The sequence below is a fragment of the Oppia nitens genome, unplaced genomic scaffold (assembly GCF_028296485.1).
Source record: "Oppia nitens isolate AA-2021 unplaced genomic scaffold, nextdenovo-longstitch-racon4-pilon3 scaffold1_pilon_pilon_pilon, whole genome shotgun sequence".
NCBI lineage: Eukaryota > Metazoa > Arthropoda > Arachnida > Sarcoptiformes > Oppiidae > Oppia > Oppia nitens.
In genome coordinates this window covers 7,796,610-7,868,698 of record NW_026533199.1, presented here as the reverse complement: position 1 = coordinate 7,868,698, position 72,089 = coordinate 7,796,610, and the positions used below count along the sequence as shown (strand labels likewise).

At 23.7% G+C, this 72,089-nt stretch overlaps 13 protein-coding genes across 15 annotated transcripts; 7 read left to right on the top strand and 6 right to left on the bottom strand.

The window, feature by feature from the left end:
- Positions 1 to 943: 943 nt before the first annotated feature.
- Positions 944 to 1,596, bottom strand: LOC128966502 (uncharacterized). Its single transcript, XM_054313351.1, has 3 exons — positions 1,402 to 1,596; positions 1,150 to 1,347; positions 944 to 988 (listed from the first exon to the last, which is right to left on the bottom strand). The coding sequence occupies exons 1-3, from the start codon at positions 1,594 to 1,596 to the stop codon at positions 944 to 946; spliced, it is 438 nt and encodes a 145-aa protein (XP_054169326.1).
- A 2,493-nt stretch (positions 1,597 to 4,089) lies between these two features.
- LOC128953045 (mite group 2 allergen Lep d 2-like) lies at positions 4,090 to 4,820 on the bottom strand. Its single transcript, XM_054298543.1, has 4 exons — positions 4,699 to 4,820; positions 4,534 to 4,635; positions 4,306 to 4,475; positions 4,090 to 4,217 (listed from the first exon to the last, which is right to left on the bottom strand). The coding sequence occupies exons 1-4, from the start codon at positions 4,769 to 4,771 to the stop codon at positions 4,134 to 4,136; spliced, it is 429 nt and encodes a 142-aa protein (XP_054154518.1). The 5' UTR covers positions 4,772 to 4,820; the 3' UTR covers positions 4,090 to 4,133.
- An 18,528-nt stretch (positions 4,821 to 23,348) lies between these two features.
- Positions 23,349 to 25,239, top strand: LOC128951981 (BRO1 domain-containing protein BROX-like). Its single transcript, XM_054297295.1, has 6 exons — positions 23,349 to 23,808; positions 23,867 to 24,056; positions 24,119 to 24,395; positions 24,458 to 24,693; positions 24,762 to 24,924; positions 24,995 to 25,239. Exons 1-6 carry the CDS (start codon positions 23,502 to 23,504, stop codon positions 25,115 to 25,117), a joined length of 1,296 nt encoding a protein of 431 aa, XP_054153270.1. The 5' UTR covers positions 23,349 to 23,501; the 3' UTR covers positions 25,118 to 25,239.
- Positions 25,240 to 27,113: 1,874 nt separating this feature from the next.
- LOC128952417 (cytochrome c oxidase subunit 7C, mitochondrial-like) lies at positions 27,114 to 27,544 on the top strand. The gene has a single exon (XM_054297815.1). It carries the CDS (start codon positions 27,216 to 27,218, stop codon positions 27,444 to 27,446), a length of 231 nt encoding a protein of 76 aa, XP_054153790.1. The 5' UTR covers positions 27,114 to 27,215; the 3' UTR covers positions 27,447 to 27,544.
- Positions 27,545 to 27,667: 123 nt separating this feature from the next.
- On the bottom strand, positions 27,668 to 29,517 carry LOC128952157 (uncharacterized). 2 transcript variants are annotated; one of them, XM_054297502.1, is made up of 5 exons: positions 29,197 to 29,517; positions 28,646 to 29,123; positions 28,526 to 28,582; positions 28,154 to 28,462; positions 27,668 to 28,060 (listed from the first exon to the last, which is right to left on the bottom strand). In XM_054297502.1, the coding sequence occupies exons 1-5, from the start codon at positions 29,415 to 29,417 to the stop codon at positions 27,740 to 27,742; spliced, it is 1,386 nt and encodes a 461-aa protein (XP_054153477.1). In that variant the 5' UTR covers positions 29,418 to 29,517; the 3' UTR covers positions 27,668 to 27,739. The 2 variants fall into 2 exon arrangements, with proteins under 2 accessions (XP_054153477.1, XP_054153476.1); XM_054297501.1 differs by having other exon boundaries at positions 28,154 to 28,483; positions 28,538 to 28,582.
- A 795-nt stretch (positions 29,518 to 30,312) lies between these two features.
- Positions 30,313 to 31,722, top strand: LOC128951881 (macrophage mannose receptor 1-like). The gene is made up of 3 exons (XM_054297171.1): positions 30,313 to 30,467; positions 30,540 to 30,943; positions 30,999 to 31,722. The coding sequence occupies exons 1-3, from the start codon at positions 30,389 to 30,391 to the stop codon at positions 31,605 to 31,607; spliced, it is 1,092 nt and encodes a 363-aa protein (XP_054153146.1). The 5' UTR covers positions 30,313 to 30,388; the 3' UTR covers positions 31,608 to 31,722.
- A 1,820-nt stretch (positions 31,723 to 33,542) lies between these two features.
- On the bottom strand, positions 33,543 to 34,774 carry LOC128966501 (uncharacterized). Its single transcript, XM_054313350.1, has 4 exons — positions 34,676 to 34,774; positions 34,281 to 34,592; positions 33,883 to 34,195; positions 33,543 to 33,547 (listed from the first exon to the last, which is right to left on the bottom strand). The coding sequence occupies exons 1-4, from the start codon at positions 34,772 to 34,774 to the stop codon at positions 33,543 to 33,545; spliced, it is 729 nt and encodes a 242-aa protein (XP_054169325.1).
- A 4,437-nt stretch (positions 34,775 to 39,211) lies between these two features.
- LOC128951801 (transmembrane protein 117-like) lies at positions 39,212 to 44,666 on the top strand. 2 transcript variants are annotated; one of them, XM_054297075.1, is made up of 7 exons: positions 39,212 to 39,620; positions 40,409 to 40,913; positions 41,382 to 41,914; positions 42,575 to 42,798; positions 43,398 to 43,524; positions 43,859 to 44,170; positions 44,393 to 44,666. In XM_054297075.1, exons 1-7 carry the CDS (start codon positions 39,350 to 39,352, stop codon positions 44,605 to 44,607), a joined length of 2,187 nt encoding a protein of 728 aa, XP_054153050.1. In that variant the 5' UTR covers positions 39,212 to 39,349; the 3' UTR covers positions 44,608 to 44,666. The 2 variants fall into 2 exon arrangements, with proteins under 2 accessions (XP_054153050.1, XP_054153051.1); XM_054297076.1 differs by lacking the exon at positions 39,212 to 39,620 and adding an exon at positions 39,973 to 40,252.
- A 1,548-nt stretch (positions 44,667 to 46,214) lies between these two features.
- On the top strand, positions 46,215 to 49,544 carry LOC128966500 (clotting factor G beta subunit-like). Its single transcript, XM_054313349.1, has 5 exons — positions 46,215 to 46,273; positions 48,128 to 48,537; positions 48,624 to 48,662; positions 48,719 to 49,423; positions 49,489 to 49,544. The coding sequence occupies exons 1-5, from the start codon at positions 46,215 to 46,217 to the stop codon at positions 49,542 to 49,544; spliced, it is 1,269 nt and encodes a 422-aa protein (XP_054169324.1).
- A 76-nt stretch (positions 49,545 to 49,620) lies between these two features.
- LOC128951824 (uncharacterized) lies at positions 49,621 to 50,303 on the bottom strand. Its single transcript, XM_054297103.1, has one exon. The coding sequence runs from the start codon at positions 50,208 to 50,210 to the stop codon at positions 49,641 to 49,643; it is 570 nt and encodes a 189-aa protein (XP_054153078.1). The 5' UTR covers positions 50,211 to 50,303; the 3' UTR covers positions 49,621 to 49,640.
- Positions 50,304 to 50,348: 45 nt separating this feature from the next.
- On the top strand, positions 50,349 to 51,579 carry LOC128966499 (tRNA (adenine(37)-N6)-methyltransferase-like). The gene is made up of 3 exons (XM_054313348.1): positions 50,349 to 50,682; positions 50,760 to 50,917; positions 50,984 to 51,579. The coding sequence occupies exons 1-3, from the start codon at positions 50,462 to 50,464 to the stop codon at positions 51,577 to 51,579; spliced, it is 975 nt and encodes a 324-aa protein (XP_054169323.1). The 5' UTR covers positions 50,349 to 50,461.
- A 568-nt stretch (positions 51,580 to 52,147) lies between these two features.
- Positions 52,148 to 53,935, bottom strand: LOC128952126 (uncharacterized). Its single transcript, XM_054297463.1, has 2 exons — positions 53,285 to 53,935; positions 52,148 to 53,115 (listed from the first exon to the last, which is right to left on the bottom strand). Exons 1-2 carry the CDS (start codon positions 53,304 to 53,306, stop codon positions 52,547 to 52,549), a joined length of 591 nt encoding a protein of 196 aa, XP_054153438.1. The 5' UTR covers positions 53,307 to 53,935; the 3' UTR covers positions 52,148 to 52,546.
- A 7,291-nt stretch (positions 53,936 to 61,226) lies between these two features.
- Positions 61,227 to 71,655, top strand: LOC128952034 (uncharacterized). The gene is made up of 8 exons (XM_054297358.1): positions 61,227 to 61,282; positions 62,030 to 62,452; positions 62,524 to 62,910; positions 64,152 to 64,330; positions 65,398 to 65,534; positions 67,567 to 68,252; positions 70,524 to 70,603; positions 71,335 to 71,655. The coding sequence occupies exons 1-8, from the start codon at positions 61,264 to 61,266 to the stop codon at positions 71,608 to 71,610; spliced, it is 2,187 nt and encodes a 728-aa protein (XP_054153333.1). The 5' UTR covers positions 61,227 to 61,263; the 3' UTR covers positions 71,611 to 71,655.
- The last annotated feature ends 434 nt before the right edge of the window (positions 71,656 to 72,089 follow it).

Genomic DNA, 72,089 nt, shown 5'->3' with positions numbered 1-72,089 from the left:
TTTTCCACTTCATTTAACTATAAAATTATTTTTAAAAAAAAGTTTAATAAATTAAGCTAGATGAAAAATCAAAATTATTCTAACATAACGAAAAAAATAGTTATGAATGTTATTTACCTGTAATCGTAAGTTTTCAATATGTTTATCCATTGTTTGTCACAGTTTCGCCAATTTGTTAACATTTCACTGTTTATGTTATTATAATCGCAGGTCTTTTCTAGAATTTGTTGTTTGAGTTGTTTATAATAATAATAATTAGTATTATTGGCAAAACTTTTTGCTACAAATATGACAATTATTATCGTTAAAATTATCTCAAATAATTTATACATTATTAATAATAACATATATAATTATTACTTATAATTTCAAAAAAAAAGTTTTATTTATTATTAGGTTATATAAAATAATATAGAATTTAAAAATTGATTTTTTATTTTAATTCAACAAATATAATATAATGTGAATATGACTATTGAATCAATACTGGTATAAATTACTGTATTTACATTGTAATTAATAATATTATTTAGTCAATATGTCGATAAAATATATTTAAATAATTTTAATATATCAAAAAATAATTAAACAATTAAAAGTGTTTACAATATAATTATCACATCAATTTATAAATATTATTATTATATCAGTTATCATGATATTATGATCATAATATTATTATAGTCAATTAATTAATTAATTACAAATTATAATTATAATTGTATTAACAATAATAAATGTTAGACAATAGAATATATTTAATCGTGAATTATAATTAGTGAAAATTTTTAATAAATTTATTCAAACAAAATTAAAAATTAAAAAACACACTTTTATAATAATTTTGTAAAATATCTATAATAATATTTATTGTTATCAATAATACCAAACAGAGGATTAGGTAAACAAATCCATAATATCTCTTAATAAAGTAATTTATTTTTCAGACATTTTCCTCTGCCATCATCAGTGCATTTCTAACACATGTCTATATTATATAGAATTATAGTTTTTATTTGAATCAAATAATTAACAAATAGATTAGACAATGGTTTTAAATATGTAGATTAATGTTAAGCATTACTGTATTATTTGTATTAATGCTTAACTAAATTAATTGTTAATAATATAAATATAATTTATAATTACCTGACGTTGTTTAAACATAACAGTCCTTTGTTCAAAATACTGATCATAAACTGAATCTATAGTTATTTGAAGGCACTGTTTATAACTTGAACTACAAGTGACCAGAATTTTATTTTTGGCCGCATTTGTGGCGATTCCCTTGTATTGGGATAAATCATCGGTTGATTTTTCAAGACATTGTTTTTTCGTATTATTAAACTAAAAATACAAACAATTAATAAGTAGATAATCAATGTATATGTTTGAAAAAACCTGTTGACTATACGACAATCGGTGCTCTTTTATCAGTTCATCCCATTGTTTATTGCAATCCAACAATTTTGTAATCATTTCATCTGTGATTGTATTGAAATCGCATATCTTTTCTCGCGTTTGGTTTTCAAACCCTTCAATAAGTTGCCAATAATTTTCACGGACAGTATTATTTTTGGCCAAAATGATTGCCATAAATAAACTAATTATTAGTAAATTAATTGCAATAAATTTACTCATAGTTTATAATTATTTAATATAATTAATAAATTAGAAAATTTTATAAATAAAAACATTAACAACTATTTTTTCAGACTTACTATTTTATACAAATGACAGCTACAACTGTATCAATAAGATCTGTAATAATATTTTAATTTATGTTAAAATGATTTTTGAAAAACTGTCAATCATTTAGAAATTTTTATTAATCTATTTTTTATTATATTTTTAAAATAAACAAATAGAATATAGAAATAAACAAATAGACAAATATTTCATAGTATTTAATACATAGACAGCTGCTTTATATAATATATTTTGTATTTTTAAAAATATTAATATTTAATACCTTAGTAGTAATCTATAGTTTATACTGTATAAATATAAAGCAATAACATATGTAATCACAAATTTTTTCTATAGTTATTTATATATCAACAATTATAAATTGTTAGGAAAATAAATATTTAATGTAAATTGTAGAAGTTCAAATAATAGTTTATAAAGCTATTAAAAATAATTTAAACAATTATTTGTACATTTTTGGTATATTTGTAATAATTTCTACTAATTTGTAATAATAGTTAGGTTTATAATATATTTATAACAAAATGTTTTGAATTTTGTGATTTAACTTTAAATATTTTCTTAATCATATCCAATACATTCCTATAATTCCTGTAATATAAAAATAGTCGGTATTAGTGAATAATAAAATATATATTAATATAGAAATACATTTTTCAAACAAATTTTGGAAAAATTGTTTTTTGGAATATATATGTCTGTGTGTCTGTACTTATACTAATAAATGACTGGTGTATAAACAACATGAAAGTAATTAAAAGTATATTAATTTTTATTAAATCAGTTAATAAAACATTGTTAATTAATAACACGTTAAACAAACTAATTGATTTTTTTTCATGAAGATTGCTGAATAAAAATAAAAATATTTAATTAAAATTATCATTATAGAATCTATTTATTGTTATTGCAATCATTATAAAATTATTATAAAATATCAAAAATAAAATATAAATTAATGTTATTTATTTTACATTAATTTAACTTTAAATGTTATTTATGTTATTAATTTATTTAATTTATAATATATTTAAAAATATATATAATTAATTTATTAAAATAATTATTTTCACAATCTATAGCTATTGTTTAGCAGTTAAATCTTTGTTAAATTGTTACTATAAAATCAGTATATTTTAAAATTAAAGATAAAAAATTGTTATTTTTCTGTATACAAACTTTTGACAACGACTACAAACTACTAGATTATAGCTTAACTTATCTAACAAAACGATATAAATGAAATATAACTACTATTAAAAAACCGTTTATTATTAATTTTTGTGGTTTATTTTTATTAGTTTCAAGATCAGTATTTATAAGTAGATTAATTTATTTAAAGATTTTCACTATAATATAATAATATCTATTTAATATTTCAATTAAAATAATACAATTTAGATTATTATTAATATATTTTTTATTTAATTTTCAATTGTCTTTATCTTTAACTTCTTCATCGCTTTCTTTTGGTATTTTCAATGTATTTCTAATGCAATCCTATAATATAAAATTTTTCAATATTACAATAATAACAATTATTATTATTTTTATGATAAAATATTTGAAACAAATATACTAATATTTGATAAAATAAAAACCTGTTGTTGTTTGAAAGCAATATTGAATTTTGAACCAAATTGTTTAAAAACTTTTGTTATATTATAACACTTGTTGTAACTGTGACTACATGTCTCAACTAACTTATATTTGGCTTCAATTATTTTGATTGACTTATATTTGGACTCAATCTCAATGATTGAATTATTACGACATTGCTTTTCCAATTGATCTAGCTAGATTTATAGTGATTAAATATACAAATATATTATCTTAAATTAAATTAATAGCTATTATCTAACCTGTAATCTGTATTCATCATAAATATCATCCGATAATTGATAGCAGTCCATCATATTTGTAATCATTTCATCGGTGATAGTATTATAATCGCATATTTTTTCTTGTATTTGAGATCTAAAGTTGTAAAAATTATTACCTTTACTATCATTACCTAAAATATTTGCTACAAACGAGCAAATAATGATTAATTTTATTTTAATTGATTTACACATTTGTATAATTTAATAACTATCAATATTTAATAATATGATCATTCATCAAGTACAACTGTTAATCACTAAAAAAATTTATAAATTTTAAAAATAACAATAATTATTTTAACAGTATTTATAAGAAATTAGAAAAATATACTGTTTATTATTGAATTTATTCAATATGTTTAAAAAATCAACATTAAACTTATTATAACATTTTTAATGCATTGATTTATTAAACAAATAAATTGACTAAAAAACTAATTTTCGTACACATTTCAATAAATATACAATTATTTAAAATTGCAAATATTAATATTTTTAATTAATATTTTTATTTATTGTTAATTTTATTAAATTAAACATTTAATCTTTGATATCACCATGGACAATTCCGCAAACCAGATCACCATTTTCACCTTTAAGTCTGGCAGTAACATCGGCTTCAATCTTTAATAAATGTAAAAAAATAATTCATTTACAGCTTAGTTATTAATTAAAAAATAATAATAATAACTATTTATATTAAGATACTAACGGTGGGTGCGTTTTTGGGAATAGTGGCTTTGTATTTAAGTGTAACTGTATCTCCCTTTTTGACCGGACACGGCATGTGGTTACAGGCATTTTTATCAACACCGGGCACTGGGACCTCTATATCACCAACTTTTGCTACTAAATCGATCTCAGCTTTTTGAGAGTTCTGGTCTATACATACCATACATATGTCAAATGTAATAAAAAAAATGTGAGAATCAGTACTTACTGGCGATGAACTCAATGGTAATAGTGATCTCCTGTCCCTTATGTAAAGTACATGGATTTGTGGTGCATCCGGTAATCTCAAAATCAGTTACCTCATGATGACCTTAATATTAGAAATAATAATTATTATTTTTAATTATTTTAAAGTAAAATTAATATCTTATACCGCAATCCTTGTAGGGAATGCCTTTTGAAGCTACCAGTGCTACCAACAGAGATAAGCAAACAAATCGCAACATTTTGTGTTAAGTTGTCTAAAAGTTTAAAATTAATAGACTATTTTACAACTAATTTGAAAATATCGAAAAATTTGTTTACTATTTATATACAATAATTATATGGTAACATTTGCTTAAAAATACACCATGATAAAATATGAAAATTTAAATTGTCTAAATTTGTTTTTAATTCAATTCAAATGTACATTAATATAATGTAGTACTTTATTAGCTTATTTAATATGATATCTAATCAAATGTTATAATTAGTTAAATATATACATTGATTATTGTTCAAATTTGATATTGTTGTTTTTTAATTAAGATATATTTTGCAAAATCGACAAAAAATTTTTTTAACGGAGTTAGATAAATGAATTAAAGGTATTTCTGATGATAACAATAAAGATAAACATAATATAAGTTTTATTTAAGTAAATTAAAAACAATTAATTCTAGATTATTATTAATAAATTGAATATGTTCGGGGTAATGCTAATATAATTGACACACTTTTTATAATTAGTTAATTATTTAAAATAATTTATATATTTAGAATTGATTATCAATGTTAACATTACTCTCTGGCGCACTGACCGTCAGGTTAAGGTATCGGCTGTTTGCATGTGTTGCCTGAAAAAAACACATTCGGTACGATTCCCGGGGTTCGATTCCAGGATACACACCCATTGTTTATTGTCCATTCAAATCTTAAGTATTATAACAGCTAGTTTGGGTACTACAAATAACCGTCCACTTACTAAACTGATTTACTGTTTGTGGGTACTCTCTAACTATGCTTATTTATATGAGTATAAAGTAATAGACAATAATACTGTACAAAAAAATGTACAGGGTCTCCTAAAAGTGTACCATACACAAATGTGATGTACACTTTAAATCATGATCTTTTTTTAAACTTAACATTTGTAATAATTAGCAATCAAAAAAATATTTTAAAAATAAAATAATTTTGTTTGATATTACAATAATGCAAATAATGTATCTATAGTTTAATAACGGTATCTATAAACTAATAAAAATTATTGTTAAGTACTGTATATGAAGTAACTCCTTAAAAATTTATTAAACAATATCATTAGTTAAATATTATTTTAAATAATTTCAATTTGTAATATTAAAAAACATTATTTATACAGATTTTTATTTTAAAAATTAATGAAAATTTTTAATCTACAATAGTATTTATATAATATTTACATTAATTAATTATTTATAAAAATTAAATTTTTTAGTATTTTATTTATTTAACTATCAAACAATAATTGAGTTTAAATTTTTAATTTTTCTGTTATTCTATCTATATTTTAAAATACCAATAAGCATTTCAAATATATTATTATTTTAATAAAATCTTGATTTTATAATTCAATTTATAATTATAAGATAAAATAATTGAGTGATTGATGAAAATGCTTATATTATTATAAGTGTCGAAAAAATTTAATATTATTAATAACAATCAAATGTCTAATAAATTTAATATTAGAATAATTAATATAATGAGTTAATTAGTCAAACTTATTAGCCATTTAACTATTAAATGTTTACAATTTAGTTAATAAGATAACTTATTTTTTTTTAGATCACATCATTTGTTAAAATTTGAAAAAATATAAATATAATGCATGAAAAGTTATTTTAAATCATTAATATTAATATAATTTTTTATATGTATTGCATGAGTAGTACTACTACTAGTAGTAGCTGTTGTTGTTGTCGTCGTTGTCCTAAACGGCGACTTTAATGTCAAGAACCAGATTCTTGTGGTAATCATTGGCAAAGGCGAGGAAACCGCGCGACACAATACACAGGTTAAACCTCTCACGGGGTATACGTTTGGCCAGTTGTGTGCACACATCCACTATGTTTTCGTTAACATTTGAACAGTAGTGCAGATCTAATGAGCGCAATGTGTGCATCGTTTGTATGGCACTACAGATCTCGTCATCAATAATAATGCGATGAAGTTTCAGATGTTTCAGTCGATACAGTTTAGCCATCGATTTCCAACAGTGACGACTACACTCTATGCATAATCGGTGGCCATACCTGTCCACAAATATTATTAAAAATATATATATTTAAAATTGTTATTAATTTAAATAAATTATCGAATAAAAAATTAATTAGTTATTATAGGTTCTAGACATTATTGTGTGTATTTTTTATTAGCATATTTAGTACTGTATAATATGATAAATAAAAAAATATAATTAATACTTATATTATACACCTAAATGTTATACTTTATATTGTTAAGTTACTATGTGTTTAATAAGAAATTTAAATTTAGCTAAAATAAAGTATTATTAAAAATACTGTATAATGTAAATACAATATTTTATAAATAATATATTAATATAATAGTATAATATTATTTTTAAAAATAACAATACATATTGTTTAATATTATTATAAATAATATTTTGAATAAAATATTTTGTTACATAAAAACTTCATTATTATAAATTTTTAAGACAGCACTGAATATACTGCATATTATATACATAATATATATATATATTTATAATATATGATAAATATGTTTAACACATAGTATTTGTACTATTATATTATAGTTCATCTATATTTTATTCATTGTTTTTTAATAAATTGATTTTAGTGTTATTTATATGTGATAAAAGCATATAAATAGTTAATAAAATATTTGCAAATTAATTGTTATTCAAATTTGTGTATTTAAAGATATATTAAAATGCTATTAATATTATTGTTTGTTTATTAATGCATAATTTTAGTATAAATAATAAATAAAATATGCAATAAAGAAATGTTACTAATCTATAATGTTTTATACTGTATATAACATATTATAAACATAATAATTTACACAAATAATAAACTTAAAAATTTACAATTAATTACTTATTTGTAATTAAATTTTAATCATATATTATATATATTCAAAAAATTAATTTAAAAAAAGAAAGTAAGTTTATAATTACACATTCATTGATTTTATTATCATTTTAAATCTATAAACTAAATAACATAAACATATATAATTATTGATTGTCATACTAAAGATACATTAACTTAACTTTAATTAATATTTTAAAAAAAATATGAATATACAATCAGCAACATTTGTTGCATAATGTCAATTAGTTTTAAATTATTATAGATTCATAATTTTTGCAAAAATACAATCCTAGTACCAAAAACAAATTAATTACAGTATAATTAATAAGTAGAGTTAAAAGCTAATTACTAATTGTTGTATATATCAGCAAAATTTCATATTGATTTATTGATACAATTATGTGGCAATAATTTAGTAAGTAAAGTGAATAAATATGAATTATTTTTTATAAATTAAATTATTATTATTTAATAATAACAACAAGTAATGTGAATAGATTTGTGTCTTTTAACCCACCTTTTGCTAAGATGGTCGCACCGAAACTCGATGGCGTGAAAAACCAGTTTTTCTAATTGCGGTAATTGTCGCACAATTTCGTCGACCGATTCCCGGGTGAGCGACGCGTACTGAATTGTCAGGCACTTGATTGATGTCCAGCCCAGGCTTATCACACGTTGAAACGGTAGATCAACATTACCGGTCACAAATTGTAGGCTCAGCTCATCCAACTGATCAAAAAGAAAGTCGGCCGGTGTGGACACTTCTATGTCGAAGTTACGCAATCGGATGGACAGACACTTCAGATTAATAAAGTTACTGCCAATCGTCGATATAACCGAATCGATAAGTTCTGGCTCTACATCTACCCTACCTGTCCATCAAAATTAAATATATTTAGAAAAACAATTAAATACAACATTTTTTATTTATATTATATAATACTTTGTGACATTTAAAGCTTGACCTAAATATTTGACAAATTGAAAATAAATATTTAAATAACAAATAAATTGTATGCCATTATTTTCAACAACAAAAAAATACAATAAAATGATTAATTAAAATTAAATTTGTTTCCATAACATTCATTAATCATTGATATTTAAATTTCCATAAAATATGTAGACTTATTATAGACTACAGTAATAAACTAAAGGCTAACATATTTAATATCTCATATTTGAAATGTTTTACTATATGTCTTACATATGTCTAATATATTATATAATTGTTCAATTAATCTTAAATGTTGAAAACAATATAATAATATAAAAATTAAACAAAACAAAAGAAAATACCCAAATGCATGACTTTTTCGGCATAGTTTCTAAACGCCAGAAGCGATATACAGTCCAAACCAATACCAGTTTCACAGTCAATATGTATCCTTTTAACGGTTTGCCTGATTATCGATAGATATGATATAATATCGATTTCGTTGTTTATTCTCAATTCATCTAAATTATTGCAGTAATTCAATAGTACATCAATAGCCAACTGGTCCAATGCGGTCAGTCCGCCGATTGACAAATATTTCAATTGGTGTCCAAGTTTTTTGCATAAAATCTTCCATTGAGTCAAATAGTAATAATTATTAGTTGAGTAATCACTGTGTGGCGGCTCAATGATCAGCGATGTATGATTTGAATCCTTTTTTAAATGTTTGCTTAAATTTTTTGCATAATTTGTATTTACATTGTTTTGATATCTATTGATGCTATTCATGAACTTTGGTTCCGGCATTTCCTGGAGTCGGATGTCAAACAAGTGGATGCAATCTAATTGATCCGATTGACTATATATTATCTGAAAATTATTGATAAAAAAATAGATATACAGTACTGAAAACATTGTATTTAAATTATTTATTTTTAAATAAAATTAAAATAGAATTTTGTCAATATTTTGCATTATCTTTAAACAAATCAATTAAAATATTTTTTAAGTTGTATAAAAATATTAATAATTTTTAGTTTTGTTTTATATCTAAATGTCTGTAAAAAATATTAGGATATTAATTACCAAAAGCTATAATTAATTAATTAATTTTTATAAAGCAATTTAAAAAATTATTATAATTATTATCGTTATTTTTTTAATAATTAAATTGCATTTAAATTTAGATGCAGTTATTGCTATTATAATTTGAAACAGCATAATAAATTTATCTATAATATTTTATGCTGTATTTACAATATAAAAAAACTAATATCTATTAAATTATACATTGAATAAAACATTATCATTACTATTATTTATGTTCTCCTGTATGAGTAAAAATAAATTCCCAATTTAATCTAAATATGACATTAAAACATATTTTAAAGATATCTATTCAATATACAACCTATAATTGTATATAAAATAGAGTTTTTTTATTATTATCATTATATTGTACAATATTGAGAGAGAGAGAGAGAGAGAGAGAGAGAGAGAGAGAGAGAGAGAGAGAGCCAATTGCTATGACATTAATTTTTATAATAATGCAAACATTAAGAGAACAAACAATTTTTTTATTATATAATCTTAACATTTATTTTCTATACAATATTAAAGTGGTTTCTATAGAAATAACGTTTATATTCTATATTATTATCAGTTTAAAAAAATAAATTAAAAGAAATTATATGTATTTAAATAATGTTGATGTATTGTAAAATAGACAACAAGTTAAACAATTAAACATGTTTTTCTAATTATTTATTTCAGTTTATAACAACAACTAAAAAGGCAATCAAAATTTTTAAATAGTATATTACATTTACAATTTTAATTACATTTACAATTATAATTTATTGATTTTATAATTTATCATTATTTATTAGTATTGTTTAGTGAGACATCAATTTTAAAAAATAAAATTATACAAATTTAATCTTATATATACGGTATATACACTATTTTTATTTTTTTATTTTTTTATTTTTATTATTATTATTATTATAAAACTTAATGTAATGCAATAATTACAGTATAATTGGATGATAGAAAAATATGTTTAGTAAAAGTTTTAACGATTTTAGTTTATAGTATATATATAGAAAATAACTATTGTTGTTAATTTTATAAATCCATAAAAATATGGTATATAATATACATTTATATATAATTGAGTTAATTACTATTTTTGACGCAAATAACATATACAGTTGGCTATTGTTGTTATCTATTGACTATTATTATAAATATAATAAAAAAATGTGTGTGTTTACAATACAATAGTGAAATGTCTTGTATAAAAATATTTAATACACAGAATATATTTATAATATATTAGATGACATTTATTTTTCACCGCGAAATTTGACAAAAATATGTGACATAATATTCACAGAGCGTAATAATTTTAATAAAAAAATTATCGTAATATTAGTGTCTATTGAATGCCATAATCATACAAACAATTTATATCAATAGTTTGAATAAAATAGGATTATACATGTGATAACACTGTAATAATTAGCACATGTGATAGGCATGTCTAACGATTTAAATATTAATACAATATATAGTCGTATAAAAATCTATATTATAAATTAATCAATATTTTATTTGATATCATTATGATTTATGTATCATATTTCTGCTTAAATGATGTCTAAAATGTCAAATTGTATGCCTTTTGTTTAAATAACTCGTGTTTTTATTTCAAATATTATACGTTTCAATAGATAAGACAATCATTATATTAATTGTAAACTATTAATAATAATATTATAATACATTATAATAAATATAATATATATTAAATATCTTAAATAGATGTGAAAACATGATAGTTTGATATTTAGAGATCAAACAAAAACAAAAAATAATTAGCTATTTTAAAATAATTAATATAAGTAATGGAATAGTGTTTACATAATAAAAAATAAACAAAAAAGTACCTATATAAATATATATATATATATAATATAGTATTTAGTTTGCAATTAGTGATAAAATTTAACTAAAAAACTATTTTAATATAAATGCTAAATAGGAATTAATACTTAATTACTATATGAAACAAATATTTGATTTTTTGGTTAATATTATAAGTTATTTAAATTATACAATAATATAATATATATAACATTTTAGTCAAATATATTAATAGTAAAGTTTATTACTCTGTATTAACCGTGTTTTGTTTTAAAATTGTTTTGAGTTACAATAAAAGTTTATAAAAGTTAATATTAGTAAAACATTAATAAATTATTTATTATTATTCTTATTCTAATTTAATTTACTTTAAAAGCTTTTTTTTTGTTTTAGAAGAACTGTTAGAAACCGATATATAACTAGAGATATAAAAAATAGTGCGAAAAGTTTTTTTTACAAAATATTATACAAAATAAAAAATTGAAATTTAATGGATTTACAAATTTAGTAAATATTATATTTATATATAAACTGTTTATTTAATTAATTGTTGTATTTTTTAGTAGACTCCCTGAGATTACTAAACATCTAAATACGTTAAATCAATGTAATAAATACAACATTAAAATCAATAGTTATTTTGTATATATTATTCTTATTCTAGTTTACTAATATAAAAATTTTCTAAAAAAAACTAGTATTTTTGTTACTTTTTTTAATCAATGAAATTAATCAATTTTTTATTGTATTCACTACTACTATGTTAAGGACTATATGCGATATTTTTTTATCTTATTTCTCAATAAATAGTAATTCGCATCAAATGGTCTGAACTCGAGACAAATCGACTGCCAGTCGATCGCAAAAATTTTTTGATAACAAAAACACTATATCTCTCTTACTATTTACCGACTATACTGATGGACAATATGTGACCAAAAACTAACTTAGCTTTGATATAATAACAGTCAGATATTTAGAGATTCATAATATAACTGATTTCATAATCATATCGATTGTGTGTGAACTCCGTCTACTCGTCTTAAGAATCTTCTATTGACTGCAACAGTCAATACATACTTAGACTTATAAACAATTGGACACCAATTGTGCACTACATTCAACATAACATATCATTAATAAACACACAAACATACTGTACATACATATAAACAAAAATTTAGTTATTTCTCTATAATTATTACAATCTTTATAATGTTTTTATTATGAAAAACAATTACTACATTTCGTCATTTCTTAGAAATAAATTATTCATTATATTTATAAATAATTATAATATATAAGTCATATTTAATGCTAAATTATTTATATATATATATCCATCATTTTATTATTAGTAGTATTTTAAAACTATTAGCAATATCACTTGAAATAATCATAATTACTGTATATAAACAATTGTATATTTTAAAATTAAATTTCATTAAATTAAAATTATTTTTGTAAAACAACAATAGAGTATTTATAAATAATATAATAATTAATATTCCGTAAATTATATATTAAATAATGTACTAATAGATCTTACATAAAATATTTGAATACATTGCTAGTAAAGTAATAAACAATTAGAGATGAACAAATAGTAATTTCTAACAAATTTCCCTGAGAAAATTTCTAGTAAATTTCACAAGAATAAATGTTTATAGAAACTTTACTTTATTATGGAACTTTATTCCCATATCTATAGCCATTGTAATATTATATTAATGAGACAATGCATATACTATACAAATGTGTTCCACATATATCTAAAATAATTATTATTACATAATTATAGTTTAGTACAATTTTATTAATCACATAATTATATATTTATTTATAATATAATGAAAAAAAAATATTTTTTAAATTTTAATTATTACTTGTAATCAAAATGTATTGCTACAAGATAACTAATATCGATAGAACAAATTAACATGGAGATCCCATAGACAGAAATTTATTTTAGAAACTTTCTAGAAATTTATCTATTATTTTAGAAATTTTTCTTTTTTCAACATTACAGTTATTCTAATTATATTTAATATTTTTATTATTTTAGATAATAAAAATAACATTAATTTGAATTTTATACTATATAAACTTGAAATTATTTTATTAACAATTACAATATTTTAGTCTATTAAAAATGAAAATATTTAAAAAATATTTATAAATTAATATAATAACAATAAACAAAAAATAAGTTAATTGTAAACATTTTACAATATATCAATAAAATATAATATAATCATAAAACATACTATTTATTAAACTACAAAACTTATACAAACTATACAAAAAAATTATAAATTATTGTTTCCAAACATCTATAATATTTACATTTAGATAATTGCCTCTTATAGAGAGCATAAAATAAAAACAAAAATATAATAAAATGTTTACAGACTATCAAACTAAAAATATTGTATTAATCCAAATATACAAAGTTATAATTTTATTTTATTAATTTTTTATTTACTTCAGCATTATTATACATAATGTTATACATTATAACTCATTTTTTATATTATAGATAATAATTACAATAATGATATACTTTTTAAATATTTATCTTTAAAATATTATCCATTTTATCCATTTTATCCTAATTATATATATATAAATTTGCAATATAATAATTTTTATTGAATATATATATACATTTATATAATTTTTTATGTACTTATCATTAATACATAAAAATAATTTTAAAAATACTTTAATATGTAATATATATTTCTATTGAAAATTGATATTAATAAAATATTTTATTTAATAATAATTTTATTTTTTATTGACATAGTTATTATTATTTAGACATAATTATTATATAAAATAGTAGACTTTTTTCAGAAAATTATCAGAAAATATAATTTAAATGCAAAATAATTTATTTCATAATTAAAACTAAGCTTAAACTGTATTCACCATATTATCATTATTAATAATAAAAACTTTATTTTTATCAAAAATATAAATATAATGTTAAAATAAAATAAGTTAAGCATTAATTATAATATATTGGGTCTTAAATTAATGGGAAGTTTTTCACCATTGAATGCAACACTGATTTTATAGCACTTTGTATCTCAACATAAATATGTGAGACATTAAAAAAATCTAAATAAAAGAGGATTTCAACTGTCGTGTTATGTGAAGAGTTGACTTTTTTTAAACAATTTTTTTTAATTCATTATAAAATCATTGCATACATACATACATACATACATAGCACACATATAACACCGGAGCCAACCAACCAAATAACTACTGGGTGTATAAGTTATTAGTTGAGAACATAAGTATAGAAATATAATATAATACATTCAGTGAATATTGAATACACAAAACTAATAAAATGCAAATCACAACCACTTTTAGAAATAGACAACACATTCACTATACATAACAATATATGAATTTTAAAATATTCTGTGAAGTATTTGTTTGCATTTATTGTTCAATAATTTTTAGACCGTTATAAATAAATTGAATAAAAGTAAAATTGTTTTAAAATAAACAAGATTGTAATATTTTGAATAATTTAAAAAGTTATCATTGATATCATCTAGAAATTTAATATAGTTTTCTTAAGAAATATTTAATATTTCTATTATTCTATGCTAAAAATATATGATTATTTTAGATTAATTAATAAATTAATTTAGATTTTAAATTTAAAAAGTATTTTTGAAAATTAATCTAAACTTACGTATACGTAAAGAAATAATTATTTTGTAGAATAGATGATATAATTATATCAAAAATATTGTTATCATATGATATTTTAAAGTTATATAGTAATAATAATTTACTTAAATAAATATATATATAAATTATATATATCAACGATCGTATTGCATGCAAACGAAATGCACTCAAAAGTGCATAAATACAGTATATTTAGTATAAATAAATTAAATAGTTGTTAATAAATGAATATATCATATATATTAAAAACATTATATAAAATACTTACTTTTAGTGCATTGTTGTCGAGATAACAGTGCGATAGGTTTATACACCTGAGATTAGGACACAATTTCAGCAGATAATTGAGCAGTTGGTTCGGGTAAATGACATAACCGCAGTCGTCCCGCGGGAACGACTTGTGCGGCGGAAAATCCCAGTGGATATAGTTATAGCAGTGACAGTTGCATTTGACGGAGTGTTCGCCCATTTTGATGGACACACACTTCTGGAGCAACACTTTCACTAATCGCTGCCACCGTTTGCAGACCCGAAGCACTGATATCTTCTCTTTTATCGATAGCATCGAAAAGATTAACAGTAATGTGTCGTCAGTGAAGTCGTTAATACGAAGTTTATGCCGACGAGACATATTCAGCTCACACAGGGAATGGTAACGACTGACCAATAGGTGCCGATTGGACAGTGTCCGTGATTTTTGACAGTTTCCCATCTAAAAAAACAGACATAAAAACTAATGTATAATTTTAAATGCAAAACAAATGTTTTTATAGTTATAACTTTGATTTATAAAAATTAGTAAAAGTATATGGTTTTGACATTTCAACAAATAGCAACTAAAATAATAAGTAGTTAAGCAATATATATATATATATTTATATATTTATTTAATAAATATACTAATAATAAACTTTATAGAATATTTAAATACTTGTAAATGTATGGCATTTAAACAAAATATCACAACAAACCGATTATTTGCTAAAATGAAAAGTTTGTCTCATATTTTGTTTGTTTGTTATTTGCTTTTGTACTGACATTTAACAAAATTATATACAAATCTCTTAACGCCGGCTCAGTTTATATACTGAATAAAAAGGTTGAACTATAAAATAGGATAAATATTCATATAATTTATATGTAACTTATGTGCACTTTTCAAAAGTACTTTCAGTGTAAATGCGAGAAAAATCAATGTAATATTGATATTAGTTATAAAAATAAACAAATTTAACTAAAGATATATTTAATATATATAAAAATATATTATAATATAGCAAACAGAAAAATATTTGTATAATATAAATACTAATAGACTTATTGTATTATAAATATTGTATTTATCAAAAATAAGGAAAATAGTAAAATTTATATACAATGAGATAAAATTAAATTAGGGTTACTTTCAAATATTCGTTATTATAATCATACGATAAATATAATATTATAATCAAAACAAGATTTTCAATATATATAAATTTCATAGTACTTTATATAACAGTATATAGAAATAATTGCTCAAAAGTCATAACCATTTATGATAGCAATAACACTATGTCTATGTGAATGACAAATATTATATATAAAGTAATGTCAACTTATTTTTTATTGTTTACAAACTGACTGATTTTTATTTTATTTTTTGGTCAGTTATGTTTGTCCAAAATTGTATTGACGGCACTATATATATATATGCATTGTATTTGATATTATAGTTGCTTTCAATTTATAACTGGGGTTACAAAACAAAAAATATCTTATTTACGCAAATCAAATCATTTCACGTTTTTTCTTTTTTTTTAAATGTGTGTCTGTGTTATCAAAAAAATGCAATACTTGTTTGTTTCACAACAATATACTGATATATATATATATATATATATATATTTATGGACAGCCAAATAATAATGGATCTAATAACCATAAAAAGGTGAACTATTATATTATTTTATTCATTCAATTGTTTTATATTAAAAAGTTTACTCTAAATAGTTTACAGTCTCAATGAAGAATATCTGGGATATTGTTTTCAATTTTTGTTGTTAGTATTTTGAGTACATATTAATAAAATCATAACTAAAAACATTATAAACACAAACACAGAAAATGTATGCATAAAATGCGTGACTTCTTTGTAAATATGTTTATATATAAGTATATTATTTCTATTGAATATAATACAGAATATTCTTTTAAGATATATAACATTTATATATAAGTGTCGTACAATTTATAAGCAAACTTATTCACGGTTTATAAAATCCCTTATACAGTATATTGTGTTTATAGCAAACATTAGCCCACATATAGTACAGTATATTTATACGTTATATAATAAATTATGCTTGAAAAGAAACATTAATATTAATGGTAAACATCCATGAACATAATTGATTTGATGTTGCTAATTTTATTTGTGTTAACTATATTTTAAACAATTAATTGTTAGTTTGTAAATTTCATTGAAAAATGATGTATATTACAAATTAATTAGTTATCAGTATTATAGCAAAATAAACCATTTTAACTAAATTATATAAATGATATTTGAGTTTAATTTAGGTTAAATGTCATTTTATTGTGCATACAGTTAAATAAAAGTTAAATATTTTATTTGATGAAAAAAGCTTTTTATTTAGATAAGCATTAAATAATATATAAAATGTTTTTTTAGTCTAAATGTAGTAAATTTCCTGAATTATAACTATATATAGTTTATAAAATATATTATATTTAAATTAAATTAAATTTATAAAAAATTTATTGATCGTGCAAAAAGCTATTAAATATAACTATTATGTCAATTTAATACTAAAAAGTCACCATTAAATTATCTTAAATAGAAATATTCATTCAAAAAAAACTAAGTAATACACAATACAGTAAACATAAATATTATACTTTACTGTATATTGAAAACATATGGATGATGGGAACAGTAGGTGATTCAATCAATCATATGTTAACTACATTTGTCATCAAATGAAATGGCTATAAATCATTATATTTATTTTTAGTGTCTCCAAATCTACTAATAAATTGATTATAAGGAAACATAAACAACAATCATGTGTTATTACTATTTTTTTTGTTGGTTAAAACTTAAACATAAAACTTAATAATAAATGTTAAATTGCGTTTGTTTATATAATTTTATAAAGCTAATATTACAGCTTTCTAATTAATATAGTATAGCTATAGTATATCTAAAAAAAATACAATTTATAAATACAAAATAAAAAACAAACAAACATTATTAATGGTACCCAATTAAAATTATTACTAGTTTTACCAAAAATTATATTTAAAAAAATGTTTTTTTCCACAAGTAAAGTGTCACATATCATACAAAATAGACATTATAAAAGCCAAAAAAACTTTATTAATAATTGACATACTGTATAACGAAATCTATAAATAATAAAAATGTTTATAACTTTATGATATCTTTACATTATATGATATCAATAATTTTTATATCTAATAAAAAATGTAATAATATTAATGATATGACTCTCGCACTCACACTCTTGATGTCAGTCTTTTGACTTAAAGTTATTAAAACAAATAATGCAATCTATATATCCATTACATTTTTAATCAATTTTTTTTGTTATTACTATTTTATATATAACTTATTTTATATATATTTAGTAATGATACTCTATTATTAATTGTTTGTACATATCTTAAATAATTATTTTGTTGAAAACAACTTTATTTCTTAACTTGTTAGTTGATTATAGATTTATTAAAAATACATTAAATTGTATTCAATGATAATATTTAATTATTAATTATTAAACTTTAATTATATTTAAATATCAAATGTAATAACTATTACATAATGTATTGTAATATACAATTGTTTTGATGAAAACAATAATAATAAATGTAATTATAACAATTGCACTAAAATAATAATAAGTAAACTTAAAAATAAATAATTATTTGCTGTTTTCATATTTATCATCTTTTTATAATTTAAAAATAATAATTTTTTAATAAACTAACCTTTTATAATGCAACCCAGAGCACCATTTGTTATTATAAACATCAAATAAATGTTAACAATACATAGGAAACACCAATAAATATTAATAAACTACTTTTGAAACTCATGCTATAAATTATATATAAGCTATTATTATTACAGTATTATATTATTATTATTATTATTATTATTACTGTTGATTAACAAATTGATATTACTATAGGTTGCTTAAAATAGCAATTATTTTTCTAAATAGAAAAACAAATAATTAACAAGTATAGTAAAAGTAACACATTTAGATGCATACTTAAAAATATATACTTTATGTAAAATATAAATGATTTGTTGCCAATCTTATACTTTTAAAAATATATTATTATCACTTTTATTGTCACATTTACTATACATATAACAATTGCTAATAAAACCAATAACTGGTTTTCAACCATAAAAACAATTCAAAACCAATATTGCACGCAATATGTAATCTATAATTATATATATTTATTAGTTATATTCTGTACTCTATCGTAGTTTATGAAACTAAAACACAAAATGATATTTTCTTCAAAAATACTTTAATTCATATATAGTTTCAAACAAAAGTGTATATCTTTTATGCGCACACATAATAAAAGCAAAAACTTTTACTTTATTTATTAAATTAAATGCCTATTATATAACAATAATAAGATGAATATATTAGTCGTTTAACAGAATAGTTATTTAATTTATTTAAATTGATATACAATTATTCACATACAAACACATAGTTGATCTGTTAGCATATATTTTATTATTTTTTTCCAGTATATTAATTAAATGATTTTAGTTTTTATTTGCTTTCCTTATGGCTGTCTCTCTATATCTACGCCTCTCTCTCAGTCATACATACAGTAAACACAAGAAAAAGAGACAAATATACTCAGACACTGCGAGAGAGAGAGAGAGAGAGAGAAAGAGAGAAAGAGAGAGAGAGAGAGAGAGAGAGAAGAGAGAGAGAAAGAGAGAGAGAAAGTATGTGAGAGATGTGATGCTCTCGAGTAACGAAAAGAGACCGAAAAGCTATTAAATTATTGCAATGAATTGCAAGTCAATAGAGTGTGGTTCACATGACAACAATATAACTGAACCAATGCTAAGACAATAGCCATCAATAAGCCAACACTACACTACCTGTGCCTCATTAGGCAGCACTTCTGCAAACTTTTATAATAATAATTTCACTTATGATATGAGCACAGGGATCATCATATTGACTTTAATGTTGTGCTGATTGACAACAAAGTGATATATAGTAAATACATGATATTGGTTTTAAATATTATGTTAAATTATTCACTACAGTATAAATATAGCTAAAATATATTGTAGTGATAAAATTGTTCTACATTTTTGAAATTTTTTATTTTTGAAAATATTGTATAATATTATATTAGCATAAGTTTTTAGGCAAGTTATTTTAGTAATATTTTATGTTTATGCTTTTTGATATTGATATTTATGTTTAGCTATATTCAAAGCATTTATTAAATTTTAAAGATATTATTTCACTATTATGTTAATTTACAATAAGTTATAAGTATAATATAATAAGTGTAAAATAAATATTTTATTTTATTTATCAGTATTATAACTATTATATTAATATAAATTAAATAATAATGTATTTGTGCTACAAAATCGATCAATTGATAGAGTATTTCAAAACATCTTTTTTACAGTATTTTTAAAATATAAAGTATTGTATATTTACTTAATATCAAAATAAAATAAAGTTTTTTTACAAATAAGAATAATAAGCAAAAATATTTTGCACTAAAAACAACAACAAATAATAATTTGAAAATTTTAATTTAAACACATTATCGTATATTTTTATATACATATTATTAACAAACAATCTTATTTTTATGAGTCTCATACAATCATTTAGTTTTTCAGAGGGTTTTTTTGTTGTTATAAAACAATATGTCAAATGTGTATAACGACTATAACAGCAAAATTGTTTCAATGTTTCAGAATATTCTGTCTAAATGTGTGTAACAATCGATAAGTTTTATGTCTTCATCATTGAAGTGCTTTTAATGGCATTTAATACAAAGCTATCGTAGCATTTGTTTTCTCATTTGATATAATTTTGTTTTTTATGACTAAAAAACTAAATCAGACTTTGATATAAAAGGTAAGAGACATTCAGTGAAAGGTCACAACAAATATCGGTACAAAATATTATAAATAAAAGACTTATTATTTTTGTTATTAAATGTTAAATTTAAGCACAAAAACAAATATAAAAAATAGAGTAACAATTTAGCAAATAACTGGAACTTATCAGCTTGGAAATTTTACATAAAATTGTTTATTTTAATAAATATAAATAAAAGTTAAGTTTGTTTTATTTTTATTAATAATATATTTATATAAAATTATACAGCGTGACATATTCAATTTATATAATAGTTCAATATTATCATATTTATTCACATAATAATAATAATAAATACTGCAGAAAACAACCTAATGTTTAATAGCTTATAAAATATGTATATTATTTGATGCAAACTCTTGTGTATTGATCTCAACAATGATAATAAAATAACAACAATAATAATAAATTTAATTATGAATATCTTTCTATGATAAAATTGGTAAATATTATTTAATGAATTTATGATAGTATAAATATAATAATAAAAAAGGTTATTATTTTATGATAATATTTTTTATTGCTTATAATATACAATGAAAGTTATATCAAACTACAGTACAAATTCAGCAACATTTTATAAAAAATAATAGTCAAAAAAATAATCAATATAATATTAATATTATTATATATATCATTAATAAAAATAAATTTACTCATTATTTGTTTTAATAAAAAACAAAATTTAAAAGTGTAAACCAATAACAAATAATACATAATTTATAAATATTATTATTACTATAAAAATATATCATTTATTTTTATAAAATATACTGATTTTACTTTAAAATTATCTGTTATTGATAGAAATATAATAATTGAATTTATTGGTTGTTCAATAAATAAACTGTAAAATAACTTATTTTTTCAATAATCATATACTGTACTGTAATTTGCAATATAAAAGCAATTTAAATTTTACAATTTTTAAAAATTTACTTATATATGATCTGACAATTCAATTAACGATTATCACCGATAAATGGCTGTAATAATTACCAAACACTTAACTATAAGTTCCCGGTTTTGAATTATAATTAATAGAAATTTACACAATAACTAAATAACAATTTTAATAAAATTTAAAGTACTTATAGTAATTTATGTTTAAAATGTCTATTAAATAAAACTAATTTGTTTGTTGTCACTGTTGTTATTTAACTAAAAAAACAATAATTTTTTTAATTAGAATTATTGATTAAAAGCTTTAACATTTTGGTAAAATTTCTACAATTTATGTCATTATTTTTTAATGATAATATTGCATAATTGTTTAATAATAATAATAATAACGATTAAATTTATTTTTATTAACAGTATAATAGAGTTCTGTCTTAAATAAATATTTATTTTAGCAACATAATTTATACATTATAAATTATATTGATAATAAAATACAGCAATAAATCTATAAAATATGTACAGATACTTGTTTTATGTTAAATTGTTTTTTAAACAAAAGCAAAACAAAAAAATTATAAATTATAAATATTCATATATCGATATTACATAAATAAAAATAATTATTTCTATTATTATCTAAATTAATACAAATACATTTTATAATAAATATTTTAATATTGATTTTGTTAATGTATATTATGCAATAATTATGGTTATTATTATTACTATAATTTAATATACCTTAACTAAAACTTTAATAATGATATTAATATATAAATTTTTATGCATAACAAGTTAATAAAAAAAAAAGTTTTAAATATTTATGCATTACTTTAAATAATAATAACAATAATAATATGATTAAAACAAACATTTAATGTAAATTATAGTAACAATGCAAACAATCGCCAGAATATTCTGTGATATTTTCACAACCAATGCATACAATACTACATAATGTACTAAAATATGGCTAAAAGTGACGCTATTTATGAATAACAATACAATTGATGTCAACAATTGACTCAACACTCAAAACAACTGTGAATTCAATGACAACACAATTACTCATTGAGTTTGCAATCAATAATTGTATGACTAATTGAATGGTCATTATTATCATTGTTGTCATCGACTACAAGACATCACTACAAGAATGTCTCATTGGTTCCATCGAAACGCATTGAAGAACACAACAGTTCAGTCATTTGCCCTGTCCTTAGTCGCGGCCCAACCGCAAGCTATCCAACTGTGCGATCGCTTGAAGACATACCGCCAACAGGTGTTGGAACTGATGACCGATCCGTCCAGTGATGCCGATGTGGTGGACAAACAATTGCGACTTTATTTGTCGCTACTGTTGGGCTTTGTGTTCAATAATAGCTTTGACCCGAACCACGGACCGACTGATAGCTCCAAACTAAGACATTATATTAAGTTCAAGTGGACGGACACTCTGTTGGGTCAGTACTCTCTCGCTGACCATTCAATGATTGTTGTTATCATATTTGCATTGATTAGGTGCCACTCCGTGTGTCAGACAGGACACAGTGTTTGAGTTAATCTCCATTTGTTACAAGTACTCCCTATGGCTGACCAAACATTGCGCACAATTAGCCGCCAAATCGGACATTACGATGGAAACGGCCAAAGAGTGTCACTCGTGTTTGCGTAAAGCGGCCGGCATTCTGACGGCCATTCAAAATGAATGGTATTTAACACGATATTTGTTTATTATTATTCATATATAATATTTAATTTATTAAACTAAAGGTGCGATCGATTACTTGAGAAAAGTTTTAGCGCCGGTAGTGATTTGGATCCCCGGGTGCTCAGCGCATACATACAACAGTGTCAGGCGGAAGCACAGGAGGTTACTATAGCCCGCGCTATAGAACTGAAACACAGTCCGACGTTGATCTCTGCGTTGGCAAACGAGACATCAAAACTATTTCTGGCGGCTGCCAGTGCTATCAAAGCATTGGATCAGACAAAAGTGTCCAAATGGATGGCATATTTTCAATTGAAATCATCATTTTACGAGTCATACGTATGTTTCAAAGTTATTTGATTGTAATTTTATCCTAATTTTTTTATTTTCTACTATTTTAGGCCTTTTGCTATTTAGGTGAAAGTCTATTAGAACAGGAAAAATGTGGAGAAGCTATTCGTGCACTGGAAGAGAGCGAAAAGTTTTACGAAATAGCTGTCAAACTATGCAAAGAATATCGCAAACAAAAGTCATTGGGAGGAACGGGAGCTAAAATTGATGAACATTTGTTTTTTCGTAAATTACAGCCACAAGTGAAACGAACTAAAGACAAATGTGTTCGTGAAAATGGATTTATGTATGAAAATCATTGTTTTTTGTTGTTTTGATTGATATGTTTTTATTAACTATTGTTTCTGTCTTCAGTTTTCATCAAAAGGTGCCTAAAGAGTGTCCAGTATTAGAACTAAAAGCAACACATGGATTGGTGACACCCGAAGAGTTTTCGATGCCATCACTTCACGAGCTTTGGACACCACAATCATATGCGGCCTTTGATTTATCTAAAAATGTCACATATATTGATCCGGTTAGTCATTAAATAGGATTATATAACAATATAATTGATTGTAATTATTTATTTAACGTAAAAAATATAGAGACAAAAGTTAGAAAAAGCGACGAAAGATAAGCCCGAAGAGCCTATTCCTGCGATGGATGAGAAGCCCATCAAATACAGCGAAACGGACCCCAAAAACCAGAGCGGATGTCAAATACAATAAAATTGACTTTTGTTTTCTTAATTTGTGCACATATTTTATTAATCAAAATATATATTTTATATATTGTTTTTGTTAACTATATTTTAATCATTGTTTATTTAATTACTGACATTATTATACAGTACGGTATATAAAGATTATATAATAATTGGGAATTTTATGTATGTATTTATATTTGTATTATTATAGAATTTATTTTAAAGATCATTTTACTTTAATCTTACTGTATTTCTACTAAAATATTAAATATTAAACAAATATTAATTTATAATTTACATGTATGACATAAATTTATAATGAATTAAACAATTTACAAGTAAAAAATGTGTTTATTTTATTCAATTTCAGTTAAAAATTACGATACAATTATTTAAAAGTATAAAACATTAAAAAATTAATATTTAAATGTAAAAAATGATTGATATTTATATTAAATCATAATATCATTGATTTTTGTTTGGGTCATGACTTTTGCAATACAATTGCTTTTTAAGAAGTCGTTTACATTTGAGTTTAAAATTACTTTTTTTGGTCAATCCTTGGCATTGAGTGATAGTATTGGCAAACATTTTGTCAATCTTTGGGAATATATTTTTCTTGAATAGTTGTTCTGTTTGTTGGGACATATGTCTAGTCTTCTCAAAGAAATAGTTGGCACACGACTTGAGTTTATGTTCGCCGACTTCATAATAAAAGCCGATAATATAATTGAATTTTTGTCCGCTTCCGAGATATCCAAATCGGTGAATATAATGTTGTAATGCCTTGATATGAGTCGTACCAAAAAAGTCCGAATTATCCATCTTTTCCTGTGATATCACATAACATCGTTCGTATTGATCGTGAATTAAGTAAAGACAACAAACTCGCGGATCTTTGCCATCCAAGTCATACACAAACTCGACATTTGCAACATTTGGCTCCCGGAGCTCATCGGCCGACACTTTAGACCAATATTTTTGTACGAAAGCCGGCTCTGTGTTAGCCATTGTCTTCTATACTATTTATTTAGATAATGTCGACTACAAAGAGTCTATAATTTAGAGTATGTTATTCAGAGAAGTAATGTTTAAAAATGATTTTTTTTCACGAACTAAAAGCTCTAATAATACTGTATTAGGTTTAAACCATTTTGAGAATTGCCATTTGTGTGGACGGATAGGATTGGCTTATTGGCAAATAACTAATAGATCAATGACTTTAAATAATTTGATGGACACTTATATTGCAAATTTGAATATAATATGAGATTTCATGTTTATATAAAAAATATATTTGATTAGTATTTATATTAAATCTAGGAATATATAATATATTTCAAACAGATAAGTTAATTGATTCAAATTTAGTATAAATGATATAAATTATGTACATTATATATTATATATGCTAAAATAAATAAATATGATTTAGAATCTACTGTAGATGATGAGCATGGTTGATTTGTAAAAAAATATTCAAAAAAGTTGTGCATCAGTCACATGATATAAAACAGGTTTTATTACTGTTAAGCAAATAAATAACATTTGTTTGTAATTTATAATAATTTTTAAATTTATTTATAATATAATATAATATTGATGGTAATTTAACCCCCACTTTTTCAGGCCTCCCTTTTTATGAGATATTGGCCATAATGATAGAGGTGTCAAAATACTGTAAATTATGTTTAATACATTAAACAATTATTGCTTATACAATATGATGAGCAAGGTAGAGATAGTTTAATATAATGTTAAGTTAATTATAAATTATAATAATTATATTATATGAGTACTCAATATAAACATTATTAATTTATTAATAGTAGATTTTATACAATAAATCAAACAAATTATATACTCAATAATAAATGTGTTATAACTTATAAGTCATGATTGTATGCTTACCCATCAAATAGGCATCACTTCTAGCATACAGTTATGAAAATATACAATATATTGAAAGATAGGAAAAAACAATTCTTAAACAAATAAACGATAGTATCTATAGTTATACTACTTATAGAAACCAAATGATATTTTCAGTCGCCATTAAAATCTATTGTTAAAAATAAAACACAATTTTATTACTTAAATCAGAAAATACTGATTCAAAAATGTTGGTCTCACGACTTGGTCTATCGGCCACACGCCGTGTACTACCGTTGCAGCGACAATGGGTGCGGCGATCACATGATGCCACCTATAAGGGACAGAATCTGCCGTTTGATATAACGAGTCCCAGATTGACGGCCATCAAGTTCTTTGTATTCTTCAGCATACCGTTTGCCGTACCGTTTATTATCGTCAGATATCAGCTCAAGAAAGCTGCCGGTCATTACATTTAACAAGATTTTTGCAATAACCAGAGGTACAGGTATTTGTTATTAATACCTGTGCTTAATGCTTATCATTATAAAATTATTATTATTATTAATTATTATTATAATGAGTAATTGTAGTTATAGTTTATTTTTCAAATTATTGTAATGCTAATACATTGTTAATCTTTTTTTTGAAAAATTCTAATTAAATACTAATTAATAATATAATAAATTGTTTTTGTTGTTATTTGTAATAAATATATTACGGTATATATTAAAATAGAAATTACATGAATAGTTTGAATCTTAAATTTGGATCAATCATTGCTGGCCTGAAATAAGGTGACCGTAAGCTGTCCGACATCGAAGCTGATAAATGATCCGCACGTGTGGTGAATGCCAAACACACCGAAGTAGCCAAACATAAAGCACTGCCACTTGCGCTCCGGGTATCGCTTCTCCATATGAGTCTTGATTTCCGATGACAGTGCTGTCAGTGTTTCTGATTTTTCAATGGCAGCAAATGTAATCTTTTTGACGTCCGATATCATACTCTGTTTCATATCTGTCTTTAATATTTGTATTTCTCGCTTTATTTTACCATTTTTGAACCGTTTTCTCATTGTTTGGACGTTTAGCTTTCAAAAATTATTAAACAAATAATATTTTAATTTAATTATAAGTTTTGCAATCAATATAGTTTAACAAATAATAATAATAATAATACTAACAAATTGTGTCTTATAAATTTCAAAGAATAGTAAACCAAATTTTACTTTAATAAGAAAACCCGATTCAAACATAAAATAACTTTTTAAACCCATCTTATAGTCGGCACTGCAATGCCATCGATGGCCAAACTCATCATTGAGTGATTCAACAATGTTTTTGCAAACCAAAAACACACTGTTATACTCTTTGATTTGCGACCTAACAATTGACAACACTTTTTGTGTCATCTCTTTGTTCATCTCATTTTGCATCACTTCGTGTGACCACAAATGCTTCCGACACTCGTTGAATATCTCCTGTTCAGACATCTGCAAAAAAACAATAGATGTCTAATAACTTATTAGATTATTTAAAATTATTAAACTTATTACTTCCGGTAATACCGATTGTGAGTTAACTGTAATTGCGGCCACTCTTTGGTTAATTGGCTATAAATATGAATATTTAATTAGTAGTCTTTTAAACTTTTTGAAATAAATAAAATCTATTACCGGAAGAGCGCTGATTCTTGTAGTCAATTCTTGACTGTTAGTTAAGTCTTGAATTGTTTTCAAGAAGTTCTCCTTTTCGGCCTTTAATTCACGTATTTCTCTTAACAAAGACTGTTCCCTTAAAGAGGCTGACAGTACACTACTTGTTGTTAGCAAACTGGTAGGTCTAGTAGGTGTTACTGTGGGTACGGGTGGTGCCGGAGCTCTCAATGGAACCGCTGATGGTTGTGGTTTACGTTTCAATGTTTCAATTTCTCCATTGGCCTTACGATTCAATTCAAGCAATGCTTTGATACAGTCGTGTCCAGTCTTTTGGATCTCACAAAAACATTTCTTGCATTTTTTAATCTCTTTCTGTACATTATATCGACATTTGATGACATGATTTGACAGATCCTCTAATGATATCACTTCTTTACAGCCCTTATCTCTGAAATCACATTTGATTTTAAGTTTTCCTAACATATTGACCATAACTCTAACAAAATCAACAAAATTGTTATTATAATGTATTTATATAATAGCACAAGTATTAATTGAAAGCTACATACCTGGGTGGTCGTGACAATGTAGCACTCGTAAGCGTTTTTCTATCATATGGACAGGTATTGTTAGTTGACAGCCAATTGTTGATACAGTCTTCGCAAAATGTCTGGAGACAGCACTGGGCAATAACCGGACAGCAAAAAATGTCTTGACATATACTGCACGTTAGCTCAGCCCTATCGGCTAGACTCAGATTAACAAATCGGTCGCAATCATAACCGGGCATTTTTAATATATCATTTATAATTAACTATTATAGTTAAATATATACAGTAATAGTCAATGTATTAAATATTTTGTTTTTGTAACTTATATTTATTTATTTGTATACTTTTTAGCAAACAAAAAAAGTAAAAAATAAGTGTATAGAAAATAAAAACTAAAATGTCAGATAAATAATATCAATAATATAAGAAAATGTAAATATAATTTATGATAACCAGAGATCTTGATATTTACTGACAGATAATATCTGTAGAAACAATATAATAAAAATAATGTAATTTTAAGGGTTATATATATTTGTTTATGATTTATGTAGTGCTATGACTAATAACATTACAATAATTTTGAGAAATTATTTTCTTTTTACTTTTTTTATACAACATTAATATCATATTATCCATTATGTAATTTACTATATAATATATTTTGTAAAAAATTATTTAATAAATATTAATTGTTTTAAGTTAATACGATTTTTATTTTCAATGTTGTAATTATTGTTGTAATTTTAATTTATAATCATTAATAAATAACAATTAAATATAAAAACTCGTTTTCATTGCAAATGTAAACATTAAAACTTAATAGACTAAATTGAATTAGATTGAAATATCAATAATTTAATAGATTGTCTCAACCTTGATAATATTAAAATGTTTTGATATAAATCAAGTTAATAAAATAAACATTTAGTAAGTTACTAATAATAACATAAAAATTATTATTCATTGTTGATAATTATCTTGTAATCCTTCAAAAATTAAAAATTTTGCCATAAATTTTAGTAAAATTTGATAGTTATCATTATATACTGGAAAATTATCATATAAATTATGTATACTAAAAATTTTAAACAATATAAATACATCAGTATTTTGTATTTAAAAGAAATTTTGCAATTTTTAGAAATATTAATTAATTTTGTCTAAAATTATATAATACAATAATTATCAGATTATATTTGAAAACAAAATGTCAATTGTAGTAAATTTGTTAATTTCATTTGTTATTTTAATTAATAATAAAGTTGATAATCAATATTGCGATTTTGGTAACATATAAAAACTTACTGATTATAAGATATAGTCTATAAAATGCTAAAATAAATTAAATATTTCAATAGATTGTAGTGATATGTGGTTGCAATACAAAGATGATGTGTTTATGGCTGTTGTTTATTATAAGACCAGATATTCATATGCAGACCAATTATGTCGCACAAAGAGTGCCAAATTGGTTGTCATCGATAGTCCAGAAAAACAAAAGTTTGTCGAAAAAGTGATCCAAGAGTCGGGTGTTGAGGATAACGCATGGATTGGTCTTAACCGGACTGACCAGTCGTATCAATGGTCAGATGGTACAGACCTGTCATTTACCAATTGGTCACCGGGTGAACCAAATAGCAGCAATTCCACTGCTTGTGTGCAAATCTATGCCGAGTCATATCGCTGGGACGGAAAGGCCGTAACATTTGGTAAATGGGATGACTTGCCGTGTGATAGCAAAAGAGTTTTTATTTGTGAAAAGGTTAGAGTATTACAATTAATTGATTAATATTTGATTTTATGACTTAATTTATTAGAAAAGAAAAATTCATAGCAAACTAACTACCGGTTCGGCTAATGCGCTGATAGAAGAAACTCGTGATAGTGGTAGTGAAACTCAGGGAGGAAATGGAGGTGAAAGTGGAGGCGGACTTTTTGGATTAGTGAGAGGCATCAGTAGTGGCATTACTGGGATTAGTGGTGGCATTAGGGGTGACATAAAATCCATAATTACAGAAATACAAAATGACATTGCTAAACTAAAAAGTCTAATACACATCATTCCCATTGGCTTTATATACACGCAATTGGGTAATCAATCAGCACCTGCCGACCTTTGGCCCATAGCTCAATGGGAAGACATAACAGCTCAATACTCTGGTTTGTTTTTCAGAGCCGAGGGCTCGGGTTCGGGTGTCTTCGGGGAAATTCAAGAAGAGTTTGCACCGAGAATTACTGAAGCAAAGGTGGGTCGAGTCGAACATAACTATAATGTCAGTGATTTTGCTATTGGAAAGTGGAGTTCATATTTATGTACCGGTGCTGATGATGATGTCAAGGGCTGCTGGAGTAGTAGTTTTTATACTACAGCCGGTGAAATCAGACCCAGAAATATAGCAATCAAGTTATGGAAAAGAGTCAAATAAAATGTCTAAAATTAATTTTACTAAAGTTCTTAATAATTTTTATAAATATAATAGTAGATTATAACTAATATTTTAATAATTATTATATACATTAAATAAACAATTAATCGTTTAAGCTGTGAAATTAAGTCAAATCATATATCATAATTTTTTCAAAATGATTAAATTTATTTACTATTAATTTGCGGTTATTGCTTAAATTTAACCAATACAATATGTTTAGCAGGTTAAATTATTTAGAATTAAAGTTATAATTAAATTAAAATAAAATTTAATCTTTAAATAAATGTATTATATTAATAAAATAATAGTTATTATCAAAGTTAAATCAACTGTCAGGCAGGTAAGTATAGCTTTATTAATAATATGTCAATAAAAATTGTAATTCAAACAACTTGAAATACCAATTATTATATTTGATAATAACTGGGGTAACATTTCATGTTAGTATTAAAATGTACGTTAATAGTAAATGTGATATTTGCTTATTTTTTACTACATTATTATTATTTACATTTTTAAATATCAATTTATGGTCAATATTTTAAAAGTTTTAACTAACTATACAGTAATCATGTGATAACGTAATTATCACATAAATTTTTTATCATATATTCTATGAATTTTAAAAAGTAATTAATTATTAATAAGTTTGTCATAAAAAGTGTATACCGGCTATCATTACTAACAAATCATGGATTCTGGGCCCCAACTGTCCAGTGCTGCACTTATTATGATAATCATGTGTGCCATCAACTTATGTATGTTATGTATGGTTTTATTTATATATAGATACAAAAATCGCAAACCATCGGACTTTGAAGTTGACAGTAGCTCAAGAAATCATAGGCTGAGATATGATAACAATGGTAATAATATTACTCCAATCGATACCATAAGTGGATCTAGAGTTGGTGACAGTAGACCGAGAGTAAAGGATACGTATCAAAGGGCAACCGTTCCTGTTGTTGCACAAAACAACCCTTCATTGACTGTTAAACCTTTAAGTGTGGATCAACTAAAAGATGATCAAGAATTAGAAGGCGAAGGCTTTCCTGATGACAGCAGCGATGACTTTAGTGACGATTTTGTGGATGACATCATCAATGATGAGCCAGTTATAGATCAACCAGTTATTTACGATATATCGAGTGAGCTTATGTATGCTAATGACGGCGCTTACGATGATCTACGAAGTTATGCCTATGAAGGAACTGGTAGTCAGTGCGGATCATTGAGCTCATTGGCTTCAGATATCAGTTCTGACGACGATTTGGACTTTTTGTATGATTTGGGTCCCAGATTTGCTGCAATCACAGCTATTTATGGTCTCAAACAAAGTGATACTTAAATCTGATTATTATATTATAACTTTAAAGTTATTTTAATTATTTACTAATAATTCAATAAAGTTATTAATTTTATTTATATTACAAATGACAAATAATCATATAGTTATTATATATTATGAATTCTATCATTTTAAAATTTGAAGTAATTGTCAAATTTAATAAAAAATTATTTATAACTTATATTTTATATTTAATATTCTTAATATTATTATTGTACAAAATCTAAATAATTAAAGTTTTTATGTTTATTTTTTTGAAAATGATTTTATAATTCTCATTAAATAAAATATTTTAGTTATAAATTTATTAAAATTATTAATATATAATAAATTTAAAAAAAATTACTTTTATAACTTATATCGGTAATTCATAAATTATTATGTACCGGTAAATGTAAATAATTTATAACAATTTTATAATATAATAGTTAAATTTTTCAAACTCACTTAAGAGATACCCTTAAGTCATAAAAAATATTGTGTTTCAATAAAATTCTTGTATTGATATTCATGTATGATCTCAATGAGCACATGTATGTTATAATTAATCATCAGTCTATATACTGGTACTTAACAATATAAATTTAGACTGTATAACGGTATATTGTGTAAAATTAAGATATGCAAGTGATTTAATAAAAAAAACAATAAATAATTTATTAGTAAAAATAAATTGAATAAAATAAATAAAATCACAGCAGAATTGTTCAAATAAATAAATAAATAAATATTATGATGAAATGGAATAATCAAAATAATTATATAATATTAATATATAACATAAATAAAATATTAATAATTTTTAAATATATGATATTTATATCCATATACTGTATATAGATTATATATATTGTGTTATAAATATAATATATTTACAATGATAAACAATAAATTAATATTTATTATTTGTCATATTATTAATACACATTGTTTGAAACAATGTAATTTGCAGATCAGCCACTTTATATGTAATATAAGATCCGTCCCGTTTGGAAATACTAAATGAGCCGAAATATGCACAATCAATACACTGCCACTTATGGTTGTCATATCGCTTATCCATTTGAGTCCTAATCTCATATGAAATGTCATACAAATTATTTGATTTTTCAATCGCATTGAATGTGATCTCTTTGACATCGGTTATCATATGATCATTCATATCGGTCTCAATTATGTTCAGTTCGCTACTTATTTTTCCACATTTGAATGCATTTATAAATTGTTGACAATCAAACTATATATATATACAGTATATAATTAAAATAAAAATAAAAATCAATAAATAAATAAAAAATATATTCTATAAATAACTAACATACAAATTGAATTTTATAGATTTCAAAGTACACGAATCCCATTGTAAATTGTATTAAAAATTGTGGTTCATATGCAAAGTAGGAATTGGATCCCTTTCTATAGTCAATACGACACTGCCATCGATGGCCTAACTCTTCATTCAGTTTGTCGACAATATGTTTACATAATTTAAAACAATTATCTTCATCGGAGATCCCTTGTCTCACAATTGACAGTACTGTTTGCATAATACTATCATTCATATGATTTTGTATGATCTGTGGACTCAACGACTGTTTTCGGGCCGACTTTAAGGCATCCAATTCAGAAATTTCCTGATTTCAGTGAAAAAACAAAATAAATTTATTTAATTAATTATACAACAAATATAAACAAATTAAAAATATAAAATACATACGTTTTCTGTTATTGAATGATCAATATATTCAAAAAAGAGGGCATTGTTTTTATCTTTTTTCGATTTATCTTTCGATGATTTGAATAAATATGAAAACATTTTTATTTTATTGTAATTTTACTTTTTTTGTCAAAAACAATACTAATGAATCAAATACTGCAAATAGTTATTAATAGATACAGTATTACTGTATTAAAAAGTCTAATAGTTTTACTATTAATATTTTATCAATGAAAATGTTGTTCATTTATATTATAAGTTAAATACAATATATTGTTAAATATTTATGAAATCTTTGTTTAATTTTATTTCTATGTAATATACTATGCGTCAGACTATTTGTACGTCACAACCGGTAATTAAGTTTTTTTATGTTATCAGATATTTTCTATATATAAATATTTATCAATTTTATACATTTGAAAGCTATAAGTGTTGTTGTTGTTGTTGCGGACAAACTTTTTGACAAAACTTATATAATAAGATATTAGATAAACAAAATTCAGGTGTTAATTAAAATTATGATAAAATTAAGGTAAACATTAAATGGAAAATTATATCATACGGTAAATTGCTTGTTGAATATGAAAATTGGACATTTATTTACAATTACTAAGTATAATATTTATATATATAGCTGTTTAATTAAAATAATTTTTATTAAATTTATTCAGTGGTTTACATAATTTTATTTAATATATTAATAAGTAATAATATATATTAACTTGAAATTTCATTATTTATTGGGAAAAAAATGTTTCAATCTATAATCGAAATTTGTAATCGAAAATAATATATTTTATTTAATTGTATATTAAAATAAAATATATTATTAATTCATTTGGTTATTAAATTTGATAAAAAAATATACTTAGTTTAATAATCAATAAATTTTTTAATCAATACTGAATATAAAATACTGTATTACAAAATGTTTGTATAGTATATCATTAGTAATCTTCAAAATAATAATAATAGTACTGTATTTACATAACTTATATAATAAGCATTATAATTATTATTAGTGTACTGTATGTTAGTAAAATTTTATATTATTATTTATTATTATATATTATTAATCATTTTTAATGTTTCAGTTTAATCCTAACACTGTGTTTATGTTTGATCTGATCATCAAATATGTCATTCAATGGCATTATATCACAATCGCCAACGCGTCTGAATTTATTGAAATATAAATACCTATTAATATAACTGAAACAAAATACAGTACATTAAACGTGTGCTAAATGTGTGCTAAATCATCGTTTGTAATATTATGATATAAATTATTATTTTTAATGACAACACACTTTACTATAGTATCTGCTTTATGTCATAGATTTGTTAACCGGATTTATACATTTTTTTCTAATATATTTATGATATAAATTGTATATCAAAATACAAAAGTAGAACAAAAGTAATTTAAAAATAAATTAAATATTAAATAGTGTATCGAATTTACAAATAAGTTTTCATTTAAATGACATGTAATACTATTACAATAATGATTATAATTTTTATTTGAAAATAAATTATTCAAAAATCTAATGTTGACAAAAAAAACTAAATTAAAAAAATATATTTCCATTAATAATAACAGATAATTGAGAAAACGAGCTATCTTATAATTAGATTAAATAAAATTATATTATAATTTAATTATGCAAAATTATTGTTGTTTATATTAAAGTAGTTTCTGTAAAATACAATAAAATTAATAATATGATACCAAAACCATAAAATTAATATATCATAAAATACAGTATATACTAAAATGTTATTTTATAATCACTAATAAATACCATTATTTTTATAGGAACTATTATTTTGTCACAAAATTATAAAAATATAATAGAAAATCAATAGTTACACAACAATAACAAAACTAATAAATAATTTGTTAAGTAATTTTAAAATTTATATTATATATATATGGATAACATTGAACTGTAAAAAAGTAATGAAATTTAAAATAATATATGAAATGGAAATTATGTCACAATTATGCTTTAATAACATGGAAGTGACCAAGGGTATCTTATTATTACTATTATTATGTAAATTGATTTATATAATTGTTACGCTGGACTCAATTAGACTTTATATTTATTTTTTTAATTAATTAAATAAAAACTATGTTTTAAAGTTATATTTATTTATTTATCAATTTTTTGTTATTCATACAATTTTACAATATATTTATATAAATATATATAAATCAATAAATATTTAATTTATATCTGATATTGCTATTTATATACTGTACTGTAAATAACAATATTAAGTATCCAATATATTTACAAAATTTATAATACTGTATAATTTAGTAAATAATATTATAGTATTATAAATTATAACAATTATTGCGTTAATGATAAATATAAACAAGTGTATAATGTATTAAAACAAAAAAATCAAGTGAAATACAAATATGTGTCCTATTTTCATGTTTGGCCTAATAGTGTATCAAATTATACAGCAATATAAAAAAAAATATTTACAACACATACACACATTGGTTGATATTTAGATCTTTTATATACTAACTTATATCATATCATATAAATTTATTTGTCATTTATATTACTATATTAATGAAATAGATATAAATTTATTTAATGAAATAAAATTTTCCTATCAGAAGCTCTGATGATTACAAGTAAAATAAAATATCATTTATTCATTTTGTTTGTTTACCAAACAATTTAATTAATCAATAGAAATAAATATATGATTAAATTAATTGCAAAGAGCTATTTTTAATGTAACAACAAATTTATTGTACTGTATATTCAAATGTATTATTGTATGATTAGATAATACACGAAATAAAATGTATAAAAATATAAATACATTATCTAATATGTGGTGTGATTATACCGGTATATGTACTGTACTGTAATGTGATTTACCTGTCATATACATAATATCAAGCAATTAATTAAAATTCATATTCATATTCATAATCATAAAAAAAGTTTTTCTACAAAAATTATTCAATAGTATTGGACGGATAGTGTTGTTCACAGATTACAGCACTGGCAGTCTGGCACAGACACACAATAATCATACGATCCTTCAGTCACGCTATGTTTTTGTTGCAAAAATATTGCAATCATATAATAATAAAAAAAATTTACAGTCAATCCCTTTACATTAATATGTGTTTAACAAATATTGCAATAGTCAGCACAGTGTTCAGCACCCGTATTGTCAATGTATGTACTGTACTGTATGTCTCTATGACGTGATATACTGTGTAGTGATTTCGCATACAATTTACGAATGATATACAGATAATAATAATTAAACTAAAAAAAAGAAATAAAAAAAAGTTTATTTCACTACAAATATTACACTTTCTTTCCCTAACTAATAATAAATATTAAATTGAATGAATAATTACATTATATTTTAGAAAATAAAAATAAATGAATATATAATATTAAATCAGTGCTCTTCATAACGACACTGTACTGTACTTTATGTATGTATGTATTGAACCCCCCTTTCCTATAGCAAGTAAGAAATACCTGCCCTCAAGGGTTATACACAAAAAGCGCCAAAACTCAGTAAATACATGAGCGCCACGCTATACATACATTTATTGTACACTACAATCCCTATAGCGATACCACATAGCGTTTTTTAATATCATATACAGTATTAACTATTAAACAATTAGCTATAAATCTCAATAAACTTGTTTATCTATTAATAACTAGTAATCAAATTTGTAAATAAATAATAATAATATTACAATACAAATATGTATTGTATGTTAACCTTGGTTATCATGCATTATTAAAAGGACATTTAACACACAAATATCACAAAATAATATAACATAAATAATTAAACAAAAAAAATTTATGATATTATAAATTTTTTTTTATATTATTAATAAAATAATAACAAAAAAAACTTTTTGTTTATAAAACCAAATGAAAATCTATTGGAAAAAATGGCTTTTATTTATAAATTGTTTGTATGTATTGCGTCGGCACTGATATATCATATCATATATTTATATTGATATGTATTAGTGTCGGTGTAATGTATGTGTGAGTGTAAGTGCTGTTTGAAGTCAATTGAATTGTTGGGCCAAATGTTTGCCACAATTTATTATTATATTACTCAACAAATACATGTATAATGTGTTATCAAAAACAGACAACACATACACAACAACAACAAAACACAACACAAACTGTATTTTGAATTCACATAACATTAGAGAGACTGTGTGTGTGTATGAACTGTGAGACTCACTGTTCAATAGTACTGTATATTAATATTATTAATACTTTATATTTAGTATTATTTGTTGTCATATATAACACAACACAACAACTATGACTTCATTGACGCTATTATTTTGATTACATTATTATATTTTATTGATTTTAATTATAATTTAATTATTAAATAATTTATTATTATTTCACAAATAATAAATAAATTACATTTAAAGTGTTTAATATTATTACCGATAATTATATTAATAGTAATCATAATATTTATGGCATTTTTCGGCAAAAAGCGTAAAAAAATGTGACCAAAAATATTTGTTATTTAATTTAATTTATTTTAGTTTAAAATTAGTGTAATTTGTATTATATTTATTACTATCGTTGTTGTTGTTGTTGTTGTACTTAATCAACAATTATGTCAATACAAGAGGACAGTGTAGGACAACATCGGTTGTCGTCGACTGACACCAAAACAGTAAAGTCTTTGTCGATGTTGGCGACGGCGACACCAAATGACATAACATTGAATGGTMAACACAACCACCAATTGGTGTCCGACGATGACGATAGTAATCGAGAAGTATTGATACCATTAATGCCTGTATCGGTGACCGCGAAGACACCGAATCAGAAACCAAACTCAATATTGAAGTCCAGTTCCCATCACAAGAGGTCCTGTTCTACAGGTATTGACCACCGAAGAGATTATTAATATTTTTTTATTAGTATACTATATATGATATGTGTTATAATAATGGGATACTTTGTAAATTTATTTATGATTTTTTAAATTGTATTAAAAGTATTAATTGATTACATTAGACAACAGTTCCCATCATTCTTTAATAACCAATTTTTATGATTTCCTCGATAAGGCCTATTAAAGGAAAGGTAGATGTAAGGGGAAAAACGTTAGTTTACGTGTTATATAACGTTAGACACAATTTTAATTATAGTTACAGTCAATTGATTTCGTTAAACAACTAATAATTTTTTGTATATAACAAAAACGATATTTCAAATGTTTATTTTAGTGTTAATTTTAATGTCAATTCCTGTGCTTATTATAGTAATGTTTTAATTTATAATCTTATTTAAATATATACGGCAAATGTTTGTATATTTTTATAGCACCGGTAGGCGTAATGTATATGTATATGATATGTGTACTCTATGGCCATTATGATTATTATTTAATAAGTTCACCCCTTTATTTAACCCGAGATATAATTGAGCCCTTATCTGACACACCTTATTGTTTTTATCTCAATCAGCGTTGGTGTAAATGGCATTTAATATCAGTTTATATAACAATTAGGTATTAGTTATCTATTATGACAATAGGGTGTAATTTAATAGAAATTAGTTAAACAATAATTACAATTTGATTGATATTTTTTGAAAAAATTATCAAAAGATTTCAAAAAATTGATGTATAAATATATAAGATATATAATTATCCGATGAATTACAGGCCAACAAATGAGCCTTCCGTTGGACTTCGTGGCCGGCGATACGGCTCAACTCAAACCACTAAACAATTCATGCGGTTGTCGGACAAAATCGGTTCAAATATTAACTCCGAGTCAAGAGAAGGACGAGTCAGATCTGTGGCCAACAACCGGTGATACCGACACCAACAATAGAGAAAGTCATGGCGGGCTATACACCAAATATTGTGCCAAATGTGATAAATTGTTGACTAATTTGGACGTAAAACAAAATAATCGACAAATTGTGAATAAAAACTTCGATAATTCAACCAATAAGTGTTTGTTAAACAACAAGACTTCAAATAATAGCTACTATTGTAGCGATTGTGATAATTATGACAATACATTTGCTAATAATGCTGCTTCAGGTGGTGGTGGTGGTGATGATACTTATAGTCAATACCTGTGCCATCGGCCACAACACCACATCAATGCTAATTCAGATAATTTAAGTCAATATTCATTACATATGGAAAAGGATTTTAGGTGACTATTATTGATAATTGTTTATTTAACTCCCTGTCCTCTACCAGTATTTTCTTATGCTTTTTAAATACAAAATTAGATTTTATTCGGAATTATATAAAGAACTGAATTTATTTATATTATAAATGTTTAATAACATAAAAACTAATTGTTGATTAGTCGATAGTTGATAGTACAGTGATTTTAATTGTTTCAAATATTTATCTGAATATTTGAAAAACACTACAAATGAAAATGTTATTCAAAGACAAATATTTGACAACTCATTGAAAAATATAATTTACATTTAAATTAGTAAATAATCCTAAAGTATATGATATTTTTGGCACAAAGATTGCTTTCAAAATATACTTCTGTTTAATGTTCAATTTATTAAAATTTTCAAAAATTAATGAATTCAAATATTTATGTCATTATTTTTTTTTTTGCTAATTTACTTTTTTTATAATCCCTGATTCCGTGTCTCAGGTATTATTTCCAGCACCCGTACGCCCGACTTTTTGTTGCATATTTTGTCGTGTTTTGTAATTTTTTGATCTTCGCTGAGGATCCGCTTTCACACTCGTTGATGGAGTGCTCGATACCGGTATTAGGAAACGTGATATCATTTGTGGCCACTAAGTATCCGCCCGAACCTCACTGGATCGTAGTGAAGGTGAGCTTCTGGCTCACAGCCATAGCCGTGGGTCTAGTCTTTGGCAAATACATACTTCACCACATAATCTTGAGGCTAGTGTTACGGCTCAAGATGTTTCGTGACGAGTGCGGCACATGGATGATCATGTTTGCCACTGTTTTTATTTCGTGTTACTTTTTCTCCATTGCCTATAACTGTCTACTGGTATGGGCCCATCCTAGGGCCCACCTCTATGTGATAAACACTTATATGGGTATGACATACGCCAACTTCATGAAAGTGGCTGCTTGTGGCACGTGGTTGGGCGACTTTTTCACTGCCTGGATGATCACAGATATGATGTTACAAGACAACCTATATCCAGGTTAGCTAAATATTTAATTTTATTGCTTATAAATATTATATATATATATTTGTTTGTTTGATAAGCTATCAGTTTGTTTGCATTATCGGTAATACTCTTTGTTTTATTATTAATATAAGTTATTCAATTAGTAAACAGTGTTTACAATATTATTGACTATTTTTGAGACACTTAGTTAATTAATATTATCTTTGAGTTTGTTTAGTTGACTTAGTTTTGTTTGTTTTTGTTTAATTTGTTTAATTGAAATCAAATATACGGTAAAAATATTAGTATTAATATACCGTAGATTATTAAAAGTGTTTGTGTTAAATACGTTAAATTTTCATATAATAAAGTCAGTCTATATTATTTATAATGTTAAGTATATTAAAACATAATAAATAATAATTTATTTTTTGGATCGAAGTCAATGTTAGCATTTTTGTCAGTTAAAAATGCTTTCAATCATTTAATTTAAAACATAATGTTTTTATTTCGATAATCTTAATGCGAATATTAATATTTAATACAAATATTTATTAGTTTAAACTAATACAAAAAATACCATTAAAATAAAATGCATATTTAATGTGTTTTTTTTTCATTTAATGCTATTAAAATATTATTTTGTATTTAAGTGACTAAAAATACTTTTTATGATAACAACTGCACTGTTAGGTTGGGCACAAAATTTGCGCACCTTTTGGCACAAACACACGACAACTCGTATATTGGTGTTCTGGTCGGGCGCTCTGGTGATCGCAGCAGTCGTAATCACACTGATAGTAACCGATAAGATTTCGTGGGATAACCTTAACAGAGATTTTATTGCCAGTACTGAACTGTCCCGGGCTTTCCTGGCCTCTTCTATACTAGTTATGGATCTATTGCTTGTTATGCAGGTAATCATTTGTCAACATTTTCACCATAATTGCCAACTCGTTGACTAAATTATGAAAAGTTCATAAGTTATATGTCAGCATTTGAGCCACAAAATTATTATTAGTATTAAAAGGAACGGTAGATAAAACTGTAGTTCCAAACTTGGGAATAACTTGAATGATTGAATGCTTTCTATTTAAATGTTTTTACTGTTTATTGATAAATGACTTAATCGTCTGATGGTTTCATAAAACAACAACGACTATATTGTCTAACAATTATTTGAGTGGAAAGGGAGTTGAGATTTAAGACATTTATCATAGGATATGGTAGTTATGAATGATGGATGAGAGATATGTTTTGTTTCAATGCATTTTAGTTTATAAAACAAAATTTACATTAGCTTTTGTAGTTTGTATTTTTAAAAATCAATGTGAATCTATAATTTAATATTTTCTATTAGTTACTATAATTATTTATACAAATAATTTGATGGGGAAAATAAAATTAAATAACACTTATTAATTAAAAATATAATATAAATTAAAAAAAAGTAAAAATTAATAATAACTAAATAATAATTAATAATAATTATAATTGTTGTTTACATTATGCACAGGACTGGGACTTTCCTCACTTTGTATGCGATCTAAACATCAAACTTCCCGGTTTACTACAGTCTTCCTATTCGTTAAAGTTCTTCAAAAAGTCGGTTAAGTTTCCTGAAGTGGTCTTCCATATCACTGGTATTTATCATTAACTCATACCTAACCAGCACTTGTGATTTAATGTCAATTATTTTTATTTATATATGTAGTAGTTTTTAGTGCAGTAAATAGTTTATACACTTGTGTTAAGCATTTAAGGAATTTTCTATTTTTGTTTATTTATTTTGACTTTTAAAAGAAAATTTTTATTGTAAAAACACATGAATTGTATATTGTTTTTATTAATTTAAAAGCAATTTATTTTATTAAAAGCATAGATACTATATAAATACATTATACATATAAACAAAAACACATTAATTTGATTATAACAATTATTTTAAAATAAAACACAATTATTTGGCACCTGTAGGCAAATGGTTTAATTATGGTATTATTGTCGGTGTAATGATGTTGGATCTGAATATGTGGAAGAATCAAATCATATACTATCCGCCCGATTACGGCCAATACGTTGACCCAATTGATCACAAGGTTTATACGGTTCTTGATGTAGACATCCTGACGACTGGCAATCGTTCGCTATGGAACTATACGACCCGTTCCTCAACCTATGATCCCGAAACAAACCAAACGTTAAAAGACGGCGATTTAATAATTAATAGCCGCTATTTGGGTTATCCCGGGTTCATTAAGGCCATGGCTTTCCTTCCAATAGCAGCCGGTATGAAAACCTCAATACTTTTAATTGTTTTTCAATGTTGCTGTTTGTCTGTCTTTTAAATATTTACAATTTAAAATATTATACAATATATTGTAAAAGTTTTTATCTATTATTAATATTTTTTATTAAGTACTTAATTATTATTTAATTATATTTAATAAATGTTTTTCACTATTATTATTTTATTAGTTTATTGAAGACTAATAATTGAATTTTTTATAGGTTTTGTGTTATTTTTTACACTTATCTACCAATACGGTCGCTTTCCGCCCAAAACGGATGTCTCGGCCGGTGGTCGCCTTAAAAAACGACACTCGAGTTGGCGTCGGGAGCGCCGCGACTCACGATTGGGCGGCTATATCTCGTGGCGCGGTATCACTATATACGGTGGCAATAGCTCTATGCACCGCAAAAATGAATCAATTGATTACAAATAATCAAAAATTCAAGTTTGATTTGTTTTTATTTTTTGCAACATTTAAAACTTCCTTTTTATGCCAAAATCTCTTAACAATCGTTTTTGACGATAATAGTAATAATAATTATTTATTTACTTGTTTATCAATTATTAATTAAATGAATTAACTATTATTATTATTGTACAGTATAATCATTTTGTGATTTAATAATTTATTATTATTTAACTATAATAGCAGTACTTATTATTATTATTTTGTTTTTATAGCCAATTAATTGTAATAATTAGTAATTTTTCTAATTAAGTTTTATATTTATTATTATTATTATAACTTGAGTATTCATTTTTGTTATATTTTTGATAAATCTTTGATAATATAATTACTATTATAAACTATACTTATCATACTATTTTAAAACAATAGATTATTAATGTATTAATTGCTACATTTTTGGACCAAAAGATCTTTTTATAACAAATATATTATTACTTTGAGTTCAATTATCACAAATTTATCTTTAAAATATCCATTGATTTGCTTATTATTTAATATGATATATAAAAACAACGAATTTCACAAAAATTTTTAATAAAAAATATATACAACTATTTCCTTATATTATATAAATTTATGGCCTAAAACGCACCGGTAGTTAAAAATATATCCGGATATGTGATGTTTTAAGACTAAATGATTTTAATCGGAAAAGTATAGGCATATCGCGTTTGACATACAAATAAAACAGTATAATATATTTTATATAGTAATGCAATGTTTTGTTGGCATTTAAAGAGTAATATATTTTATGAAAATTGTAACGAAATGTTTATATCTATTAGTTTTATAAAGAAATAGGAGACAGTATTTTATGATAGATATGACAATGTTATGGTCTATGCTATAAATTTCAAAGTGCTTTCCTATATAAAAACCTAATAAAATTGCTTATATTTGAAGTAATAATTATTTTATAACACAATAAGTGTATTAGATATGGTATATATAATAAAGTAATGGACAGCTATTTTACAACTAGTAATGAATGAATTATTTAATAATAGAAAATCAAAAACAGTATTATATTATTTTCTAAAGAAATTAATTTGTTAGTCATTTAATTTAATTAATAAAACTCACAGCCATTTACATTATTAAAAAAATTACTCATTTTATTAAATTAAGTTTATTATGATTAGAATTATTCATTTCATTATTATTATTATTATAAATAAAGTTAATGCATTAATGATATTGTTGTAAATTTTATATATAAAATATAATGCATTTTTGTTTTTAGTTTTTATAATACAGAATATTCTTTATAAATGTGTTTTTTATGTTCAGTCAATTCCAATAATATTTGTTATTATGTTAAAAATATCACATATAAATTTAGTATGTGTTGCAATTCACTTGCAATTAACTAATGAATTTATTTATATTATATTTTGTTTATTATTATTAATAATAATAATTAAAAAACTATATATAAATTGTTTATATAGTTGAAATAATTGATAGACTAATATACCAGATTTTAATAACTTTTATATTATTAAAAAATATATTGATATTATGTCAATAACAATGTTTGTTATATTTTTAAAAATAAAAAACTATTTGAAATGAGAGTTATTATAGCTCTTGTTATTAGTGATGCTCTCAATGTTACCGTAATTATTTGGTATATTTATTGGTAATTTTCCGTACATTTGTTAGCAATAATGTATGCATTTTTTGTATCATTATTTCTAGAAAAAAATATGTGGACTACATTTTGTGCCAATAATTTTGACCTTCAATTTATTGGCAATTTATTTTTGTTTTTTTTAATTAATGTTTTATTTTAAAACAAAATTTAGCATTTTTTTCGAAAATTATTAGCTAGCATTTAATTTTCTAATTTTTGTCTAATTAGATAACATTTTTAAATTATAAATACTAACTGATAAAATAAGGTATGAAATAAACGAATTTTTATTATAGTTTAACTAATATTTTTTACCAAATTATACGGTAAAATCATTAAATAATATTTATATTGAAAATCACTACTTTTTGAAATAAGCACTCAAACAAACAAACAAAAAATTTATATTTAGTTTTAAATAAATCTAAAACAATCAAAAAAATATTCATATGATATATCATGTGATATAATAAGAATAAAAAATGATATTCTGTTTTAATATCAATTTCACAGAAAATGGTTTTTTGTTATTTCATTGTTGTTTTGTTTAATATATATATATTTTGAAACATTATAAATGTACAATTCAGATGATTTTAACAGTTATTATTATAAATTAAATTTAAAATTCAGTTTTTAAAAACATAAAAATTGAATTTCATTATATTAATTGAGTAGGATTTTTTTCAAAGTCATTTAAATGATGACTTAGATCTGAATTCATTAAATTTGTTTAATATATATTATTTGTAATCTAATTAAATCTTTAATTGAAAACATATATTCTATATTAACACAAATTATATGTGATTTATGATTTGAAATTAAAGATTGCAATTTTCTTGTTAAGCTATCAATTATTTTAGAGCATATATTCAGTATATGCGAAAAAATTATATATATTTATTAATTTTAATAAATACCATATACTGTATATTATGTTTAAGTAATGTTTATTTTTTTAGATGAAATAAAGTAGTTGTTTATATTGAAAACGAGAAATTAATTTTGTTAGTAATATAAGAATTTATAATAATTTAAGTGATGATAAATTTATGTTGTTATCTTTTTTTTAAATGTTTTGTTTATTATTATTATTATTAATGTAAAACATAATCACAAACACCTACATAAAAATTTTATATAAACAACTATTAATCATACTTTTTGTAAAATCTTATTCAAACATATGAATTAATACATTTTGATTATTAAATTATTAAGATTTTTTACACACATTTGCCTAATGTATATTTATTAAAATATTTGCCTAATTATTATATTACATATTATAGTATTGTTATACATAATTGATTAATAAGATTTGTTTTTTGATTTCATCATTTGTACACGTTTTCATATTTTAAAATAATATATATTTAATACATTGATATTGATATAATAAATATTAGTAATAAAAATTTTAATTTTATTTATAAAACATGTCTATCTTATTTTTAAAAATAATAGAATTTTTACAGAATATTCTCTCAACATTTAAACAAAACATATTATTTATTTTTTTGGTAAAATTAATCGTTTCGTTTAACAATTGTCCTAATTTTGATCATCAAAAAAATATTTCAAACATATGACTGATAATGACATCGTTATCATTGGTCACGAATTTTTTTTGGCAGATGTCCTCTAATCACGATTAATAATAATGTATAAAATTAAATAAATAAATTGCATATAAAAATAAACGACAGTCCAATAATAGATTTATTTTATTAAATTTCTGTTTTATATTTGTATTTTTTTGAAAACAAAAATATCTTATGTGATAATGTTATCAAATATTTTTTTCAATTATTGTATACTAATTACAATTATTATTCATTCAAGTTTTTCAGTGAATATATTTGCCAGAAATATCAATAATACATCGGAGGATGAGTATGTGGTTTGCGACCATAAACTAATAAATGGGTCGATAGTAGCTTCGGGTAACGGTTCGGATGTCGACTCTAGCCGTGAAAACCTATGCAAAGTCGAGTGCTATACTAAACTGAAAAATCCTGGTTTCTGTCAGATTCATGCACTGAATCCGTGCAAAACAATGAATATTATGGACATTGAATCGGAATCTGTTGTCAAATGCCGACAAAATAAAGACACAAAAGAAGTAAAATTCTTGTCAATATGTTGTCCGTTCAAAGATGAAACAAATCAAATAAGTCTGTCCACTGAAACCACTAATATTACCACTACTACTACTACTTCTACTACAACTCCCAGTCCTAACAAAAAATTTGGTATTTATTTTCATAATTAATTCATATTTTTTAATAATACCGTATTATTATTATTACTATTTGACTCTTAAATTATGTTCGTAAAGATTGTGGTAAAAGACCGAACATTGCAGCCATAGTTGGAGGTAACTAAGCCTTTAAGACTCTTTTATATGATATATTTATCATTAATAATCATCAGGAATAAGCTCACAGCCCAATACCTGGCCATGGATTGTGTCAATATATGAACGACAGGGTTATGACAATAGGCCCCGTTTCATATGTGGCGGAACCATCATCAATGAACACTATATATTATCTGCCGCTCATTGTTTTGTCCGCTATGGTCAGGGAGTGGGACGGATACGACCCAATCGTTTTGTCATCAAAGTGGGCGCACACCGACTCTCTGATCCAAAAATTGCATTCATTGAGTTGTCTCACATAAATGTCCACAAAGATTACAGTTCAATGCAACACTACAATGACATTGCATTACTTAAAGTCAGACATAAGATTGAATTTTTGCCAACAGTTGGTCCCATTTGTTTGCCGATTGGTTCAAAGTTTGCAAAATTTGAAGAATTTATAGGAAGGCCTACTAAACTGGTCGGATGGGGTGCCACTCGATTCGGTGGTCCAGTGAGTGATGAATTAAGAGAAGTCAATGTCAACATCATAGACAACAAGGACTGCCATCGAAATTACACACAACTTAATGGTCTTCAAAATGGATTTCCTAATGGCATTAATCATCTGCTAATGTGCGCCGGTATTATAGGTGGTGGTAAAGACTCGTGTCAGGGCGATAGCGGCGGTCCATTGGCGATGGCCATCGATGACCAGTGGTATGAAATGGGAATCGTCTCTTTTGGCTACAAGTGCGCTGAACCAGGATTTCCAGGTATTTCTCAAAACATAAACTCAAATATTAAAATAATTACAATTAATGTTATTATCAATTGTCAGGCATTTATACACGAGTCAAGCATCACATGGATTGGATCCAACAAAATACCAAATAATTCATTTCAATTTAATATAATTAATAAATAAATTAACGTTTTATTAAATTAATAAAAATTACTATTTTTATGCTAATTGTGTTATAAACCTATCATTTATTTTGTTGACTGTTTGTCGAGTTTGTCGATCTGTTGTCTAAGTTCTTTGAGTTCATCTAACCTTTTCATCAGTTGTTTAGTGTCTGCACCCATACGTTCAGCGTTACCAATAGCCGACTCAATCATCGGTACCTCTAACTGTGGCATCACCTCAAACAATGGTCGACCCATTTTTTCGTCGATATCGTTGGGTTCTCGAAGATATGCAAAGTATATCAAGAATATGACCGCAGATATCATCAAAATAGGTCTTTCATACCACAGGATGTCATTCATCTCTTCATCGGACAGACGAAAGTTCATATATGCCTTGTGTTTGAGGTGAGCATCGCTTGACGTGTATTTAATTGGTTGTTCATCGGATACTTCGGGTTTGTGACCGGCGGAAGATTGTCCATCGCTTGGTTTGACATTAAAACAGTCAGTGCTTCGGTGAACAAATCGATTGGTCACCAAATTATCGCTGTTTACGGGCCGTCGAATGCGACCAAATAAGCTGATTAGTGGCCACAATTGGCGCCGTCGGTGCGAACAATGTAAACACCGATACACGACATCAGTTAACATGACTTTTATGTCAATCAAATGTCAAACATATAAACACTAGAAATAAATCAATTGATTGATTGATTCATAAATAAAATTATAGTTTGAAATCAATTGTATGTTTGAATCAAAACAATAAACACATGTTTATAGTGAAGACAGTGTCGCCCACTGTATGTATAGTGTGTTCAATACAATCACTTTTGTATTAACTCTACAATAATTGTTGACAATATTAGACCACTTTTTAGCCGTCGGTTATACCTAATTGTATGGACAATATGGCCAACAGTTGTTCATCGGCGCAACCGACACGACTGGATCAATGTCTTCAAGCAATCGGTTTTATGGAATCGGTTTTCAATAAGAAGAACGGAACGCCTCGACAGTCGGCGATATGTCCGCAAAGCAAAGGATGTATTGATTTAAATAAATGTCTTTTCAATAATCCGATGCACTCTTTGATCGGCATTCAAGACTTCACTCACATCTGGTATCTCACCATTTGATTCATTGCATACAAGCATTCAATCACTTATTACCACTAAATCATTATCTTTTTCACTGAAGGGTTCTCTACTATTTCCATATGAACACAAACAAGAGGTGTCCATCAAAAGTACGTCCGCCGAGACTTAACGGTCAGTCGTGCGGTGTATTTGCCTCGCGATCGCCGCACAGACCGAACCCAATAGGCCTATCACTCGTCAAACTCGAAGACGTTAGAGGTTTGTATCAGTTTATAGTTTTATTCACAAGTATTTAATAATAATTATTTGTGTATTATCTAAAAGATGGCAAACTATATGTTTCTGGAATTGATTTATTGGACGGAACACCTATTCTGGACATTAAGCCGTATATCAAACAATATGATTCACCCGACTGTCTACCGATGCCGGCCAACATCGACCGATGCCTTACAAGTAGTGAAACTAGTAGTGACAGTATTAGTGGTGATTTAGAATCTTTAGTTGTACTGAATAATGATAATGAAGTTACCACTCAAAGAGTTTCCAATGAATTGCAACAGTTTGACAATAATTCGTTACCAAATGACTGGATTGATGGCAGTGTTGTCAGTGAAGTTAGCGTTGAATTTACCGAAAAGAGTTTAAAACAATTGCAAAATTTTCACACCAGAGTTGAAAAAAATCTGTGTGACTATTGTCTTAAATATCTGAAACCTATTGAGTTAAGAGATGCCATAACAAACCTCTTAAGAGCTGATCCGCGATCTGTTTATCGGCGCAACAAATGTGTCGATCGGTTATATTATTTTACTATTGACAGCATTCACATCACTTCGTGGTTCGACATCGAGACCAATGTTGTCGAAGTGATCAAAGTTAAGCCATTTATGACCAAACAGTTATCAAATGTTGACTGATATATCATTATTGTTAAAATGTAATTTAATTAAACATTTGTCATATGAATTATCAATACTAATATTCATATTATTTTTAAATATATTTTAGATTTACTGTTAATGTTTTATAATTGATATTTTTATTTGTTTAATATTTTTTAATCAGATAATTGACATAAATGTCTAATTGATACAAACATTTATTAAACTTTGAATAAATTAACAAATATATGGGATCAACTGTTATTAAATACCTATCGATTTTATGTTTATAGACTACTCTAAATTTGTTTTTTTTGTGTGTGAGGGAGTCGGGTGTGCGCCCACTTTGATGACAAAACGATTGGGTCGCACCCGACCCACTCACTGTCCATATCGGACAAAGCATTGAACTAATAAATGTGATTATAACTGATTTGTTAATAAAAATTATTTAATTACATTCATTATTAATTGTGATTAAATACCTTAATAATAATAATACAACTTTAATTAAATGTTATATAAAAATTGATATTAATATTGCTTTCATTTAATTACTAAGCATTTAGTAATACTAGTTACCGGTAATTATTATAGTATCATATATGTACTGTATATAAATTTATAATTATAATAAAAATTGATTAATTAAACGATAAATTTTATAGGTGTTGTCAAAATTAATTTTCTAACTGATTAGTCATACTTTTAATAATAATAATTACATACAAAAAATATGATAACATAAACCAAAATAAATTTAGAAATCTTTAACATTAGTGTCATTATTAATATTTTATTATTGATTGTTTCAATCAACAAATAACAAAAAAAAACAATTAATATTTATTAATTGTAAAAATAATTTCAAAAATAATTTTGAATAATAAAATTATAATTAACTCAATACTTAGTAACAAATTTTAAGGTATTCACAGCTAAGTAATCATTTTGAATGATTACCAGTAATTTAAAAAAAAAATGCGAGATATTTTTTATTTGACTATTTGTCATTATTAACATTTATAGGATGATAACAATTGGGAACAGCTATTAGTGATTTTAGACCATCACTACTAGTATTGTTTATCAATGGATTATTACTTCTTCGGTGGTGTTGTCTGTGAGTCATCGTTGGTGACCAACAACAGCCTTTTTTAATGCATACCTCTTTAGTAATGGTGGGTTCGTCCGGATTACAGTCGGTACGATTGTTTAGCTTAATATTTAGACACTGAGCACTTGTAGACACATTATTTGCATTAAATATCAAATCAATGTAATCGTCGCTGACTTGAGGTTCAGTAATGTGGACATTGACTGACTTATATGTAAACTTCATTAGAGTTATCACTGACACTGATATTATTAATAGTAATAGAAGTGACAATAAAGTCATGTTTAGGACATTCCTCTGTGTTTGTTGTCTTTGACTGGGATTGAGAACCAGTACGTCCTCACGGCTACACATCTCTATGTTTTCGCTGTCAACAGATCTTTCATCATTAGATAGATATTTGTTGGCCGACGTGTCAAACATTTTGTCGGTAAATATCCGGTAAATGTAAAAAACTATTGAAAAATGAGGTATTTTTTAAAATAGAAAAAAAATTATTAATATTTTTAAAAACAAGTTATTAAAATTATGATAATATCAAAAACATAATAATTATTGCTATTTTTAGTAAAACTATAATACAATATTTAATTAATAATTCACAACAACAAAAATTATAATTACTTTTTGGGTTTTTGTTAGACATAGCTTTAAAACACACACACAATAAAAAAATCTTAAAAATTAATTTTTTACACCAAAAATAAAGATTAAAATGGAGAAGAAATATATAATTTTTATGTATTAAATAAAAACAAATTATTGTAATAATTAATCACAAAAATAACAGGACTTTCCTTCCGGTACACAATCTGTCAGCCATACAGTTATACAGAATATATTATTATTATGATTATTGAGGAAAGGGGTTAAAAACAATACAATACATAACTGTGCAATAATAATATTATTTTTTTATATCATCGATACACATATACAGTATATAATTATAAAACATCCAATTTTTTCACAAAAAACTAATTTTTAACGCAAAATAAAAACTTTATTTGACATCTCATAAAATTATGATCATATGCTGAGACCAAAGTAGTAGTGGTTTATACACACATATAATAACAACCGGTTCGTTAATAAGTCACACTAATATGTAATGAAAACACACACAAAATATATTTATTTTGCCAAAAAAAATATTTATCGGTCATAATACGTGAAAATCATTTGAATATATCAAATATAACTAACTTATACTTTATTTAGTATAAATAAATGTTTTTAAAAACAAATTATTATATAAGTTAACAGAAATTTTAAATGATTGTTATCTCTCATTAGTTGTCGTTTACTAGTTGTAATAAAATCAGTGAAAAATAAAAATTTTGTTTTTTTGAATTATTAATAATTTGTGCGAAAATTTCAGCTAATATCTGAAAATGTATAACTCATTCAATTGGTATTCATTAAAAATAAACACTTAATTATACTGTTTTGGGAAAAACTAAACATTAAGTCATTAGTTAGCAATAGTAAATAGAAAAGGCTTAACAGTTTTACTTTTAGTAGTTATGGACTCAGTTTATGATATAAAGCCTTGAAATTGTATGTATTAATACATAATAATAAATTTAATAAATTCAATAAAATAAGAAAATACTTAATGATTCTCAAACATATATATAAAAAGTTGTTTTCAAGTTGTTATTAAAACTATTAGACAAATAAAGTTTATACAGTGATATCATGTATATAAAGTATAAGTATATATTAAATATATATTAAACACAATAATTATTAGTATTTTTGTCTATTTAATGATTATTCATATATACTTTAAAAATAACAAGCAAATTACATTTACTAATAATTTAAATAATATTTTATAAAAACATTTAAGATAATTTATTTTAAATTAAGTGTAAATATATTGTACTTGAACTGCTAGTTTATATAGATTAAAATTTATATACAAAATAAAAATTTATCATATTGTATAGTAAATAATAAAAAATGTTATGTCAAATATAGAGTATTTATATTTTGGAAAATAATAATAGTAATTAAAGTTGTTTTTAATATCAGTCATCAAGATAGTGCTAAATAAAACAAGTTATTATTAACAAAATTAAAAACAATATAAAGTTACAAAACTTATAAACTAATAATATTATAACGTTATAGTTAAAGTATAGATATTTTAGCTAAAAGTTTATGAATTGATAAAAAATCATATTAAAAAAGTTATACTTTATATCATTATTTATATATTTTTTAAAATTAGATTAAGGTCAATTTTATAGATATTAGCAAACATTAATACAAATAAAATATTAAACTAAACTAATTTATCTAAAAATATATTATATATAAATCAACATATAAATTATATGCGATTATTAAAAACCAAAATTTTAAAATAAATTCCAAATCTATAATATTTGACAAAATTAATAATATATATGATAAATTATATTATATAAAATGTAAATACCAAATAAATTATAAATTTCTAAGTTAAAGATGTTTTTTAAATAAATAAATTTTAATAATATGCAAAACATAGTGGAAATGCGTTTTTATAATGCAATGAAACTATAATCTCCAAAATAAATTTAAAAAAATATTTTATTAAATAAAATAACAAAAACTTTGAAAAATATATAATTCAATTCATTTTAAATCACATATCAATTAAAAATAATACCGGAATTTGAAAGCATTGCTCAAACATTTAATAAAAACAGTTATAACTTTTATGTAACCATTATATCCAGTAATATAGTTAATTGTTTAATTCGTAAATAGATTTATAAATTTAATAAATAAAAAAATAAAACATTTTTTTGAAATATACAGTTGATTTGTTATTATATTTATTTTATCAATTTATTATTATTATCATTGATGGGCTATAATTGATTAGATTATCTCAAATGTACTGTAGATACGATAAAGCGATAAACTTTATCAACGCAACATTATTTAAAATTCAAATTTAAACAATTAAACAAAAATATATATTTATTGGTAAACTTTTCTACAATTAATGTAAATCTGTTTCATTGCTTTCAAAATCACTTTAATATTAATAAAATTCTAATTAATTTTGATTTTTGTTTTAAATAAATGTTTTGATGTTTATATTGATTTTATAATCAATGAAAAAATAAGTGTTTGAGGCTATTGAATGAAAAAACAAGTTTTTATTATTTTGTAGTGAAAATGATATGAATATAACCACTAATGACCTCAACAGTCGATATCAATTGAATATCTCATCAAAAAGTATCTAATCTAACGGTTTGTTGTTGTTTTTTGATGGATAAGAAAAGTTCAACAAATTATATTTTAAAGTATAGTTAATATTATGAATTTTTTTAAAGAAAAAAGCGCTTAAAATTTAATGCAATTTAATGGTTAAAATGACAAATATATAACATATATATTATTATTTAAATAATATATTTACTAATAAATATTTTTAAAAATGTAAATACAAAAATTAATCCAATAATTAAGTAGTAAAAACGAGGAAATTGTGATATAATTTTTAAAAAGTTATAATCAAATAATTTTTTAAGTTTTTAATTATTACATAATAATAAATTACATAAAATATAGAAGAAAATAAAAATATATGCAACAATTTATAGTTTACATTTAGATTACGTGAATATTTATATAATCTGTAAAAATATCACTTATTAAAGTAATTATGGTTTTTAAAGAAAATGTTTTTAGGGTTATATTATAAATGGCATTTAGAATATAGTATATCCAAAAATATATCCATACATTCAAAACATATTGAATACAATGAATTATAAGTTTTTTTTATAAAAATAAAAATAATATAAATGTTTGGGTAATAGTTTTCTTTTATCTCTATTCATATATAAACATATATAAAATATAATGTTAGGTTTGAAGAGTCAAATGGCCATCATTTCCGATGCCATGGCTTTCAAACACACAATTATGGCATCACATCATAGATACAAACACACACACATACATACATACAGTACACACATCTTTTAAATATAAAAGATCATAAAAGATCGGGTTGTGTAGAGTTGCACAGGTAGCTAATTATTAGTTATGCACTGCTTTTTTCATAGACAAAAATGAGTAGACACACACTCACACACACACACACACACACACACATACGTACACAAAATCTTATTAGTTACTTCAGGTATACTGAATATCATATAATGTATGTATTAAATAAAAGCAATGTTTTAGATGCCGGACAAGTAGTTTATGGTCCTTCACCTCTCAATTTATTGCCAGTAGTAGTAAATGATTGAATGAAAGCCAAAAAATTATATATACTGTATATATATATATAAGATAGATAGAAATAGAGAGACCATAATATATATTGATTTTCATTTTAAATAAATACTTGAGAAAAAATATTGCAGAAATACATTGATGATAATAATAATAATAAAACTAATATTATATAATAATTATTAGTTATTATTTATTAATTTAAAAATGAAAAATAATATCAAAGTAACAATTTAATATATATATATATATATATTTCTATAAAATTGCATTAAATAATTTTAGTTTATAATATTTGAAAACAATAAAAAATTTAAATTGTTCGTAAAAATACTCGATAATAAATATATTTTTCAATCAATATTAAAATGAAAATATACAAATAAAATATATTGATATTTTTCGCACACGATAATATACAATTTATAAAAATCTAATAAACTATATATTCAATTACAATTTAAAAGCCAAAAACCTACAGTAAAATTATTTGCAATAAAAATAAGTAAATAAGAGTAAAGATTAACAACAATTTGTTAAAAATTTTATGTAAAATATCTTTAAAAAATCTTTCACTAAATATTATTTTTTATTATATCAACAATAAAATTACTAATAAAAAATGTTTGGTTAATAATACATCCATCCATAGCAGTGACATAATAGTAATGTCATCAAAGAGACGCAAAAAAGTGAAAGTATTATCTACTGAAGCAAAATGAATAGTCATAATATGATATCACGTCTCAGAGATACCAATCCCACAATAAAACAATATATGATATTCATGTTAAGTCTCTTAAAGAGGTCAATAGTAGTGTCAATACTAGTATTATAAATGAGAGAAAGTTATTAAATCAAAGTATTAAAGTGTCTCTTATTCATCAAAGTGTCAATGAATTGTTATTTTGCTTAATTGTATTAACAAAACACAAACTTTTATTTTAGTTTAAAGAATATTAAACAAAACAAAAAATATTTTAATACAATAACTAATAACAACAAAAACAAAAATTAAAGTGAAGACAAAAAACTTTTCAAAATATACAAATAAAAAACAATTTAATTTTTTATAATTTAATTCATATATTGTTTGAAATGCATTGCTATGCAAATAATGTCTATAATCTATCCAAAGAAAAGTTTTTTGCTATGTGTGTGTGTGTGTGTGTGTGTGTGTGAAAAACAATGCTAATTTTATGTATGGGATCACACACTATATAGCGGCAAACATACCCTTCCTATACCTGTTTATATTATTATTTATTATAATATTTAATATAAGGTATAATTCAATAAATAAACAGTAAGTGCTATTTACAAATGTAATTGTAATTATATGTTTTAATGAAACTTAATGTTAATGATAAACTGGTTGTCCTCTTAGGAAAAAACAGTTAGCTTTCCAAACCCTAACACAACAGTGAAAATGAGTTGCGATATTACAGTATAATACAATAAAAAGAAATATTGTATAAATTTAAAAACCAGTAAATATTATTTTCAAATGTAATTATTATTAAATATTTTTCATATACATAATGTCCACACAAATACAGACATTCACACACACACACACACACATATATATATATATATATATATATATAGCTATGGTTTAGCATTAAAATCAAATTAAATCAATTGAAAAGCAATATAATAAAAATAATTGATTTAATAATAATCATAATTATGCACTAGCTTGAAAAATTTATTTTAAATTTATTCAAAAATCTATTTGCCATTAAATGTTAAAAAGTAATTTTTGAAAGTAAAACAAAAATCTAAATTAGAAATAAATTCACATAAATTATAGTTACAATTGTAATAATATTAATATTTTTTTATTGCTATATAAAACAAAATATATTATACGTTTGAATAAATAATATTTTTAAATATTTTTATTTTGATAGTTTTCAAAGTCGGCATGCTAAATCATATAAAATATCAATATATTTTGTATATAAATTGTAAATAAATTTATATTATATTATATCTATTGTATAGATACATATTTTGAACATATATTAACTTAATATTGAACATATTATAAATATATATATAATTTACCGTACATATATATATATATATATATATATATATATATATATATAAATTGATATCTGAAATTGTTTTCTTAATATGATTTTCGTATTCAATATTAAGTATATTTATCTAAAAACAATAGTAATAAAAAAATTACTAAATTTAAAAATGTATATTGATATAACATTTTCAAGTTTACGTTAAAAGTTGTCTATAAGGGGTGTTTCGCATCAATAGATTGAGTTACGCTAAGATTGTCTCATAAAACGCCAACAATAGATCGGAAGATACAAAAAAATATATCATAAAAAAACTATTTTTATTTGTTATTTAATTTATAAGCCATGAGTAGTAACAGTCATCACAATAACAACAAACTTACAAAACAAGTAAAATCTTTTTAGGCATTTCAGCCAAAATCTTATGTATGTGTTATACATAAAAAATTTAGTGAAAAGATATACAGTATAACGCAAACTGACTGTTAGAGCACTGATGGGTCCACTGATTAAATCTGACCAAAAAATGTGAATATATTTAAAAAGTTTTATATTTTTGAATATATTATAATCTCATGTCATAAATATTTAATTTTATGACAATAATGTATTAAATAATAAAATAAATAAAATTTATATATTAAAGTGTTTGATTGACTTAATTTAATTATAAAACAATAGCAAATCTTGTAGTGTTTGTTAATATTTCTTTGAATTCAAATAAGAGATTCTTAATAAAATAAATATAAAAATCAAAAAATAAAACTATCTCTTATAGTCATAAAATATTTAATAACTTATAATAAGAAAGGTTTTGTCCCAAAATGGATCAAATATTTATAGATTTTAATGAAATTTCATATAAAATAAAAGGAAGTAAAAAGCTATTAATTTATTTTATAATTTATAATTTTGTAAATTACTATATATATTATTTTTTCATTTTTATGTTATTATTATTATCATAATTATATTATTTATTTATGTATTTAGTAATTTATATATCATAATTTGGTCAACAATATTCAATATCCATAACAATACTGTATATTTCAATGTCTTTTCGGGAAAAATCCTTTATTTATTTGTTGTTATTTTTCATACAATCTATTAATATAACTTAAATAAAATATAATTATTTTTTACATATGTTAATAGTATTATTATTATAATGTAACATAATATATCTTATCTATTAATGATATCTTTTAATACTGTCATATTTAACATTAACATCAATAATGATTTTAGATTGAAAATAATATTAATATTAAATAATATTGTATCAATAAGTTTCCAATTAATACTGTATAAAGTACTACAAAATACCGGTATCAGAATATTTTTATATATTTATATAAATTGATAATTAAAAAAATATTTTAAAAAATATAAATAAACTTTTAAAAATTAATTAGTTAATAATATATATAATAAATAAAATGTTGTGATAAGTTATTAATTATGCAAAAAAATAACAACTAAAACGATATATTTTGACCAAAATATTAAAACTAAAAGATGGCAATAAAGTCAGTAATTTATAATATTATAAAATACATGTATAATATACTACAGGTTTGACTATTTGAACGCATGCACTGTTAGTTAGTGAGAAACCGGTGGTCTCTTTCAAAAAATTGCAGACACTTTCCATCAATTGTTATGTTGTTATATAACACGATTGAAAAGTTATGCTTTAAGTCAGTGACTTAGTTGTAGTGCCGGCATAAAGTAGTCAACTATTTTTTGAATCACCACTACAACCACCTAAAGGACACATAGGCCACAGGGCCGGTACCCGACTATGAAGTAGTTTTTAAGTTTTCAATATATTCAACAAATTTAAAGTAACTTTAAATCTTTGTAAAAAGTTTTTTTTTATTGAAACAGTTTATCTAACAGTCCCTTCAATGATCATCTTTGACCACCCATTATTTTTGGAAAACAATTTTTTATGTGACTGTGCGTGCAATTGAAATAACAATTGAGCTACCTGGGTGATCATTAAAATTGTGTGATAAAAGTATAAAAATATTCAATATAGTTTTATATAAGTACTTTTGTGGTCAATTTGGTTTAACTATATAGTTTAAAACTTAATTGTTATTTTTAAAAAAAATTTGAAAACATCAATCATTTTAAAATCATTTCCCACAATAAAAAATATTATTAGTTATCATATTTTTTTGATTATATAATGGCCAGTTGTGTTTATGAGAAGCAATTATGATTTATTATAATAATCTTCCGTACATTGGATACTATATATCCATCATTTTATTTTTGTTTTCTATGGGCCATAATATTAAAGGTATGTCACAATAAAAAATTAATTTTTGTTTTTTCAATTTGTAAGTTATGCAAACTATGTATGGATTATCAATTTTATATATAATATATAAACAAAATAATAATCTAGCATTTAAATAAATTGATTGTTTTTATAACGATTACCGGCATTATAAAAAAAATAACGGTTTATAAATGTTATATATAATATATACTGTATGTAAATTATATTACACTGTAATAATATTCTTTATATAATAATCTTAACTATAAATCTGTAATATATCTGTGAGATGTACATCTGATAAACAAATAAAAAAACATAAATATAATATAAAAACTAGAAAATAGAGAAAGAAGAGAGAGAGAGAGAGAGAGAGCATATTATTACTTAACAATTAATGATAATGCAATAACTTATCACTAAAAAAAATCAATAAATTATTTAATATAATATTTTGCTATAATATATTGGCAAATTGCTTTTAATTTGTTAATCATACTGTATATATAAATTAATTATTAATGTAAACATGATTAATAAGATCCCATAAATCTAATTAATTTATGTAATTTGCTTAAATGATTAAAGTATGAAATAATTCACGTTTTTCACATAAATTCAATTTAATTGATAGATAAACTAATATTAAAATAAAAGAGTGCTAAACATTTATATTTTATGATTTATAGCTATAAAATAGCTACAGTATTATAATAAGTTTAAAAAAAAGATAATAAATATTTTTTTATGTCAATTGAATGCCAGCCCAATGTCCCACCGGTACGACCATGTCTTTCGAGAAAATATCATCGGTTACTGTTAGAGGTGTACCTCTATATCCTCTATATTCTGGTCTACAGGACACCCCAGTGACCGCTGAGTGCAATAATAGATGCAGAGCTGGACCTAAATGTCGGGCATTTTTGATAAACTACGACAAACACCTTTGCACGGGTATGGACTACGATAGTCTCAATAGAGGGGCGTCGATAGTATCGACAACCGATAAGACGTCTTACTTTGAAAAGATATGTCTATCGGCCACTCCTTGTGAAAAGGCCTGGACTTTCGAGAGGGTTATGGGTAAAGAATTGGGTGGTTTCGATGATAGAATACTCAATGGAGTGGCCAGTCGTCTCCGGTGTCAGGAATTATGTCTTAAAGAGCGCTCATTTAACTGTAGATCCGGTAAGTTTTGAACAAACCTAATATCATAATATTTATAACAACTAAACCACTAATTGTAATAACAATTTTAGGTGAATACGACTATGCCCTACAACAGTGTCGCCTATCGTCGGAGGACCGACGTTCACAACCGGCTGCATATCGAGTGTCCGCCGGTTCGGTCGACTATTTCGAGAACGAATGCGCGGCACTACCATCGGGACCACCCGGTTGTGACTTCGATAAGTTTGACAATATTGACATAAAACGGGCCGATTTGGTGCGCACAGCTTTCTCGACCGACCAGTGCCGCAGTCTATGTGATGCCACCCGTGCTTTCGTGTGTCGTTCCTTCACATATTCACAACAGGCGGCCCAGTGTTGGCTGAGTAGCGACGATGCGCTCGCTATTGGAGGGGTTCGGGCACTGGATTCACATTCCGGTGCCATTTACTATCAGCGCTCGTCATGTCTCGACTGTAAGTGTGCTGTTGTGTCGGTGCTGTAATGTCTCACTTGACATAACATTTGATAACACAATGTCTTTTCACTCATAACTCAATTATACAACTTTTCATGTTTGGCTATAATTATCTCAAAAATTTATTTTACCGTAACTTTTAAAATAGAGAGTAAAATCTTATTATATACAGTATTATCATTATTACTATTATTGTTATCAAAAACGTTTCACATCTAATGTTATCATAAACTAAAAGCTAAGAAAGTGTAACAACAAAAAAATGGGAAATAAAAACTAAAAATAATTTTATAAAAAAAATATAAAATATGATTTTTTCTACAATTATCAGAAAATACACGAATGAGAAAATATACAATAAACTATAAATGATAATTCATTACAAAAATAACTTAAAATAGTATATTCAGTACAATACAAAGCAAAAAAAAAACTTACGAATATTATTGTATTATTTATATGATATATATATTTCAAGAGCAATATTATATAAAAAAGTAAAAGTTAATGAATTTTCATATATGTCTAATAGTATACACTGTGTTAAACATAGCTATAAATTGATAGTCTAGAAAAAACTTTTAAAATTAATGTTACACAACATAAATGTGTGCAAACCTCACATACTATAAGTACAGTATATTATGTATAAATTAATGTATAATAGAAATATATTAAATATATTTATAAATAATAAGATATAAGTTGATGTTAAGGTAAAGTTAAATCTGATGGTTAGCAAAAAAATAAAATAAAAATAGTTTATATATAATAGTTATATACGCTATTGTATGTCTATGCAGTACATTACTATATTTACTGTAACTTATTTTATAAAATTGAATATAAATTAACATACAAACAGACCACACATTTCTCTTTATAACTAAAATATTATTTATGTTTTTTTTGAAAAAATGTTTAAAAATGTAATTTATTGATGTTTAGATGGCTAAAAAACATATAGTTCAATTTATTTATTCTTATACAAAACTATAAACTTTTCAATTATTTATAGTGATATATAAACATTGAATTGATTATATTTTATCTATAGTTTATTCACATATAATAGTATTCGGGTTTTAAAATAACAAAACCAAAAAAGTTATGTTTAATAATGTTTTACATACTTGTATTGTACTGTATATAGAAATATGAAAAAACTAATCAGTAAAGCCTAATGTCAAATATCTATATAAGTATTGTATTTTTTTAATATATGTATTATATTTTCAGTGCAATTATTCTGTAATCACGACTCAATGACTGTCTCCCTCAACACTGCCGATCCATTCAATGGCAAAGTATACTCAAAGGAGGAGCCGATCAGCTGCGAGAGTGTCGGCCGATCGACAACTAACACACTGTTAACAATGCCGTTCAGCCCCCGGTCCTCCTGTGGTATTCGTGAGGATGTAAGTTATGAACATATCATGTCTTATATGGATTATAATACATCACAAAACATATACATTCAAAATAATTGACAACTAAATGAACACAAAATCAATCTTAATGTTATAATATAACAAAACATTGTATAGTTTTTTTTATTATAACAAAATTCATAAATTGACCATAAAATGTAATTTAATGAAAATTCTATTAATATATATATATATATATATTATAGTGTATAGAGTTACCCAATAAACAAAGCTTAGGTTATAATGTTATACTAAATAGTAAATATTTTAGATAGTGTATAAATATTAATTTATAAAATATCAAAATTTTTAACATTCATTTCTATTCATAGATTGTCCAAAAGATAGACATATTTATCACTATTAAATATCTAAATGTTTTTACGAAAGTTGAGAGAAAGARAGARAGARAGAAAGAAAGAGAGAGAGAGAGAGAGAGAGAGAGAGAGAGAGAGAGAGAGAGCTTCACTAGATGTAAAAATTGATTGATTTTTAATTATACTCTATAAAATACACTAATATACTACATTAAGTATCTATGAATCAAAATAATTATCAGATATAGACTCATGCAATCAATTTGCCAATTGATAAATGATTTTTTAAGTTATACCGCTATATAAAGATACAGTTAATGAAAATAATAATAACTCAACCAATGATATCGCATGCAATTATATATTTGTATAATAATCATATATGATATAATAAATATATTAAATATATATTTGCAGACACTATGACATTCAAAAAAATACCCGGAAATATACAAATATAGTATAAACAAATTATAAAACACTAGATACAGTGTTAGTCATAAATTATTTAAAAAACTTATAGTAATTAACATTTTAAAATCATTTAAAATTATTTTGAACAACACAAAAATCACGCTAAAAATTATCAGTAATTTTTTTACAAAAAAGAGACAATTTCTATCATGAAATGGAAAAAAATATTGTGAAATATCTATTTAAACTATAAGTTTATCTATAGCTTAAAAATAATTTAAATTATTTTTTGATATCTATTTGTATGTTTGGATACATTTAAAGAATGGTAAATATTCCTCATTGGTTGTCATACAAAATCATCCATTAATACAACGAAAAGGTGACCGAATGGTTCAGTTGACCTGTCATTTTGAGACCATCAACAAGACTATCACTAATTCATATAGTGTTGTATCCGAGTAAGTGTTCAAACAAATACAATATTCCCATATATTAATACTAGTCAAACAAATAGTTGTTTTTCGGTTTATATAAAAAATAATGTATTACTCTCTTGTCTATTGCATGTATGGACTATTGATTATAATGATAAACTCGACAAAACATTTTACTATAAGGTGTAGTCAAGTATATACCTGTAAGAGAGTACTTAAATAATGAGACCTATCATTGATATATTTTGAACAACAAGTGCAACAAAATGTGTTTTCCCTTTAAAAAAAACATTAAAACAATTTTTTATTTTCACAGAAAATTTGAAAAGATATCGTATAATTTTGTTCACTAATATTTGAGAAAAAATGTCACACAAAATATCTCTTTAAAAAATTTAAGTACTTTTGTGTTTCTCTTAAGTGTCAAAATAATAACAATACAAACAGACATTAATATATATTTTAAACACATTGTTGTACTGTATTTTGAAAAGTGAAAGAAAATTTTAGTCATTATTTCCTGAAACAGATTCTCTCTCTCTCTCTCTCTCTTTCTCTCGTCAAATCTTATAATATAAAAATATATTTTTATGAATATTTACTGAAAATTTAGATTCATTCATGAATTTCAATTCCCTAATCATTACTGTCACTATACTGTTATAAATAGTATACCGAAAATTATATTTAAAAAAACTTATACACTAAACAAAAGTCAAACCAATTATTTGAAGCACAGGTTTATATACAGTATATAACGTAATGTGTGTATATATAAAGGTATGAAAAATACTAATTAAAACGATTCAGACATTGCTATTGCTTTAGGACTTGTGTTTAGAGATATTGCAATTTGAATAAAAAACATTTATATATTCACTGAAATTATTAAAAACATTACAGTAATATAAATTGTTTCTTCAAGTGTTAAGACAAATGATATTTAAATTATTAATAAATTTTGATAAATCTCTGTAATTATATTTTGTTATAATAGCTTATACATTATAATTTATACTGTATATAAATATTTAATATGTGCATTAAGTGAGCGCTAAATAGTCAAATTAAATAAATTAAATAAATAGTTTTTATTATATAATTTTCTATTACTGTGATAATGACGTGTAAAATCAATCATTTAAATGAAAATAAATTTATAATTTCTTTATAGATATATAGATAATAGTAGATAAAACCAAAAAAAATATAAATTATAAAATAATGATCTGTCATTAAGGCTCTGATAATCAAATTTCAATATCGCTTTAATATATAAAATTTAAAAATAATTAATTTCACTGATCTTAACTATAATTTTATGATTATTTGTATATTAAATAATCGCTAAATAACTTCACTTTTAAAAAATAATAAAACACAGTTTTATTTTAGATAAATAAACGATAATTTTAATGAACTTTTAGTATATAAATTTGTTGCGAAAAGCAAAACAATTAGTGACTTAAGCCGAAAGACAATAATAATGTTATAGTAATAACCAAATAGTATTATCAGTCAAAATGAAATATACGAAAAAAAAGTCGTAAAAACATTTCAACACAAAAACTTATCGTTAAAACAGCATTTTTAAAATCCTATTAACGGTTTTCTTAAAGAAAAAAAACAAAATTCATAAATATCCATATATTTGATATACAATAGATATTTGAAATCTAGAAATAAATGTCTTAGATTTTTTGACAATAAAACTTAATGCCATAAAACTTACTAAAAAATTACTTTCAACGCATAAAAAACTAAAACATGTATTTCATCACCAATTTTTGCTTATATTTTTGCATAACTACTAGCATGAAGTTCATTGAATGGTTTATGCAATTTGCTATCAATTGTGGATTTAAAAACTAATTTCAATGAATGCTATTTTCCAATTCAATAAAACAATAGTCCATAAAAAATCTCTTATGTATTATCATAAAAAAGAGTCTAAAATATTTTTATAGTGGTCTTAAAGTGTAATTAGATTTTGTTTTTTGGTGTAAAAAATAATGGCAATAAACTCATAAAACAAACAATTTTTTTCATCAAATAGCCCGTCGGTAGCCGATACAGCTATAGTTAATGCAACGGCACAGTCACCTAACATACGGTTACGCATAACTGATGCCCAAGGAGTCGACATAACCGGCGCCCGATTGGGTGATGAACTATATCTAAGAATAGAGTTGGACGACGACACAGTTTTCGGTATATTCGCACGCGATTTGTTGGCCAAATCGGGCAAAACAGATGAAACAATTACATTGATCGACTCGAACGGCTGTCCAGTAGACACTAAAATATTTCCGTCTCTTCAACGGGTGGCCAATAGTAAGACATTAGTAGGAAAATTTGATGCCTTCAAGTTTGCCGACGATGTGGTCGTACGCTTTCAAGTGAACGTCCAGTTTTGTCTACAGGACTGTGAACCAGTCGACTGCAGTTACGCCGGCACCCGGACGGGTGGTACCGGTGAAGCCAATGGCAAGTCATTCGGTCGTAGAAAGCGTGAGATTAACCAACAGACACAACATTCGCCACATTATGAAAAACATTACTATAATAACAGCCGTTTGTTTAATAAGAATAGTAATAATAATAATTTTAATACAAGAAATATGACAACACCGGCGACTACACTATTACCGGACTATCCCCTCCACCGTGAGATCATCGTTGAAGGCATTTCTTCGGCAGCCAAGAGCTCATTATTAAAGCCATTGGTTCCAGAGTTTAATGGTTAGTATAAATCAAAATTCAAGTTATTTACCACAAAGAAAATCAAAAATCTCAAAAACATATTTCAAATGATATTACTTATTGTTTTTTGTGGTTCTCTGTTATCAAACAAATTGATATGTCCTTCAAAACAAAATACAGGGCTATTATATTAGAAAAAGGCAGTCATCGCATGGATTACCCCTCTTTTAAATGGTTTCTCGTAAATCATTCACATATTTTTTCTGAAGATATTTAAAAAAAATTACAAATTTTCAACATTTAATACTAAGTCTAGTAAATATATAACATAATATTTATATCTATAAATATAAATATAAATTTCTATGAAATCGATGAAATATTAGAAAATCATGCCTTTAATATCGCTCTACCTCACGGTTATATTACATAATGCATATATAACTTATATCAATACAATTTATAAATAGCATAAAAATAATAATAATTTTATTTAAAAATACATATGAAAATCCCCCTAAACTATACAGCAAATGATCGTATATTAGACATCAACACCGTAGACATACCGTATAAACTGCTTATAAAATATTATATAACTTATTATACATAACTTGAAGTTTTAAGAGTTGTATTGATATAACATACACACAAACAACATAAGCAAAAATAATTTTGCATTTTTCTATGAGTAGTCCATAATAATAGGTTTCAAAGAGACATAAATTGTAAATATTATTTGTGAGAGACGTCTCATCCTTTTATATATATATAGATACACTAAACATAACTTTTAAATTTTAAGGTTTGCATTGAATGCAAAAAGCAAACTCTCCTTTTGGTTAGCAATCTATGTAACTATAATTTCATATAAAGTATATAATATGTATACAAAAAATAAGAGAAAATGTTTAGTTAGAGTGAAAACATTTTTTTTGTATCACATGTTTTAGTTGTTATATAACTATTACCCTTAAAACATAATACTATATACACTAAATAAATGAGGATTTGGTCTATAGTTTGGTCTTCAATGAGTAGTTGAAAGAAAGACTCCTTTTAAAAAATAAGCAAAAAATAAATATTTAAAATATATTTACTATTGATAGTAAAATTTAGTATATTATTAAGTAAATAATTTTTTACAAATTTTTGAATAAAATCACAAAAAATTATTTACTTATAATATATAATAAAAATATACTGTATTTTTATGGTAAAGAAAAGTCTATTACAAAAAAAACTTGCATTGACTTTGAAATTTGTTTGTAAATTCAATATTAAATAAAAAAAGAGGTAATAAAATACTATATTCTATAGATTTATAAAATATTTAAGTGTTTCCAACAAAAAAAAATAATAAATCTTACAGAAATATAAAATCATAAAAAAATCGCACAAAATGATCGACAAAATTGAGGCACAAATCATCAAAATTAAGCGAAAGTTTCAGTAAAAATCACTTCTCAAATAAATTATATAATATTTTGTCGACACTTTGTGTGATCGCAATTCATTCATAACTAATCGGTTTTGAAGCGCCTATCATAACATAATACCAAAAAAAAAGATAGATATTTTTGACATAAAATCAAACTTTAAATAAAAAATATTGAAATACATACATAACCTTATAAATGTAATGATAGATATTTTTGGTGACCAAATGAGAGTGACTATCGATTGAATATAAACTGTACACACATTGTACATAAAAAAAGTATAGTTTTATATTTTCAAAAAAAAAAGGTTTATTTCAAAGTTTACTCAATGAAATGTAAAGTAACAAATGTTAAAATGCATAGTTTTTTTAAAGCTAAGATCTTTTAGTTAATCAATAAAATTGCTTTAAAACTTGAAATTTTTTCCTCAATAAAAAAAAGAGTTGAATGAATTTTTTACATACAGAAACAATTTTGTTTATGTTTATAATAAAACTACAAAATTTTTAAAACAATGTTATTACAGGAAGGATATAATGAGGAAAAAATATTCATATTTTTCTATAGATTAATATAATTTTCAACAAAAGTTATTAATGAATACTATATTTATAAAAAAAAGATATTACAAAAAAAATAAATTTTATTTTTGCTTAAAAAGCAGTATAGCATATATTAATAGTATTTTTGATTTAAATAATAATAATGATAAACTTCATTGGTATTCATACGATAGTAATATATACAATAAAAGTAATATAAATATGAAAATTGAAACCATTTAATTAAAAATAATGATTATAAATATTTTTATTATTTTTGTTATATATTTTTACTAAATATCTCTCTCATTGTATTTCCTTAATAGATATGGAGAGTCAGGAGTCGCTATTTTGTACATCAAAAACAACATTATTGGCCGGTTTGGTCACTCTCGTTACACTACAGGTAATAACAATATTTTATTTACATATAATAATAAATTATTAATAATACACAGTATTTATCATAAGACTGAAATTTAAATCTTCAATAATAGTACTGTATATAAAATATATAATATTGAATATAGAGTTTGATAAGTTTATCAAAAAAAATAAATAAATATTCACTACTTTAATAATATAATTAATTGATATATTGTGGTCTATGCATCAAAACAGGGAAGTGTCTAAAATAGTTGATGACATTTTAATTAATACCTTTATGTGTGACATTGATAATAAACTGTTAGCATTTGTTTTGCATTTTTGTTTAAAAAAAATGTAATCAATGAATAGATAAATGCATTGAAAAATAAATTTTTATAAATTATAATATATTATAAGCAATTAGCTGACATATACTCATTAATAAAAAAACAAAACTTTATGAGACAAACATTACATTATGGGTTAAATGAATTTCCTATGAAAACAGTTGTGTCAAACAAAACACATCATTAAAATTGAATCATTATTTTTAGTTTAAAAGCAAATCATTTGATAATAATGGTAACAATCAACTTATAATAATAATAATAATGAGTTTCTCTATATAGGAAGTTATCTACAKATATATATATATATATATAAGACCATATTATATGACAATATTATGTGAATAAATTATAATCACACAAATTGACGATACAATACATCATAAATATAATGTCTAATTAACTCATTTTGTTTTAAAAGCTAACAATACTGGGCTCGTGTTGTGTCTGTCTATTGATTATCAAGCGATCCAACAGTTATTGCTGTCCATCAACTGGTCTGTTGGCTTGTGGTGACACCAATCACTACCACAAAGACCAGGAGTCTATCACAACGAGCACATCGTCGGCGACGACAACAGTTAGTGGTCATCCATCGCATACCAGTTCTCACACGGGATCTAATTACCGGCCATTCACTACACACCGGCAGCCAATGAGTGCACAAATGTGGTCACACGTATCACGTATTGAATAACACATCACTTTCACTCTTAATTAATTCAAAAACAATATTATTATTATTATTATGTATTTATTTATTTAATATAATTATTAAATGACTAGAAAATTGTGTTTTTAGTTCAAAACATTCATTCATTGACCAAAAAAATGACAATCCATTCATTGCTTTTGGTTAAACAAAACAAAAAAAAATAGTTAAATCTCTTTTGCATTCATTAATTTCATTTTTTTGTTCATTAATTAAAATTCACTTTCAATTTAATATTTGATTCAATTAATTTATTATTGTTTAAAATTATATTTACATTCAAATAATAATGTATAATAATTTTTTTATACATAATTTACTATTCAATGTCCATAAAAGCTGTGATTATTTAATTTATAAATTCATTTTTTAAAATAATAATAATAAAGTTATTATCAATAATAGGGGTAAATAATAAAATATAATGTAAACAATTTGTGGAAATTATTATGAATAAATAAATT

Coding starts and splice junctions, on each gene's coding strand:
- LOC128966502 (XM_054313351.1), bottom strand. CDS start 1,596: ATGGCAATCATTTTGGCCAAAAATAATACTGTCCGTGAAAATTATTGG. Junction 1,348..1,401: donor GATTGTCGTATAGTCAACAG/GTTTTTTCAAAC, acceptor TTGTATTTTTAG/TTTAATAATACGAAAAAACA. Junction 989..1,149: donor TTATGTTTAAACAACGTCAG/GTAATTATAAAT, acceptor TATATAATATAG/ACATGTGTTAGAAATGCACT.
- LOC128953045 (XM_054298543.1), bottom strand. CDS start 4,771: ATGTTGCGATTTGTTTGCTTATCTCTGTTGGTAGCACTGGTAGCTTCA. Junction 4,636..4,698: donor CATTCCCTACAAGGATTGCG/GTATAAGATATT, acceptor TCTAATATTAAG/GTCATCATGAGGTAACTGAT. Junction 4,476..4,533: donor TACCATTGAGTTCATCGCCA/GTAAGTACTGAT, acceptor TGGTATGTATAG/ACCAGAACTCTCAAAAAGCT.
- LOC128951981 (XM_054297295.1), top strand. CDS start 23,502: ATGTCTCATTGGTTCCATCGAAACGCATTGAAGAACACAACAGTTCAG. Junction 24,396..24,457: donor CATCATTTTACGAGTCATAC/GTATGTTTCAAA, acceptor CTACTATTTTAG/GCCTTTTGCTATTTAGGTGA. Junction 24,694..24,761: donor GTTCGTGAAAATGGATTTAT/GTATGAAAATCA, acceptor TTCTGTCTTCAG/TTTTCATCAAAAGGTGCCTA.
- LOC128952417 (XM_054297815.1), top strand. CDS start 27,216: ATGTTGGTCTCACGACTTGGTCTATCGGCCACACGCCGTGTACTACCG.
- LOC128952157 (XM_054297501.1), bottom strand. CDS start 29,417: ATGCCCGGTTATGATTGCGACCGATTTGTTAATCTGAGTCTAGCCGAT. Junction 28,484..28,537: donor TTACAGTTAACTCACAATCG/GTATTACCGGAA, acceptor ATAAGTTATTAG/ACATCTATTGTTTTTTTGCA. Junction 28,061..28,153: donor AAATTTATAAGACACAATTT/GTTAGTATTATT, acceptor AATTTTTGAAAG/CTAAACGTCCAAACAATGAG.
- LOC128951881 (XM_054297171.1), top strand. CDS start 30,389: ATGTCAATTGTAGTAAATTTGTTAATTTCATTTGTTATTTTAATTAAT. Junction 30,468..30,539: donor TAATCAATATTGCGATTTTG/GTAACATATAAA, acceptor ATATTTCAATAG/ATTGTAGTGATATGTGGTTG. Junction 30,944..30,998: donor GAGTTTTTATTTGTGAAAAG/GTTAGAGTATTA, acceptor TTAATTTATTAG/AAAAGAAAAATTCATAGCAA.
- LOC128966501 (XM_054313350.1), bottom strand. CDS start 34,774: ATGTTTTCATATTTATTCAAATCATCGAAAGATAAATCGAAAAAAGAT. Junction 34,593..34,675: donor ATCATTCAATAACAGAAAAC/GTATGTATTTTA, acceptor CACTGAAATCAG/GAAATTTCTGAATTGGATGC. Junction 34,196..34,280: donor AAATCTATAAAATTCAATTT/GTATGTTAGTTA, acceptor ATATATATATAG/TTTGATTGTCAACAATTTAT.
- LOC128966500 (XM_054313349.1), top strand. CDS start 46,215: ATGAGAGTTATTATAGCTCTTGTTATTAGTGATGCTCTCAATGTTACC. Junction 48,538..48,623: donor CAGTCCTAACAAAAAATTTG/GTATTTATTTTC, acceptor ATGTTCGTAAAG/ATTGTGGTAAAAGACCGAAC. Junction 48,663..48,718: donor CATTGCAGCCATAGTTGGAG/GTAACTAAGCCT, acceptor AATAATCATCAG/GAATAAGCTCACAGCCCAAT.
- LOC128951824 (XM_054297103.1), bottom strand. CDS start 50,210: ATGTTAACTGATGTCGTGTATCGGTGTTTACATTGTTCGCACCGACGG.
- LOC128966499 (XM_054313348.1), top strand. CDS start 50,462: ATGGACAATATGGCCAACAGTTGTTCATCGGCGCAACCGACACGACTG. Junction 50,683..50,759: donor CAAGACTTCACTCACATCTG/GTATCTCACCAT, acceptor TTTTCACTGAAG/GGTTCTCTACTATTTCCATA. Junction 50,918..50,983: donor CAAACTCGAAGACGTTAGAG/GTTTGTATCAGT, acceptor ATTATCTAAAAG/ATGGCAAACTATATGTTTCT.
- LOC128952126 (XM_054297463.1), bottom strand. CDS start 53,306: ATGTCTAACAAAAACCCAAAAA. Junction 53,116..53,284: donor GTCTAACAAAAACCCAAAAA/GTAATTATAATT, acceptor ATTTTTCAATAG/TTTTTTACATTTACCGGATA.
- LOC128952034 (XM_054297358.1), top strand. Junction 62,453..62,523: donor CTCATTTAACTGTAGATCCG/GTAAGTTTTGAA, acceptor TAACAATTTTAG/GTGAATACGACTATGCCCTA. Junction 64,331..65,397: donor CCTGTGGTATTCGTGAGGAT/GTAAGTTATGAA, acceptor ATACATTTAAAG/AATGGTAAATATTCCTCATT.